The sequence below is a fragment of the Tubulanus polymorphus genome, chromosome 4, assembly GCF_964204645.1.
Source record: "Tubulanus polymorphus chromosome 4, tnTubPoly1.2, whole genome shotgun sequence".
In the NCBI taxonomy this organism is placed as follows: Eukaryota; Metazoa; Nemertea; class Palaeonemertea; order Tubulaniformes; family Tubulanidae; genus Tubulanus; species Tubulanus polymorphus.
Window position 1 is genome coordinate 15,302,855 of NC_134028.1, and position 72,089 is coordinate 15,374,943.

General features: G+C 30.6%; 3 protein-coding genes and 1 long non-coding RNA gene across 4 annotated transcripts; 1 reads left to right on the forward strand and 3 right to left on the reverse strand.

The window, feature by feature from the left end:
- Window positions 1–3,286: 3,286 nt before the first annotated feature.
- On the forward strand, window positions 3,287–3,901 carry LOC141903111 (uncharacterized). Its single transcript, XR_012619045.1, has 3 exons — window positions 3,287–3,376; window positions 3,461–3,561; window positions 3,833–3,901. It is a non-coding gene; the product is annotated as an uncharacterized LOC141903111 (long non-coding RNA).
- Window positions 3,902–38,182: 34,281 nt separating this feature from the next.
- LOC141904719 (uncharacterized) lies at window positions 38,183–39,088 on the reverse strand. Its single transcript, XM_074793360.1, has 3 exons — window positions 38,941–39,088; window positions 38,586–38,846; window positions 38,183–38,492 (listed from the first exon to the last, which is right to left on the reverse strand). Exons 1-3 carry the CDS (start codon window positions 39,024–39,026, stop codon window positions 38,240–38,242), a joined length of 600 nt encoding a protein of 199 aa, XP_074649461.1. The 5' UTR covers window positions 39,027–39,088; the 3' UTR covers window positions 38,183–38,239.
- Window positions 39,089–39,920: 832 nt separating this feature from the next.
- Window positions 39,921–40,901, reverse strand: LOC141904324 (zinc finger BED domain-containing protein 5-like). Its single transcript, XM_074792907.1, has one exon. The coding sequence runs from the start codon at window positions 40,899–40,901 to the stop codon at window positions 39,921–39,923; it is 981 nt and encodes a 326-aa protein (XP_074649008.1).
- Window positions 40,902–51,887: 10,986 nt separating this feature from the next.
- Window positions 51,888–52,799, reverse strand: LOC141904325 (uncharacterized). The gene has a single exon (XM_074792908.1). It carries the CDS (start codon window positions 52,797–52,799, stop codon window positions 51,888–51,890), a length of 912 nt encoding a protein of 303 aa, XP_074649009.1.
- Window positions 52,800–72,089: the final 19,290 nt, after the last annotated feature.

The following is a 72,089-nucleotide window of genomic DNA, read 5'->3' on the forward strand; positions in this document are numbered from 1 at the left end:
ATAGAACGGCAACCATTGATATCTTGTATCAATCTACAAAATTTATTTTCGCCAGATGGCGACACCACACAGTACAGAGTATTCATGAGGTGAACAATGACCAGTATGTATGGTGACTAAGTAAACTGTAATTTATTTCTCTACTCAAAACAGCATATTCATGCGGGGCTTACATAGGCTGGGTTAGATGTACTGAGGGGAGTACGTTACTGGCAACTGTCAGACAACATTCCCGACAACTATTAAAAGATATCCTATCATGAATGAAACTATTGAAAGCCACATCCAGTGTAGATCATTTCAACAGTAACCAGCCTGTTAGGTTCATATACCATTTATTATTAGTCAGTTATTCGTGTTTCACGTGGTTGATATTCATTTGTGTTTTTGAGTCTGTCATACAGTTGTTACTGCAATTGTATACTGTTGCGCTCTTTATACACTAATTTAAGTCTCGAAATACCACCTTGGTTTGTGATTTTCAGTGTATTCAAACCTTTTCTATTCGCTTCATTGGCAGTCAGGTTTAAATTTTATGTCTAATGCATTTTTCGATGCCATTTCTACTACTGGCTGCGAGTGGAGCGAGTCTCTCTTTGACTCCACAGGAAGATGCCGGTAACGTGTTGTAAGTAAATGAAATTACCCTTATTTTTGTGAAACTATTTGACTTAAAATCTAGTGTATTTTTATATGCTGATTGAAATATTAATTTGTACTTAGTATCTGTGTTTTTAAATTGCAGAAAACGTATGATTTGATCGTTCAACTAGAATAAAAGAACATACGAATATATGTACGATTGATTATCTTAAACGAGTCTTGCTCTTATCTTTGAGGTGCCGATATATCGTTTAACATGACGCATAACGCATTGGATGACGATGATGGTACTATATCGGACCCCAGAGCGGCTCGCTCCGAAGCAGTAAAGAAACAAAAAAGAAGTAGAGCTGGATTCAAGTCCGCGCTGACCGCAAAGAGAAATGGCCTGCGAATAGAATCTTCTATTGACCAATCTCATAATCTTCTTGCTAAATACTTCATACGACTCTTCCTCCTCATCGAAATAAGTTTCCGCCTCGTCGCATTGTATTCAACCGTGACATCACTAATAGCGTTACGATTGCGTAACTGAAATCAAACAATGGAGCTGAGCTAAGGAAATTCTCAGTACTTTAATCAGCTGTAAGAACGTTTTAGAAGAGGTTGGTTATATGGCGAAGATAGTGATACACCGGTCACAATCCTCTCCTTAGTCGTTGATTCATATAAGCGATGATCGGTCCCTGGCGAGAGAATGTGTCCGTGCACAAACCCAAGTAAAAACTAGAATGCCGAAAATATGAATGAATATAATAATAGTAAAACGAATTTTATTTACCTTGATAAGTAATCTAAGCTTGCTTACCAGTTAAAACACAATCCAGATCCTAGCTCTTAAAATGATTTCTAGCCTACACTCCTGTTGGTAACCGTCTTCCCAAACAAAACTCTCTAAACGAGGTCTTGAATATAACCTCCGAATCGTCATGACTGTCATGACTGTTTTGGTCATGTAGAATTTAGCCCTAATGATTCGCTGATCTAAAATTATTTTCAAAACTGATTTGCTAAAACTAACTTTTTCCTTCCAACCATCCTGTCATGACGCGGAATGATTTACTCACTCCTTGCTTATCATCGTTGAGAGAACAGCTATTCTTTGCGAACCAACAGACGTATACAACAAGAGAAACTTTGGAGAGCTAGTATCAACATTTAACACGAATTAATCATCCTAAAACTTAGCGATTATTAACATTTTGTTCCTAAATACCATCCAGATTACTCAAATTAGATATATTTTCAAAACTTTGTTTTCATCACAAAGTACGGTACGGTACAGCAAGATCCCTTCACGAGCCACATTATTAATACACTTCATTGTTCCGACCCAACCAAACACGGTTCCGTCTATTCAGAAAAGGAAACTTTAGTATACATATAACGACCTGAGATGTTACTTATTGAAATAAATTGCCCATGGGCAAAGTGTGGTTTACCTTGAAAGCTAGAGGTTGTTTGGGGTAAGGGCATTGCTTGAAAAATCTTTTTAATTCGTGACTTCAAAGTTCTACAAGTTTAATTATTGTATTTTATCTTTCTTAAAGGATTATTTTGTAGTCAAATAAGACCAAAGATATACATTTGTTTACGGTCCAAATCCAAAATTTCGCAGGGTACAGGTAGGCGCGGCATGGAAACTATTTTATATTTTCAAAGAAACATTTTTCATAATGTGAAAAAATGTTCAAATATAATAGATATGATGTCACATATCAGAGTGTGGCTGAATGTATGGCTGCGGAAGCTAAAATACCGGTGCAGTAAGAAATCGGCGTGTTAGATCGTTTTAAATCCTGGAATTTACCACTACAATATTCAGACCTCGACCTATACCTATAGTTTGCTGCTTAGTATTTTCAGGTCACAAGAAATTACAATTTATTACAAATTCTATCAAACAGAAAACACAGCGCTCATCTTCTGCTGATGTAATGTCAAACGCGCCAGCAAGCAGCGTTACAGTATCACTATAGTAGTGTATACTGTACGCGCGTGTGTTTGTGTGCGCAACAGTCTAATCTAATGATTTCATCGCGCGCACGTGGAGGCCTTGTGTAAGTGAATGTTCGCTTACACGTACTTCAATGTCAATCATATCAATCACCGGGTATTAAAATGAAACAATACCTATGGCGGATAATAATTACATTCTCACCAGTAATGAGCATTTGAAATTCGCACGTATACGGCACCTAGTCCAATGGAACGTTCGTCATTCTATGGCTTTCCCATAATTATTTTAGTAGCGCCGGAATTCCCCGTATATCCCAAAAACAGCCAATCATATTCGCTCGTAGAGACAACGCCCCCAATCGAGGTCATTGCAATTTTATACGCGAGAGCTAAGAATTTTCCCGCCAAAAACAGTTTCGCCATGTCTTCAGTCGCATCGATTATACGTCTTTTAAGCCGAGAAGCAATGAAATAAATGCTCACATAAAAAAACGTACCGCGATTTTACATGAATTGGCTCAATGCCAACTTCATATAGCTGACAAAGGTAAACCAAAAAGGAGCACGAATTAGCCATAATAGTTAGCGAATAGTCATCTATTTATCCTTCACTCCGTGCGTATAGTTTGATAATTCGTTTCATGTAAGTAAACAGCTATTTGAAGGATTCGAAACCGAAATCTGTATTGTGAATTTTTTAGTTGTACTTTGTTTGATTCTAGGTGTTTATCACGAATAGGACATGATTCATTTTGGGAGTTTGTCTGCGAGTTTGTATACTGTCAAATGAAGTTTCTTCGTCAATTTGTCGTATGTAAGTATCCATCTATAGGTTATATATTAGAGGTTCGATACAGAAATTTGGTGAATTACTCAGATTTATTTCAATTTATTCCAGGTTGTTATCAGAAAAATATGTATTTCATAGGGTGGTCTTTGATTGAAAACTAAAAATGGATGATAGTTCTAAATTTGATGTTGATTCACATGACCAATCTAGTAAGTATGGCTCGCTCATCTTTTAAAAAAAGAGACCTATTGCATTAACCCTTCAATTCAAGTTGCTATACAACCTTTTATACAGATATTTACCTTATCAATATAAACATGTATTTGCCATTAGCCATAAAATTCAGTAAAACTTTTTCCGTCCAGATTTTGAAACATCATTTGACTCAATTTTTCCTCCTAGAAAATTGCTTTAGCTCATTCCAATGTTCGCAGTAAAAGTGAACCCATCCATCAATTTTGTCTTGTTTCGTATTTTCAGCGAAAACCATCTCGAAAAAGTCTGACGTCGAGGCAGGTGGTGGCCAGAAAAAGAAATATTCTTGGGAAAAATTTAAAGAAGCATGGCAAAGACACTTATTGTTCACTTTTTTCCTATCCTTATTTTGAAATTGAAGTTTCGTAATAAACTATTGATTTATTTTTGTTGATCAACGGAGCTAGTTTTGTTGTTTTCTTTCTTAATTTACATTTGATTTGGATGGTCATCTTGTATGGGCGGCCATTCCCGCCAAAAATCAGAGTTTCGTCCATTTTTCTGTACTTCGACAAAATGTCATAGTACACCGCCAAAATGTGTTAGCGTAACGTCAAATTGTGTAATGCGGCTAAATAACACAGGAGGGCGACACTGTACGGACAGTATTTTGCGGTATTTTTCTCGCATTGCGATCATCTCAAGGTCGTTTTATTGAAATAATTTTGCGAGTATCAAATCGACAAATCGTATCATATTCCTTAAACCCAATAAAATGATTTTATTGTTACTTTAATTTGTTAATACTATAATATATAGTAATAATGTACGGTAAAATAGCGGAAGTAAATACTTTGCCGTAAACCTATTGAAGCCCTGAGACGACATCTTGAGTTCATGAGTTCCGAGTTCATAACTTCCTGAGTTCTCAAGTTCATGAGTTCGTCTAATGAAAAAAGCCTGCGATACCGAAACGTCGAATGTAAACACGATGCTCTATCAAAGACCCGCGTCTCAGGCTCAGACGACACTGAATAACCAGCGATTAATGGTATGTTGAAGGGCGCCTCCGTTCCTCCTCTGGTAGGTAGCTCGGATTTTCTGTGCGCGGGCTAGAGAGAAGGGTGACTCCGATTAACCGGTGACTCTCGATGAATCTGCTCAGGTTTTAATGATGAAAAAGATAACAAACGCTCGTTATGAGAAATTTTTAAACATCTATTTATTTTCTATAAACCATTAAGAAAGCTGATGTCTGATGATAGACTGGTTGCCGGTCGACTTCATATGACTGCCAGTGCAGAATTGGGCACAGTCAACCAGTCTTGGTTGATGCTGGACATCATTTTTTTAGTTAATTCATGACGTAATCGGATTTAGCATCCTGATAATAGGATTCTTTATGTCGCAAAATTTCATAGTGTTGTACATGCCCAAATAAACTCGAAATATCTTCACCAAGAATCTTAGTGTCTGATGTACCACAGTTGTACCACAGTTGGTTACACTAGGATCGTAGAGCGACGGAGATCACTGGTGGAGACAACCACTGCCAGTGCTGGGTGAAGAAATATCATAAACTCTGGAAGTTATGAACTTGGGAACTCATGAACCCAAGGTGTCGTCTCAGGGCTTCCATATAGGGCCTCCATACCTGAGACGACATCTTGAGTTTATGAGTTCCGAGTTAACTAATAAAGTAATAATAAATTCATTTTATTGGGTTTAGGGAATATGATACGATTTGTCGATTTGATACTCGCAAAATTATTTCAATGAGACGACCTTGAGATGATCGCAAAGCGAGAAAAATACCGCAAAATACTGTCCGTACAGTGTCGCCCCCCTGTGTTATTTAGCCGCATTACACAATTTGACGTTACGCTTACACATTTTGGCGGTGTACTATGACATTTTGTCAAAGTACAGACAAATAGACGAAACGCTGGTTTTTAGCGGGAATGGCCGCCCATAATCTTGCGTATGAGTCAGTTTGTCATCGAAGCAATACAGTCTAACTTGTTGACGTCTCAGATGCAGCGGGGCAGGGCGGTCATTATATTGTGGACTTATCCAAATTACACTTACACAGCCCAACGTGTTTCAGTGTGTAAACTCTGTCGTACTGGGCATTATAACACAGTGAGGAATTGAGTTTTAGCCACCTGAGCCCTGATTCGAGCAAAAAGACCTTAACTGACTTCACAGAATTTGATTATGAGTCAAGGATTTTCTAAATTTCTGAATGCTTTCTCTGGTTTTAAGATCAATTAAAATTCAATCTTCAATACATAAAAATTAGTCAAATAAATTTTTATTTTATTGAAAGAAATTCTACTGAAGACAGATTTTGAAATGAAGGATATATCCAGGCAAATAATTACAGCAAAATCAACTGATGATCATCAAGGTGAAGTTTTCATTCATCTTCGGCTAATTTGTCTACCCCTGATGATTGAAGCATTTTGGTTAGTCGCGCCAATTAGTCAGCCACAGTCGATTTTCATGCCATCTGACCTCTTTCCATCTGTAATTAAGCAATCAAATGTAAGAATTACTTAGTTAAGGAGCGAAATAAAATATAGATATCTTAGGAGACTAATTTAAATCATGAGTTTGTTGTGAAAATCTATTACTACAGTCTCGTAGAGCATAGACACCAAGCCACGTGGCATTGGTATTTTAAGGGCTATTCAGTTTACTCCAAAACAAGTCTATGATTAACATTAAAAAAAGCTTCATATCAAGGGTATGTCACAGGACTCGTGACGCCCATGAATTATCATCCCATGATAACAATGAATCCAATTCTGCATGTACGTTAGCACGACTGATTACTAATCCAAATATTGCATTACAAAAAAAACAATTACGCAAAACGTCAAGTACTTACAGCATCTGGGACAGTTGCGCTTCAGTTAGAGTTAAGTTACGTCTTTGGCTATCAATGTCGAAAAAGCCTAATTTGAAACAAGCATTTGCGCACTGTGGTTTAATATTCCTGCAAGAATCCGCAAAGGAATGGAAGACCGTAGTGACCAGTTCATTCCACGAATAATAGCTGGAAAAAAAGTAATCAAAATAAATTGTCGTGCACATTCAGTGTAAACCAGGCCATAAGTAATGTCTATTTCAACCTGACTTGAGAGCATTCTGGGTAGCCTAGCTCGCAAATCTTTGGTAGTACATACCTGATAAAGGTCTCAATAGGACCAGAAAGGACAGGCAGTCGACCTAAATCATCATTTTTAATTTATTTGAAACTGTATTGAAGGATATCCAAAAAGTCTTCATTGAAAGGGGTTAAATGAAGAGAAGTGATTCCATGATTTGAAAGTTTAACAATATGTTTCCATGCCTACGTACCAAACTTCAGTTGGTAGGCATGGAGACATATTGTTAAACTTTCAAATCATGGAGTCTCTTTTCTCTCAGGAACCCCTCTCAATGCAGAATTTTTGGATGTCCTTCAATACAGTTTAAAGTGGATTAAAAAACAATTTTTTTAGGTCCACTGCCAATGCATTCTGTTCCTAATAAGACTTCTATCAGGTATGTACTACCAAAACTGACTGAGCTAGCTGCTATTAAGGCATTCCACTGACTGGCTTTACCCACTATATTTAGGGCCTAAATCTATTCTAGGCGCTTCCCCCAAAAAGCTAGGCATTAAGTAAGTAGCCAACAATGATCATTGCTTCACCGAGTACTCATTTGCTACCATACTCATATTATTAAAGAAATCATTTAGGCCTAATACATTCCCTGGTTAACGGATTCTCACCTTAAAATACATAAACTCCGCTGTCGTTGTCATCGATCCGAGTCGTCAACTGAACGCGGAAGTAAAATTCCGTGTGAAAATTCCTACAATTTCTGTCCATATCACGTTGATTTGAGCCCGAAATCTTCAGGAAATGTAGCCAACGTAAATTGATTTACGAATAGAATTAATCAATTGACTCATTTTAGAAATCATGGTTTCGTGAAATTCATTAGGCCTAAAGTCCTAAAACTCAACTCCAGAACAGGTAAAAGTAGATCTGCGGGTTGGTTCCAACATTTTCACTGAGAAAAGTATTAATACGCGCAGATCGATAGAAAGAGGCACGTGAAGTAATTTTCTGAAGTCGACAGTCGGCAATCAGCAATCAGAAACCTGATATATCACCGACTATCGACTACCGGTATCAGGTTTCTGATTGCCGATTGCCGATTGCCGACCCGACCCGAGAAATGGTCGACTATCAGGTCTCTGATTGCCGATCTCCGATTGCCGACCCGAAAAATGGTCGACTAGGCCTATATCAGGTTTCTGATTGCTGATTGCCGATTGCCGACCCGAGGAATGGTCGACTATCAGGTTTCTGATTGCCGATTGCCGATTGCCGACCCGAGAAATGGTCGACAATCAGGTTTCTGATTGCCGATTGCCGACCCGAGAAATGGTCGACAATCAGGTTTCTGGCGGCAATTTGAAACCGAACCACTCCCCTCGTTTATGAAAACCCTGCACGATGGACCTATTCTGGAGTTGAACCAAAACTCGCGATAAATTTAAGCCGAAAATGATTTCAACCATCCACCATGTTGTTTCATTAATAAAACAATTGTTGCGCGCCGGTACTGTACTGATGTGTGTCCTGCCTGATTGCATGGTTTCACTTGGATTTGAACCCTCAACCTCTCAGTTGTGAGTCAAACACCTTATCCACCCCTGCCACAGCACAGGACGCGTCGCTTACCGTCAGTGGGAGTACACGACACGGCGAGTGGCGATTGCTACTATCATCCGGTGTTATCTTACAGTAAGTAATAAGATAAAATCCCACTATTTACAGATTAAAAGAAATTAAAAATCAGAATTTATTTATTAAATCTAAAATATATAAAAGACACGACGTTTCGATCTCACCCTAGAGATCATCGTCAGGTCACGTCGTGTCTTTTATATATTTTAGATTTAATAAATAATTCTGATTTTTAATTTCTTTTAATCTGTAAATAGTGGGATTTTATCTTATTATCCGTTCACCACGTTCGAGTATGGTCATCGTTCTATTTTGTTACCCACGGATTTTAATTTGGCTTTGAAATTCTTATTCATAACCTTTCCTCATTTGATCTTTGCTTTTCGAAAATACGAATCTGCTCACACCTGACGATGATCTCTAGGGTGAGATCGAAACGTCGTGTCTTTTATATATTTTAGATTTAATAAATAAATTCTTATTTTTAATTTCTTTTAATCTGTAAATAGTGGGATTTTATCTTATTATCCGTTCACCACGTTTGAGTGTGGTCATCGTTCTCTTACAATAAGTAATTTTAAGTTTAAAATAGGATGAAGAGTGCATTAATAGAATCTACGTGGAGAGAAAGTCTGTTATATTTCTATCAGAATTCAAAATTCCGTTTAGTAGCTGTTAGTTGTCAAATCCGAGAGAAGATGAATTTTATGTGATGAAAAAAAGTGGAAAATATGTAATAATAATAACAACAATAATAATAATAATAATAATAACAATCAACAGAATTACAAGAGGGTTTCGACGAAAGTCAGAAAACCCTAATTACGTCACGCTAAAATCCGGCAGCGAAATAACTAAAATAATGTAACTTATGGATCGGGTTATTTCAGAATGTATTTATTTCATGAAATTTCGAACAAGATTGGGTCGATGAATAGTTTAACAATGAACCGCGTTGGTCGAACGAGTTGAAAATAGCTGAAATTCCCTTAGCAACCGGAGCGAATTTAACAAAGAAGCGCTCAGTTCACTGACTCGACTGACTGGTTCAGCAAGCATCGCGCAGGTTAAAATCCCGGAGAATTACTACGCTCCTCGCGCGGGAGCAGCTGTCAATATTTCCCAGCCGCAACACTGAGATATGCTTGCCGGTATTCTATCAAATTTAATGTTGTCTGTCCTTTAGACTGCGATGAGAGTCGCGTTAGAGTAGAACGATTTGCTTAAAATTTCACGGCAGCGCTCGGCACTTTACGCGTCACCCGAGCAGCAACATCGCGGTCGGCAAAAATTGGTCACCGCCCCTTTCGCCAAAGGATCTCTGTACTGTTAGCCACGAACGATGCACTCCGAGGCGCTCTGTATAATTTGAGCGATATGAACGCCAAATGTGAACCGAACCGCCCCGAAATCCGAAAGAAAATAAGTTTGGCCAGACGTCCCCGGAAACTTAAAAGATGCAAATTGTCATTCTTACAGGAAAACGGTCGTTGGCTTATATCCGTTTGGTTTGCTTTATCTGAGAAAATTAAAATAAATTGAAAAAAAAACAATTTTTCTTGCTTGTGGAAAAAATAATTTCGTCAATTCCCTTTACTCTGTCATCGAACTGGCCTCCTGCCTGGGATTGGTTCCATGACTTTTTTTATTTCTTTACTGGTCTGGACGTTTGTCTTTTTGGGTGATTCTTAAAAGGAGAAACAGATCGAATAGCTTCTCAATTTATTGTTCTATACGACTACGTTAAATTTCAACGGTATATATAATTTTCTAGCGAATTTTCGAAGCTTCCCTACCGAAAGTCATTTCTATAATTTTCACACCCCAGGGTTAATTTAAGGTTCGACTAGAAAATCGACGGCTTCGATATCATCTAATAATTTTTTACCTTCCGTTTTAGAGTTTCATTAAAAAAATGAAAGTCGTAGACTTTTGTGTAGGCCTAGTTCAATTCTTTTTAGTGACTTTCTCTGTTATCACGTGATACGATGTTCGCTTGATGTCAACAGTCTATACTGACACTTTATTTAGTCCCACAGTCAGACTATGGCTCTAGTGAAATGAAATTTCGGATCGAAACGTCGCGGAGAGCATGTGTATATGATATAATATTTATTCGCCGTGTAGTATAAATAACAGGTAACATACTGATCCGCAGCTGAATTGTACTTTCAAAAAGATCAAACGATTTATATACGTAGGTTTCTTGGCATGTCCTGGGAGAACACACGCATTGTTCCTTATGTACGATAATACATTATCCGCCTTAATGGTTGTTTATCTGAAACATTTATACTTGTATCAGACGAGCATTCTAAATCACTTTAAAGGTAATCACGGCGCTGTAGTCATGAGAAGAATTCGTGGAAATGAGCAATTATGAAATAAACTTATGAAACACTCGCTGACCCTTAGTCTGATAAATCGATAATAAGGAGTAATATTAAAGAGTAATATTAAAAAGTAATATTAAAGAGTTTTATTATTTTAATTAATAAGAGTTTGTGTGTTTAAATTTGAATGTACTAATAATGATAAAGAATGTAAATAAGAAAGTTGATATTTCGGCTTACATTGTATATTACTATTTAGACAAAATTAAATATCGTTCATTATGGGAATTGTGTTCATTGGATAAGTTAAAATAAATGAGTTCGAGGGTTGGAAAAATAGTATGTAATCTCTTCGGTGCGGTTGAGAAGGAGAGCAGACCGGCAGGTATCATGACGTCGAGGGTCGGGTTAAAGTTAGCAGCGAATGAAAAGTCTAGGAATCAGGACCCCAGCTCTGCGTCGTGGTGCTTCGTTGGTTGCTCGTTCCCTTTTACGGCTGGCCGCAAGCAGGGTTCTGGATTTTTCTTGGGTGTGGACGCAGCCGTATAAAAGGGGCCGCACCTCGAGAGAGAGCGGACTATTTTAGAGAGCATTTTCAGGGGAAGCATTAGAAGACTATAGAACAGATAACTTTCGGCTATCCGGTTGAATTGCATCTTCTTGTGTGCGGGATTTGTAACAAAATTCTAAATTAAAAGGTAGGGAATTTTTTAAATTGTTGAGACTAAAGTTCAGTTAAAATTGTAGAATAAAAGTTGAGTATTATCATATTTAAATCCGGAGTTCCTTTTATTCCTTGGTTTTCGGGTTTCTGTGTTCGTGGTCGACTTTCTCGCCAGGGACCGGAGTTTGTAATAGAGGAAAAAGACAATAGAGAAAGGGACCGCGGAACAATACATAGGCCTACACATACGCAGCTGGATGTTAAGAAACTGAAAGCAGAGAGGCCGTGTCCCGTAGTTTAGGGATCCATCCAAGTACCGAGATTTGTCAAACGATAATGTTTAATGAGACGAGAAGATACACAATATCCGTGTATGATGACAACGAGAGAAATTCCACAATAATGAAGCCAAAATTGAAAAATCCAGTAAGCCTGATGATGGCTAAATAGTTGTTTTAGCCGAAACGTCGCTCCTAAAGTAAATATAATCATTCTGATATAGAATTTTTCAATCTTGGCATCGTTATTGTGGGATTTATCTCGTGATAATGTTTAATTTTTAAATGGATTTAATTTCAGTTAATCTTTTTGAGATACCGGGCCCTGGAAAATAATAATCCTTCTAAGCTCGACTTGTATTTTCCATACTTCTAGGATTCAGTCACGCTCGAGCGCACATCATAGAAACAATACTACTGATCACTTGGCAACGAGTGGAAAAACGAAATCGAGGTCGCTTTTAAGGGACATCGAAAACAAAGACGCGTAATTAAATCGATTCGGTACGACAGCTGATGCACACAAATCGTCTGCACTACACGTCACCTGTTTCAAGTGTTTACATAACAAACCCGAGATTTACAAACAATTAATTTTAACCGGATTTTACGAATCTAAATTAATTATTCTTCGATAAAGATAATCATTCGTTTCGTTCACGATGTAATCACTTTAGTTGATGTTCGCGTATGCTTTGAACACTGATTCATTTGCTTTTCGAGCTCGAGTCAACTTAAACGAATTCTTCGTTGCATTTGAAAGTAAAATTTCATCTATCTACGCTCCGATTTCCATCTAAAATGTTGTCAAGTAATCTTAAAACTATACATGCGCTGTATATGAAGCGCCAAATTAGTATCGAGCACAGCTATCATCGAGGTGAAATGGTACGTCAATTACCAAGGACATCGAGACCAGGTTCAGGTAATAATGTAGTAGCATCAGATTATCTGTTTGATCACGGATATCGCAAATAATTACCAAGTTCAGGAACCACTCCTGACGACAACCTTCACGAAATCGTAATAAGGATTCTAATACCACCAAAGCCCCAACTAAAAGAACTTACGCGGAAGTTGTCAGTGGAAGACTCCCCCCCCCGCAGTAGGTCTTGGACTTGAAGCAAAAGCTGGCTCGGTAGCATTGCCAGTAAAACCAATAACTGAATCTCCCAGTCCTATGATTTCCTTAAATGAGGAAAGTTACAGAATTTGTAATATGCCAGGTGATGGAAATTGTTTTTTTTTTCATTGCCTAAGTATGGCACTTTTTGCTAATATTGAGTTCACGTAAAACTTAAGGCATTTCATATGTCATCATATATTAGATAATTTTCCTATCTACAAGTTTGATGTCGTGACAGACCATAACTTTCCTTCTGACTCTAAGGAATCATACACTTCTGGTATGATAAATGCTAATGGTTGGGCAACAAGCAGTGAGGTCAAAGCAGCTGCACATATTTTAATGTGTGATATAACTACATGGGTATATGGCACTAATGGGAAGCACTTTCCTGTTAAGTATTTTTCTGGGGAAAATAACAGTCCCCAAATACATCTACTATTGAAGCCATTATTCGCTATTAAAATCAAAAAAGGTGAACACATCTTTTCGACTGAGGGACAGCAGCTGCCTGATACATATACAAAGTCCACCATCAGAGCACCAAAAAGAAAAACATGTAACCACCAATCCCCTGCTTTTCACAAAAAGTCAAAGGTGGTTACCATCAAAAAATCAAACAATAGAAAATCTGCGGCTGATAGAAAATCTGCTCCAGCTACAAAACCCTACATATTCAGAGAAGTTGGTGTTTTCAATTAAAACCGCGCACAAAATAATATAAAAGCACAACAAAATATTCCTCCAGCCCCTGAAATGCCCATGTCTCAGAACGAAAAAAACAATTTCAATCAGGCATTACAAAAAATACATGCCTTTGAATCAAAGGAAATATCATATGAATTCGTAATGTAATATATGCCTGGAACGTCACCTTGAAATGAAACTGGCAAAAATATAGGTCCATGTGTCACCGGTGCTTTGTGGACAAAGAGCGAGTAAAATTGTTCTCCCATGATAATCGAATGGACCCATTAGAGGTTCCAAGTGAACTGAGCAACTTAACTTTAGTTGAGCAGCAATTGATCTGCAGAATTGCTCCAACTATCAATGTTCACTTGCTCAAACATGGAGGCATCGGTTCAAGTGGACATTGTGTAACATTTCCACAGGATATTGATGAACCTGCTCAAATCCTCCCAAAACTTCCCCATGAAATAAATATATTGAGAGTAAGAAGAAAAGGCAGCAACGATACCACAAAAAAAATTAACGTTCAACGATAAAAAGTAGAAGCAGCACTTAACTGGTTAAAAAAGAATAATCCGGCATATGCTGACATCAAAATCTCTGCAGAGCGCCTCAATCAGTTACCTAAAAATGGGGAAGTCAATATCCAAACTGTCGAGTACAATGGGGTACCCGCGAAACCAGCTATCCCACCAGATGGCGCAACAAGCAGTAGGTCGTTCGTTGTCAAAATAAGTTCATTTTCAATGACATTTGAACTGGATTTTTGAACTCCTCAATCCATATACTATCACAGCACCTACCAATATACAATACTTTCATTCTTCTAATCGGATATCGGTAAAGTTTCCAAAAATGATTCATTCATTTAAGAGAAAAGTTAATTTAGGTTTAATTGAAATGTAGACGAAATCGAACGTGGACGACCAACTATCTACTAGCGACACCTGGCGGATCCTCGCCTGCCATACGTGGAATCCTCGATTGCCACAGTAGCACTGCGGGTACCCCATTCCGATGTACAACACATCAAAGATCAAGGTCCAGCTCCTGAGCAAATTAATCCAGGTGAAATTACTGATGGCGAAACAACATCCTCTGTAAATCTGCCGAACTCAGGAGTCGACATCCGCACAGAAGTAGAAAACATAGTTCGGAACATTGTTGGCGATGATCATGGCCCAGTCACCGAAAGCCAACGTGGTGTTATAACCATTCCATGGCCCACGCGTGACAGTTCTCCAATTCCAGAATTTACAACAAAATATTTTTTCACACTAGCTTTTCCTGTTTTATTTCCGTATGGCCTAGCTGATTTTAACATCAATCGTCCAAGAACTATTTCATCACTTTCAGCATGGGCAGATCATCTACTGTGGTATCAAGACGGTTTGTTTAAATTCATAGTGCACAACATTATATCCCGCAAAAAGCTGGTTACTACAGTTCAAATCTGAGGGGTACATCACAATATTGGGCCCAAAAGCCAAGGAACTGAGAGCCTTGTCACAGTACCAAATAAACACTGGAAAAGGTTTGCCATGCTTTTTTACTACAGGCAGCTGTGCAGAATATCATTTTAAGCCACTTCGTCGCTTACTTAAAATGTATATTGAACAAACAACTGGACAGGACCTTGACTTTGAAAATCGCAATAATTTATTTAAAGCACTACAAGAGAACTGTCACACTGTTGGACATTATTTTGATTTACGGACCCAAAATTAGTTCAAGCAGGTAATGGGACCCATCTTTGGAGTCGATGGTATTAAAAAAAGTATTTAGAATGGGAAGTATTAATGTTGATAGATTTGATATAAATGATATCTTAAAATTAACATTAGCAGTTACTTTTTCTAATTTAACTATTAATTATTTAGAAAAACAAAAATATATTCCTCCTATATAAATGCGTAATTTTTTTACTAAATAAATGGCATCTGCGAAACGAATATTTGTTTTTGCGCCCGCGCAAAAACAAAGGCTTAATGAATTTTTTTAATCGATCCTGATCGCATTACGTACAGGAGTGCCGTGCCCCATGTTCATAGAGGTAGCACGCTCTTGTTGCATGGTCGCTCGAAGAAGATGGCTAATCATCCTCAAGAAACAGATGTAAATATAAACTTTTGATTTAATTCCTTGATCGTTATATGGCTATTAATCATTAGTGTAGGCCTACTTTTACAGATCATTAAACAATGGATCGTTAGACGGGTTTAATCACTTCCCAGTGGATAAAGGTCATCTACCCGGGTCTACAAGCCGATTCACTCATTAATGTTTGTGTAGTATTGGTGATATAATAATATTTTCGAATTCGGCCAAACTTATTTTCTGCAACGAGATTTGGGGTGATTGGGGGTCGTCATGCCTCCAATGCGCGCCCGTACTAAAATCAATAAACTTTTGTTGAATTCAGACGCTGTAAACTATTTTAGCGTGTTTAGGCCTACGTATAATAATACATGTAAGCTTGATAACCCATACGCCATCTGTCTAGTAAGGGAAAACCTTTCCTGGTCTTTGCCTGAACTCTGGAAAGGGTCGGGTCTATTACATTTAAGATAAACACATTTAGCAGTGAAAGGGTTCGAGTTAAGGGGCAGGTAACTCAACTTTTTTTCTTCATTTTGATCGAGGCTAATACTTTTCATATGAAAACCCACATCTTAAAATATTTATTTATGAGGTCGTCCCGCTCTCGTAGTCAGGAGTCAGGAAGCTCACGAGACATTGCCTCAGGCCAGTAACATGGTTAAGCGGCAACCAGTCTTATACAATTCTGACTGAACTGGCCTGAGGCACGTAAAGTTACTTGCAGCCTCATGCCATTGTAATTATTAGGTGTATTAGATGTTTTTCTTCTTACTTTTTAAATAGTCCATCGACCAAGTTCTTCTAGATTTGGATTTGGGAGACTTCATACAAGTTTTCAAAGATAACAAGGTAGGCTACATATATATATGTTAAATCTTTGATTGCTTTAATTCAAAGCAAATTTTGAGTAGTCGGACATGCCTTGATTGTAAACAGGTTACAAGATATATATTTCTAATTTGACTTTTCGTACATTTCTAGATAGGTTTACAAAATGTGGTACCATTAACCGATGCAGATTTTGAAGCTTTAGGAATTGTAGCTGTAGGCGATCGGAATCGACTGAGACAAAGATGCCGGATTGCATCTAGCACCGGTACAAACTTTTTTTAAATCCAAAATTTTGAATGGTTTTCAAATGTTTGTGAGGCAGTGCCACTACCCTTTTCCTAGTGAACATGTGGGCCACGTCTGTATCAAATCTTCCCATCTGACATGTTATATGTTCATTTTAGGTAATGCATCAGCAGTCATTAGTCGTTTGCGGGGAAAGATTCCTGCATCCAAAAGACCAAGTTTAGAAAAACTGAAAAAAAACGTAAATGGTTTAAAAAGCACAACGCGAATTAAATTTGGATGGAAGCATAGAAAATCTGGAAAATCAGATTTTGCTCTTATAGGTATCGCGAATGGTGGTGGCAACCATTCTTTAGACATTGAAAAATTTGCAGATTATGATTCTTTATGTCAGAAAGCTGTGGAACTTTTCTTCCAGATGGAATTTCAAAAGCTATGAATTTGAAACTCAGCAATTTGGATGTCTTTATAGCAAATTTTACTGGCAAAATGCTCGAAAGAAAGTTTCCTGATGGCCGAACATTTTGTCTAAACGAGTACGTTAAGGATGCGTCGTATCCTGTTAGACTATATATCCATACATCAGGGAGTTCTGAAGAATTTCCAGTAGCACAATTCCTTCAGAATCCACAAGAGTAATAGGGGTAATGGGCTTTCAGGCCAAAGGTCGAACGGTCGAGCTCGTAAAAATGAAAAACATGAAAATAATTACAATTTCTACTTGAATTACTCGCGAAACTCATAAAAATGAAAAATAAATTCTCACACGCTCGAATTTATTTTTTTTCATTTTTATGAGTTTCACTCCTAATTCAAGTAGAAATTGTAATTATTTTCATGTTTTTCATTTTTACTCACCCGCCCGTTCAACCTTTAACCTGAAAGCCCATTACCCCTATTACTCTTAAAATAATCATGTACATGAATAACATTTAAATTGACAGATTATTCAATTTAAAAGTGTAAGCTCTTATAGAATAGATATATAGATATATTTTAAACATTATTTCAATATTCATATTTGTATGAGTTAGATGTTTAAACATTAAAAGTGTTAGTAAAGTGTGATTGAAATAATGCATGATATAAATCATTGAACTTCTAAAATCAATTTAGTAGAAAAATATGTATAATAAATGGAATCAGAACAACCACAAACTATAAATATTACAAATAACACTGGTGGTGTTATAAATATATATTACAAGAAGTGTTCTAAATGTGAATTAGATAAATTAGCTTTAACAGAATTTAGTAATCGTAAGATTAGCAAAGATGGTTTTCAATATTGCTGTAAAAACTTGTTTTAAACTATATACCAAACAATACAGAGAAGATAATAGAGAAGCTTATAATGATTATATGACGGAATATATGAGAGAAAGATATCAAACAGATCTTAATTTTAGATTGAAACAATGCTTAAGATCTAGATTAACAAAATTATTCAACAAAGAAACGCATTCAGAAACACTATCTAATTTGTTGGGTTGTACAGATGAATTCTTAAAATCATGGATAATATATCAATTCGATGATAAAATGAATATAGATAATTATGGTGAATACTTTCATATTGATCACGTGTTGCCGATTTCTAAATTTGACGTGAGTGATGAATACAATAAAAAACTTATTTGGAGTTGGAAAAATTTAAGGCCTTTAGAAAAGAAGGAAAACATAATTAAATCTAATAAACTAGATATACAGTTATATTTAGATCAACTGGATAAAGCAAAGACATTTGTTGAATTATGGAACTCAACATGTAATGAAAAATACGTTGAAGCTTAAACGCTTAGAAAACCGGTTACTCTCGATCTATGTCAAACCGCCTATATTTAATTGTATTAGGTTGTTTACAAAAGCATCTGTCGCACGTTATATTCAGTTGAATAGGGTGTATCTCATTTGAATATTGATCAAATGTTCTATTTCAGTTGAAATAGATTAATCAATAACATTACAAAGGAACATCTGTTGCACAGACGGTGTTTAGCTAGTGAATAACTGGCAGTTATAAACACGCAGCACATAAGCATAGGAACGTATAGGATATTCTCTCTATAAACACAATTTTTGGAGTTTACAGTTATAAATGTAAGTACTGTTTTTGTTGTTATTAAGGCGTTGGGAAACGTTAAACATGTAAAACTTATTTTGGTAAAATGCATCACAAATGGCTATGTTTAAGTGCTGTAATTAATATTTTACAACTACAACTTCAAGTTAGTTTTATTCTACGTTAGATATTTATCTTTTAGATAACAAAATGAAGGCCATTGAATCAAGAAAGTGAAGATAGATGGATGTGGAATCAGAAATTATGGATATTTCAACTCATGAGACTGTAGCAGTTTAGCCTGTATAGGCTTCCAATGCATTACGTTTGCCGGAATTTCAATTGCGTCATTAAGCTGTTGTTAATGCCACACAGTGACAGATGTTGTATTGTACTTTATTGATTCCTGCATTCCACGCATACCTTACCGCTCGGCTGCCGAGCGGCTTGGAATGTGGAAATCGATAATGATTGTAGAATAAAATATACGTGTGTTTATGAAATAGTATTTCCACCAGTCGTTTCTTTGAATTTATTTTCAGTTTTTAGGATTTATTTATCGAGAATCCGAAATGACTTATCTGGACAGTTATAATTACTGCTCCTATAGATAAACAATAGTAGTGAGATAATCTAAATCCTAATTTAAATAAAATATAATAAAAAAACAATAACTTCAACTAGCTAGTGAATTCTATTATATTTTTAATACTTTCTTTTCAAAAGAGAATACTTTATATTTTGAATAGATCCGAATAGAAATTCTTTAGCTTTAACTAGCTAGTATCAGTAGTCAATACTAGAATTCTTTAACTTTAACTATCTAGTATCATTTTATAATACTTATAATATTTTTCTTATTAAATTTCTCTAATATAAATGTCAAAGATATCTAATAAGAATAGTATTGATATTGAAAAAACATTAGATGATTTGGGCATAAGTGATAATAAAGATACAGTTGTTTCTAATTCTATTCAAGTTAATAACAATATTGATTATGAATACTATTTATATTGTAAGCATCATCTTCAATTATTAATTGCTGGCGGGAAATCTAAGGATTTCTTGGGAAAAATTTTAACTTATCAAGAACTAGATGCTATGAAACCCGATAAAGTAATAAAATATTTTAAGATTTATGAAGAGGCAAGATTAGCCCGAATAAATGATTCTATTTCAGATGGTATTGTCAAATGTTATTCTAAGTTATGTAACCAGTTAATACCAATTGATGATGAAAATAAATTATATAGTGATTTGAAAAATGACTACTTAGTTATGACTGAATTACAAAAATGGGTTGGTTATGCTTCATTTCAATTAGGATCGGTTATGACATTAATTTCTACTGGTGTCATAACATTTTCGAACATAGAGCCGCCTATGGAATATAAATCAGGCAAGAACGAAACAGATGTACTACAACCAAACGTCGAAACAGAAAATAAATCAGAACAAAAATTAACTAAAATAAATCAGTGATGGAGTTAAGAAAAAGGCTAGATCCGAGAAACAAATTAAATGGGCAAGAGAATTAGGTAAAAGATCTTCAGAATTAAAAAAAGCTAAGAAAAAGAAATTAACTGATATAAATGAATCACAGACTTTATCTGATATTGATTCAAATAATAATCCATCTGATTCTTCTAATGCTGGAAGTAATTTTAAATTATATATTACAATTGGATTAGTAACAGTTACTATATTATCCGGTGTAATATATTAATCAAAATTCAAATCTAATGATAAATATGATTCCAATGACAATAAACCTATTATACCAGAAAATAAATCAAATGATAAAGTCATTGAAAATAAACCAAGATTATTATTAATGGATTAAAATAAGATGAAAAAAGAACAATATTTAAGAGATTAATATTATAACCCAGAAAGTGAAGTATCATATTCTAACGTTACAGAATTATGGGGTAAAATTAAATCTGATAAGGAAAATGGCAATGTAAAATATAGTGAATTGAAATCATGGTTACAAAATCAACCAACATATCAAATCCACAAGAAAATGGATAAAACTTATTTAACAAGAAAAGTTATGGTTTCATATATCGATCAACAATGGCAAGCAGATTTAATTGACATGAAGAACTTAGAAGAATACAACAAAGGATATTTCCGGATATTAAATGTTATAGACATATTCAGTAGATACGCATGGTCAATTCCAATCAAAAATAAAACTGGAATAGAAGTGACAAATGCTTTTAAATCTATATTTAAAGAAGCTATTCCAGATAAGATACAATTTGATGAAGGTAAGGAATTTTATAACAAACATTTCAAAAAACTATTATCTGATAACGATGTAGAATATTTTTAGATAAAAAAGCATCTATTATAGAAAGATTTAATAAAACATTGAAAGCTAGAATGTGGAAATATTTTACTGCTAATGAAACATACAAATATATCGATATATTAGATGATTTAGTGAAAGGTTGTAATAATAATAAACATAGTTCTATAAATATGAAACCTATACAAGCTAGAAAAGAAGATAATTCAGAAATAGTTTGGAATAATTTATATGGCGCGTTTGTTACACATGATTTCGGTGAACCTAAATTTAAAATAGGGCAACATGTAAGAATATCTAAATATAGAAAAACATTTTATAAAGGTTATACCCCAAATTTTACTGAAGAAATATTCAAGATTAAAAAGATAATATTAACTAAACCATTTGTTTATAAATTAGAAGATCTAAAAGATGAAGAAATATTAGGTTATTTCTATGAACAAGAATTATCACTTGTACCAAATCCAGATGAAATAGAATACAAAATAGAAAAAGTATTGAAAACAAAAACTCTTAAAGGAAAAAAGTATTCTTTGGTGAAATATAAAGGATATGATGATAAATTTAATGAATGGATTTTATCTAGTAAAATTAAAAGAATAAATGAATAAAGATTTATTTATATTTGAACCGCATAATATGGTAATAACTGGAGTAACCAATTGTGGTAAAACACATTTCATATTAGATTTGTTAGAAACTATTTATAAGAATCATTTTGATAACATAATATTATTCTGCCCTACTTATGAAATGAATAAAACATATAATAGAGATATAGTTAAGATAAATAAGTTTATTATATTAAATCCTAAAACAGTAAAAGAAAATTTAGATAATTGTATTAAAATAGCAATTGATACTTATAAAGGATCAAATACATTATTCATTGAAGATGATTGCGCTAATTTACATGATTCAAAAGTGAGAGAAAGTGAGTTATGTTATTTAGCTTTCTCTGGGAGACATTTTGGGATAACAACATGGGTTTTAAATCAAAAATATAATTCAATTGTTAAAGACTTTAGGGAGAATATCAGATTTCTAGTTTTATTTTATAACAAAGATAGAAAATCTATGCAACAATCATTGGAAGAAAATCAAATTATACCTACTGAATTAAATGATAAATATATGAATAAATTAAAGAATAATAAAGGTTCAAAATTATAACTGAGATTACAATTTCCATATGAATATAAATTTATAAAATAACTATTTATAATTTGGAATATTATAGAAACTAATTTATATATCTATATACTAGACGTACGAGTAAGAAAGTAAGATTCTTGCCAAGAAAGTAAGAAAGTAAGATTCTTAGATTCTTACGTACGTCTGGTACATAGATATATAAATTATTAAATGAATTATATAAAAATGAATAAATTATATGTTTTCTCTTAATAAAAATAAAAATAGATTATATTATAACTATTTCTATACTTAGATTAATAATTTTATGTTTTTAATTTTTATGAAAACTATTATATATAACTATGTACTAGACGTACGAGTAAGAAAGTAAGATTCTTGCCAAGAAAGTAAGTTTCTTAGATTCTGTACGTCTAGTATATAGATATATAAATTAGTTTTATAATAGTTATTCTAAATTTAAATTATAAAAATGAATAAATTATATGTTTTCTCTTAATAATAATAAAAATAGATTATATTATAACTATTTCTATACTTAGATTAATAATTTTATGTTTTTGATTTTTATGAAAACTATTATATATATCTATGTACTAGACGTACGAGTAAGAAAGTAAGATTTCTTGGATTCTTGGATTCTTAATCGTACGTCTAGTATATAGTTATATAAATTAGTTTTATAGTAATTATTCTAATTTTGTTTCTAATGTATTTATAAAATCATCTCTGTTTATATCTAATTCACCAAAAGTCTTAGGTAGATTTATTAATTTTAATTGAGCCATCTTAACATAATTATTAGTAGGTAAATTAGCTTTTTCTCTTAATTTTTCTAAGTATTCATCAAAATCATCATAATCAAAATCAAAATGATGTCCAAAATTATTTATCAGATAATTTAAATCTATTTTTCTTAAATATAATAATTTATATATTTGTTTAGGATTATCTTCTGCATAAGCTAATAATTTATCAAATAACAACTTATAGAACATATAATATTGGTTAGTTTTAGGATTAAAATATTTGATATATTTATTTGGGTTATTTAACAATGGTATCATACTCACCATTTTATAAACATTAATTAGATGTAACTTTGATTCATAATGAGTATTTCCATCAACAGGTTCAATTTTCTTATTACAATATTGGCACATTTTATTTCTTTCTATTTCTTCTAATTTCTTTTCATGTTCTTCTAACTTCCTTTCATTTTCGATATGCGCTTGAGATTTTTTATGTTTAGAAAAATTACTTTTAGAAATATCTAAATAACAAATGTTACAATGTTTTTTAGAATCATCAATTGTTTCATTATCATTAGTTTCAATTGTATCAACATTATCTGTTATATTATCTATGGTATCATTTGTTTCAATTGTGTTAACATTATCTATGATATTATCTATTATATTATTATCAGATATATTATTATCATTATTATTCTTTTCTTTTTCTATATGTTTATTTGATTTCTTATGTGATGCCCAATTTTTATATGATATATATTTCTTACATACATCACAATATTTTTCATTTGTCTTTTTGGTTTTGATATCAGGTTCAATCTTATCATTATTAGATGTAGTAGGTATTACATTATTAGATGTAGAAGGTATTACATTATTAGATGTAGAAGGTATTACATTATTATCAATTACATTACTTAAATTATCAACAACTTCACTTATAATTATCTATTTCTATTAGTTTAGTTTTATAATTTTTGAAAATAGGATCAAATATCAAAGCTATATTACAAGGTATTACATAATATAAACCATCATTATTTTCATGTGTATCGATGTATGGAATATGTTTATATACTTTACCTCCTTCCATTTATATAATAAATATTTATTAAATTTAAAATTTTAATACATAACACTATCTAATTGTGAATTTACAATATTTAATTGCGCGTCAGATATAATATAAATGTGCATTTTAAAATTTTTGATTCCTTTATTCTTTGTCATGAATAATTGTATTCCATCTTTAGTGTTTTGTAATTTTTTTGCAGAACCATGTAATGAATTATCCTCTGTTGTTCTAAAATCTAACCATAAGGCATATTTATTACCGGTATAATAATCAATTTGATTAATGTTACAATTTTCAGATGATTTCACTTTTTCATTCATAAAATGTTTTCTAATTTCTGGCCATTGATCAATCATTCTCATTCCTTGACAAAATATTTTATTTGCTATTCCTTCGATAGTTATTTCTACTTTTGTTATTTCAGGATTATAATAATTATCAACATTTATTGCACCATTAGTATATGTTGCAATGGTAAAAAATATTAATATACCTTTAATAGATCTTCTTGGGAAGTTAATATTCTCATTAATTATTTCATCATTTGCATTAATAGTTACAGTTTTAAATTTATCAATATAATCATATAATAATGAAAATCCTTGATTGTATTTAGTTTGAATTATACTTGAAATATTTTCATCAGTTAGTGTCATATTGTAAACATATATTCGATAATTTATAACTCATATCTTTATTAACGCTAGATATTAGAATTTCATTAACAGGAGCAAATGTTATTTCGAATATAACGTCTTCTTGAATTGCGTATTTATATAAAGGTGCATTGTTATTTATCAATTCAAAGTCTAGTGGAATTTTATATTTGCTTCCATATATACTTTTTATCAATTTATCTACAGCATTAGTTAATATTGCGCTATTAGCTTCTGATCTTAATTTATTTTGGTTTTCTGATTGGATTCCTTGAAATATCATATTATTTCTATTTTCTTTAGTTAACCATAAATCTTTATAATGCATAAATAAATTATAATCATCTAATGAGAAAACTGTTTCTGGACCAATCTTTATAGTTAATTTTTTAATCAAATATCTTCCAACATTATCAACAACATAATTATTATTATTACCGATTACTTTTATATCGGCTGATAAATAAATACTATTTGGAACGTAAAAAGTATTTTGTGTTAATCGAGGAATTTTAACATATAAAGTTTCATCGGGATTAATATTAGAAGGGTTATGAGTAATTATATGATGTGATCTTTCTGCTTTAATAGCATTAGATATTCTATGATTCTTAGAAGGATTGATATAACTCCCACTCATTTATTTAACAAAAAAATTAATTATTTATTTTTTATCATGTTTACTAATCCAAAAATAATAGCACTTACAACTGTAATTAAAAATAAAATAATATGTTCAGCAGCAAAGTTAATAATGTTTCCTGCAGATTTCAATATAAAACCAACAATTGATGCAATAATTCCTGGTAATGCTGCAGCAGATTTCTTTGATAGTTCCCATAAATATTTTGCTAATTTCTTTAAACCATCCTTAACTTTATCTTGTATAGAATCATTATCATTCGGGGGTTTATCCGGTTTATTGGGAGTAGGAGTAGGAGTAGATTTCAAAGCATTTGATATTGCTAAACCTATTGTTGTAAATACCATAGTTACAGCTGTTAGAATTGAAAGAATTGTTATACCTTCTAGTTTAAATAATAATTTTATTCTATCTTTTAATGATATTTTAGAATTTGGTATTATCAACAAATCTTTAAAAACATCTTTTAATCTTTTAAAATTATTACCAAATTCTTTTAATAATATATCTCTTTCACCTTTCAGTACTTCTAAATTATCTTTTAAATTATTAATTTCTTTTTCTAAACGTGGTTCTTTTTGCTTATATTCTATTTCATCAATTACTTGATGATCTAAATCAGACTTTAATTGTTCTATTTCTTTATTTTTATCAGTCAATTCTTTTTCTAAAAATCTAATTTTAATATCTCTTATACTTTTTTCATGCGCAATTTTATCAGCCGATTCTTGCATACCTTTAATTTCTCTACGTGTTTGTTTAGGAAATGCTTCTAATTCATCATCAGTTAAATCAAATAATCCTTTTTCTAGTAAAGATTGTATTCGATTTATTCCAGTTTCAGCACCGGGTGTATCTAAAATACTATTCATCTCTTCTTCGAATGAATGAACTGTATCTAACATGCTATCAAATGTTTTACTAATTGTAATTGACTTGAATCATTATCAATTGGTTGAATATCTCTTCTCGATGTTTCGGGTGTTGAAGATCTTAATCTATCTAATCGATCTGCATACTCTTCCATTTCTGGATTAACATCAGTAGGATTTTGATTTGGATTTTTAAATGGTGAATATTTGTTAATATCAATTTTAGGAATTGGTTCTTCTTCATTTATTCTATCGATTGCATTCCATATAATTCTGAGAAATTCTCTACCACCTTTTGAACGTTCAATTGAAGATCCTGCACGCATTTCAGGATGGTACAGATCTTCTTGTCCCATTTTAGATAATTGAATTGATACAGTTTCGTTATTTAATTCAGTTTTATAAAACCATGAATCATTTTTAAATTCTAAATTATTCATGAAAAATGGATCATCTTCTACAATTTGTATTGCAATATCTTCTCGTTCAATGTTATATGCTACATTTTTTGGTGATAATTCTTCAATAACTGTATTTGTTACACTATGTTTTATGTATAATAATTGTTTTTTCAATTCAGGGTTTTCTGTTCTTTCTAATCTATTAATTAAATCTTTTCTATCTGGCCTAGTTTTAATTATTATCTTATCGAGGGATTCTAAATAATCTATTATTTTTCACTTGTTACAGTATCATATTTAAATTCATCATAATCATATAATATAGGCCCACTAGAATCATCTTCATCTAAATTAGTATTATATGCTGATTCATCATCATTATCAATATTAGTTTCATTAAAATCAGGTTGTGGTTCATCACTTATACCGGGGGCGTCACCAAAAGTATCCATTGGAATTTCTTCATCCATTTATATAATAACAAAATTAGAATTTAAAATATAATATTCCTCCGATTACAATTCCTGTACAAGTTATAGCTAATTTAGTATTTTCATGGGATTTATTATCATCATTTAGTTTAATTATATCATGTTGAATATTATCAGTTCTAATATTTTCTGTATTGTAATCTTTTATTTTGGAATCATTATTCAATTTAATATTATTAGTTTTAGTTTCTGTTGATTGAATATGTTTTTTATTTTTTTCACCTTCCATTAATTTTGGAGCAGTAATAATCTTTTTATTTATATCATTTAACCCAAATGAATTATTTATTGTTGCAGTTTTAATTAGATTATTATAACCAATTATGTTTCCCATCTTTAATACTAAATCATTAGAAATAATTAATAGATTAGGGCCTATAAAATAATTTAATCTAATATGTGATTTATCTAAATAATTTTGATATCTTACAATGTTTTCTGGAATCGATCTATTTTTATCATTATGAATTGAATCTTCAAATAATACTTTAAATTGTTTCTGCGCATCGAATGAAGTGTTATCATTTCCAATTATTGTTGATCTTGTTTCAACTTGCGCACCTAAAATACATATCAAATAAGTTCTAATAGATTGATTTATTCTTTGTATACCAGCTTTAGTAAAACCTTCACTATTTTCTAAAATGAAATTAACCCAACCATTATTGTTTTGTTGTTGTATATTATTATAATATTTTGGTAATTCATTCCAATTTAGTGTTCTTATATCTGAATTTGTCATTATTTTTCCAAATTCTTTAGTATATAATATTCCTAATCCACCCATTGTTCCAATTTTTGCTCTAAAATCTTTATTTGAATTAATATTAAATTCATTACACATTTTATAAAACTTAGAAAAATTAATATTATTATTCAATTCTTTAAAATATTTTGAACCTGGTAAAGGACATTCTAATTCATCTAATATTAATTTTATTTGAAAATATGTATGAAATCTAAAAAGTGATAACATCAATGGTAAACTTGGTTTGTTTAAATGATCATTCCAACTAATTCCACATCCTGTTGTTGCGCAATGAACAGCAAAATTTAATTGGTTCTGCCAATACTTCATATTAGATTTTAATAACCATTGTTTTGCCTCATTTAAATTTTTGAAATTAATTGTATACACATAAAATATATTTTCCATCTTTACATGAAAATTATTACTTTCAGTAACATAAATATATAAATCAATTAATGAATTTAAAACTTCATTTCTATATGTAATATCTTCATTAAAATCTATTGCTGGAATACTATATTTAATTGATTTATTATATTGGAAAGCTTTTGGAAAACTATATTATTTATATAATTAAAAAATTAATAATTAACTAATTCTTTTAATAATTTATCTTGTTCTTCAACTGTTATATGACCATTTAAACTTATTATATAATCTAGTGTATTCTTTAATTTATTAATTTCTTTTATATTAGTTTTAATTTTTTCTTTATTACTTTTTATATTTAATTTTGAACTTATACCGGTTAAAACACTTGAACTTAATCCTAACACACCAATTGATATAGCTAAAGGTGTTAATGGACTGAATATTGCTAGAAATGTTATTACAGAACTAATTGTAACCGAACCACTTATAATAAGATAATATATAATTTGACTTTTTAAATGTTTTTTCTTTTTAACTTTTAAGTCACTTTCAAACTCTAACATTTGTTTTTCTAAATATGTTTTTAATTTAGTTTTATTTATATCATGAGGAATAATATCAATATTATCAACTTTATCTTCCATTTATTTAGCAAAAAAAATTACTAATTAGTAAACTTATAAGCAACAAATATAACAATAACAGTTCCACCTAAAATCCAAATTATTTCATATTTCTTCTGTTCATTACTTGGGGTATAATAATCTGAAATTGTAGGTTTATGTAGATGTAATTTTTCTTTATTGGTTACCGCGTTATATAAACTCATTGCATCATCAACTGATTGAAAATCTCTATGTGAAATCTTCTGATCATATAATTCCTTGTTAATATAATCCATATAGTTTTGTCTCTTTTCTCTATATTCTTCTGCAGCTTTATTGTATTTCTCTAATGCTAAGTTATGTCTTTTTTGTTCTGTTAATGATCCATTTTTATCAATATGCTTGAATAAATAACCACCACCAGTAAATGCTAAAGCGTTAACAATTGCCGATCCTATAATAGTTATAACTGCAGAAGCCATTTATTTAGTAAAATAATTATGCATTTATATGGGAGGAATATATTTTTGTTTTTCCAAATAATCAATAGTTAAATTAGATAAAGTAACTGCTAACGTTAATTTTAAGATATCATTTATATCAAATCTATCAACATTAACACTTCCCATTTTAAATACTTTTTTAATACCATTGAATAACCAACAGTTCCAACTGATAGTAATGCGCCATTATATAATCCAGTTATTATCCACTTATTATCACTCATTTATTTATCAAAACAATTACTATCTTCAAAATATTTAGTTAACTTATTTATGATTAAATCAACATTTATTTCATTACTAGTTTCATTTGTATATATTTCAATTATTATTTTTTTAATATGATCGATGATAAAATCTTTATCTAATTCATAAAATCTTAAAGATTCTCTAATTAAATTAGTAATCTTTTCTACATTTAAAGTTTCTTTATCTATTGTTGTTTCATACTCAAATGTAATATTTTTGATATGTGTAATTACATCAGTAATGTTAAATTTCATTTCTTTCTCATGTTTAAAATCAAACCCAAAACATATGCTCGGCCCAACAGTTATATTCATTTATATAGTGAAAAAAATTACTCTTTACATCTTATAACTAATTCATAAATTACAGGAAAGTTATTCAAATCAATTAAATGTCCATTATGATTTCTTATTTCTAATTTAAAATTATTAAATTTAGGAATGCAAGGTTTAAAATCACATTCAGTTAAATTATAATTTATTTGAGTTCCAAATTGTTTAACATTTTTTAGCGGTAAAATATTTAGTATACTAGAACTACAAATTGTTTCTTTAGTTGTTTCGAAAGTTTTTGTAGGCTCGATTAAATTGCAATAAATATAAAAGTGTGTAAAAGGTATTATATTTGAGCTGCCTTCTGCGTTTCCTGTAACAGTATCTGGTACAATTCCTAACAGTTTAGTTATAGGTTTTCTCACTATACATGCATGTTGACTTTCATCATATACCTTTATTTTAATTTTATTTGTGCTATCACTTTTTATAAATCTAATCAAAAATTTATCTTCACTTCTTATTTTCAACCGTGCTCTTCTATTAATTTCTTGAGCTAATGTTTCTTAATTATATAATACTGGTTTTAAAATTAGGTGAAACCATTTATCTACATTTCTAATATGAATCATAAAAGCATTATGATTAATAGTTTTATCCGATATATTATAAAAAGAATTACATAAACTTATATTAACTAATTTCAAATCTACACAATTCTTGAATTTTCTATCTAATTGTACTAGTAAATTATGAGATTTATAATTTGTAAGCCTTCTAAAATCAACAAATATTCTGTATTCTTTTAATTCCACCATTTATTTTACATATTTTATTCGAAATCTATTTCATGGTGACCTTTTTCATTCTTACCTTTGTATACGAAATAGAAATCTCCAGAACATAATTCTTCTAGATCTTCACTTGATAATCTATGAAATCTATCTGGTAAATATGTTCTGAATTTATGTGTATTTCCTTTTAATCCTTCATATTCTAAGTGTATAACTAATTTATCTCCATATTTGTTAGTAACTGTAACAATATCTGTAATTAGATATTTCTTATGGATTGTTAATTCTTTTAACATCTTAAATTTATAATCTACAGATTTTACATTTGTGATATCTTTTATTCTATCTAGAAATAATTTGTTGTTCTCACTGTGTGTTTGTTTACTCTCCATTTATAATACATATTTTTATTAAAATTTGATTAACACGTTAGAATTCTTTTCATTATCTCGTTCTCTTTTGTTTCTTCTCTTTTAAATTTTAAGTATTCATCTAAATTGCAACCATACGAAACTGTATGAATTCCATCATCTTAAATATATCTTTTATCATCAAATGGGTTTAGACAATAAACATTTCATGATCTTCAGATCTTAAACATCTCATCTTATGTTTTCTAACTTCTTCATTGAATATACAATTGATGTAATCTTTGAAATGAATATTCTTTTCTACTACACTTTTGGTTATTCCTTTTAACTTTTTAGCTTCATGTTCTTTAGTTTTATATGAATACATTTTAGATCTAATACCGATGAATTCAATCATTCCTTCACCACCTAATTTATCTTTGAATTTACCAGGAACTTTTTTATTATCATTGCTAAACAATTCATGATCTTTAGGATAGTTACTAAAATCAAAATGATGTTTTAATGTTTTTAAATCATCTGTTATGTTATCAGTTTTTATCTTTAATATGTAACTGTCAGTATCAAAATATAATATTTCTATATGTTTTTCCCCAAAAAGTGGTTGTAATACATTATAATAGAATTCATACATTAGTAATTTTGATAATTCTAAAACTGAAGCGCCAACATTGATTGGTTTATTAAATTTCATTGATGTTCTTCTCATCTTAACTGCGGCTAAATTTTCATCAAATATTCTCTTACCTAAAAACTTAGGATATGATTGTAAATGCCTTATCCTTTTACCATTACTAACTAACTCAATATCATTTCTATTTCTAATATTTTCACAAGTCTTGCCATAGAATGCATTATTCATTAACTTGAAGGAATCTTTTTCGAAATCAGTTTTAGCTTCAGTTCTCTGTTTGGTGTTAAAATCTATATATTTTTCTAACCACTTAGATTGACTAAATGAAATATATCTATGTACTTTTTTTATAATCATTCGTTGATTCAAATAAAACTTTAACATTCTATAATGTACTACATAATTATATTTATCTTCTTGAGTTACCATTAACTTTTCTGTATGAATATGATTTTCGGGTTTAATTCTTTTTTGGTAATTTGATAATTTTTCATGAGTTACAGTTTTATGTTCGGGGCAGTATGGTAGATTTCTAGATTTAAATTTTTTATCTTCAGGATATTCTAAATCTACAACAAAGAAGTAACCAGTATCTGAATCATCTGCAATATCTAGAATTCTTTTCTTCCAATCAAATTTATCATTATTTTCATTCTGTAAAACTTCAGTTAATTCAAATACTCCATAAGGTTGCGGTTCCATCATTGCCCAACCATACAAATTATTTGCATCTATATATAATAACTTATATCCAGGGTTATCATTTACATTGAAATATCTATCACCTAATACACCTGAAACTCCTCCTCTTATAGATTTTTCAAATAATAGTAATTGATCTATATTTGTTAACAAATCCATTTTTATATCTGTAAATTTTAATCCACAATCCCATGTTAATCCTGGTGATGAATAACAATGACATGGATCAATGTTAAAATATTTTAGGTTTACATCTCTAAACCTTTCGAATATATCGGTTAATGATAATACATCTGATTTTAAATATAAATCTACTAATTGCCCATGATTTTCTATTTTGAAATGATTCCAAATATTCAATGTTCTATTATATACTTCATCTTTAACATATTCATTTTTAATTCATCATAGAATTGTTCTTTTAATAATTCAGTTATATTAAAATCATTATGATTTTATAGAAAGAATATGGAATTGCTCCTTTATATCTCATTAATTGAAAATCATTATTATTTGGGTAGTGTTGCTTTAATATTTTTAATTCATCATCAACTAATGATTTTGATAAGTTATCTAATGAACTATTTAAAAATCTATATGAATCTATAAATCTTAGGCAACCAAATTGGAATGATATATAATTCTCAGATGTTTTAGCTAACATTCTAAATTTATAAGTTGGTATTTCATCTTTTGATCTATTTGAATTTAATCTTTCTGTTTCATTATTAATTTCTTCTATTTTATGACATAATTGTTTGATGAATAAATGTGCATCATATCCTGATAGATTATGAAATATAACTGGTACAAAATTGATTTTCTTAGCTTGTCAGTTACAATTCTCATGCGCAGCGCCTCTAAACTTTCCATTCAAATGATCATAGTCTCTTACTTTTTTATCTTTAAAATTAAATATCTTTTCACAATAATAACATTTATCTGCAAACGCAAATTCTTCTTTATCTTCTTCTGTCATTATAATTTCTATATTTGTATTCAATAATTTACTAAATCTTATTTCATATTCAATTAATAAGTCACAAAAATGATTGATAACATTTTCATTTCTATAATGATAATATTCACTTTTAATTAGTTCTGGATAATCAGATTTTATATATAATCCGAAAGCTGCAGCTGATTGATGAATCTTTTTAATAGTATTTGTTTTTGGTGGTTCATCTGAAAAATCATTTTCATTAGAATTTAATTTCTTTCTTTTATAATATATTTCTTTTCTATCTTGATCGGTTAATTCTTTATTTAATGATTTAAAATCTCCATATATTACAAATGGTACTTTATTTTTGTAATCATATTTTTTGAATTCTAATATTTTATCCTTTTCATTTGGTAAAACTAATCTACAATAATCATGATTTTCACATAATTGTTTATGATTTAATAATGTACTTTCATTACTGAATCTATGTAAACATTTTCTACAAAGATATATTTTATGGTGATCACTTTCTGTTCTAAAGAATAAATCTATTTGTTTAATCCACATATAATGATTCTCATAATATAGTATATCTATAACATCGTTTGAATCATAATCTTTTGATAGATATAAGGGTTCTAATGTATAATGTTTTATATTGTTACCTTTTGTATTTGGTAATTTGATTAAATCAAATACATTTATCTTTATATTATTATCTCTTTCTATTTTTGGGATGTTTTTAATTCTAACAGGATACTTATCTATCTTATAATTATTTTCAAATGGTTTATAATGAGTTAATCTATAAGTATGTTTATTATAATCTTCAACTGGGTGTAAACAACTTATTATAGCCCATAGAAAATATTTATCATCTTCATTTTGTACATTTATTACAGCATTAGTTTTAAATGGTAGTTTGATATAACTCGATGCTTCAATATCTGGTTCTTTATAATATGATACATTATTTTCATCAATTGGTTTTGATTTAGTTAACTTATTATATTTTGTGTTATAAACATGTAAAGTCATAAATATTATTTCATCAAATATTAAACCAGATCCTTCAAAATATTTCTCTTCTATTTTAGTTTTTACTTCATTATAACATTTATCTAATTTATCATCTATATGTTGTTTTGAAATAATATGTTGTGAATGAGAATTTATGTTATATATTGGTTTATCTTCAGATTTTATAAACTTTACTTTAGAAGATATACTTATTTTAGGATATTCAACATCTGTAATTATTTTTATTATTTCTTTCATATTTTCTAAATGTTTTTTATTTTCTTCTAATGTTTTTCCTTTATGAAATTTAAACTCGATAGCTGCTGGACCAATATCACTTTTAAATGCTTCGGTTATCTCTATATCTTTTTTATTATCTAATGAATTAATATATTTTCTTACATCTTCCATTTATGGTCTTTTATTGTTTAATTTATTTTTTATGCTTTTAATTGTCTTCTGTTTCTTATCATTATCTTCATCAAAATAATCTTTACCTAAAATATCATTATTCTTATTTCTAATATGACTTTTAGATTTTAAATGTTCTTTATAATATCTTTTATCACTGAATGATTGATTACATGTATCACATTTGTATGTTTCTTTTTCATTCTTTAATTCATCTAATTTAGTTTCTAATATATCATCTTTATATTCTAGTTTCAATTTATTCTCTAAATGTGTTTTAGTTTTATTGTGTCTTGCTTTTTGGGATTTATCTACATTGATATTACATGTTGGGCAGTAGTACTTATTTGCTTCCATTTTAATACTAAATTTTTTATTAAAATTGATTTTAGAAGTTCAATGATTTAAATATGAATTATTTCAATCACACTTTACTAACACTTTTAATGTTTAAAAATCTAACTCAAACAAATATGAATATTGAAATAATGTTTAAAATATATCTATATATCTATTCTATAAGAGCTTACACTTTTAAATTGAATAATCTGTCAATTTAAATGTTATTCATGTACATGATTATTTTAAGAGTAATAGGGGTAATGGGCTTTCAGGTTAAAGGTTGAACGGGCGGGTGAGTAAAAATAAAAAACATGAAAATAATTACAATTTCTACTTGAATTAGGAGTGAAACTCATAAAAATGAAAAATAAATTCGAGCGTGTGAGAATTTATTTTTCATTTTTATGAGTTTCGCGAGTAATTCAAGTAGAAATTGTAATTATTTTCATGTTTTTCATTTTTACGAGCTCGACCGTTCGACCTTTGGCCTGAAAGCCCATTACCCCTATTACTCACAAGAAGATAGGCTACCATCGTTTTCATTTTCGAATCGGCAACCAATTTTTAGATCTTCAACTAACTTACTATCAACATGTCAGACCATGTCAGAACGCATCAGCCCCCTCATATCAAGACCCTGTACAAGTCAGATGTCAGCTCAAGCTAGTAATTCAACTATGACACTTTTATCGTCTACTCGCCAGACCACAGAGCCGCATGTTTTCTCAAATTTTGTGATGAGTGAACCAACTGGTGAAACCTACTCCCTCGTATCAAGACCCTGTACAAGTCAGATGTCAGCTCAAGCTAGTAATTCAACTATGACACTTTTACCGTCTACTCCCCAGACCACAGATCCGCATGTATTCTCAAATTTTGTGATGATTGAACCGACTGGTGAAACCAACTCCCTCGTATCGAGACAGATGATGACTCAAGCGGTGGAGACACCTACATCTTGTCACACCCAACCCTTTGACGCCTCAACTCCAGTGACTGCTATCATGGATGAAACTATCCTCGAAACATCTAATTCGATATGGTATGTCACAAATTTTCGCGATTTCAAGTGCGCTCGATTTCAGTTGAGCTTTCTTACCTATTTTATATGAATGAGATAATATACTATTAATCATTTTCCAGTGAGAGTGGTTCTTCAATAGTAATAAACGATGACCAAATCAAAGAAATTACGTTGAAAGATGTATTGAATTCTCTTTCGCCCAATGAATATATCGATGGTGTCAACTTGATAAATGTTGGTTACAGAGAGGAAGTGCTCTGAATCGGGTTTAGGGCTGCATTGAGAAAGAACTGGAGTCCTAGAAAGAGACTTGGTGTATTATTTGTAGGAGAAGACGCTATTGACGGCGGGGGGCCGACCAGAGAATTTCTGACTATTTTCATGAGGCAGCTTAGTAGCTCTAGTCTTTTTACTGGCAGTGAAAATAGAAAATTCCTCAGTCTAAACACAGCGGGTAATTAATTGTGTGGACACCTTATGACATGGAAATTTCCATAATATATCAATTGTAAGGCTTATATCGTTCATTAGCTTACCACAATCTGAAAACCGGGATCATTTTATTCATTCAAGCTCTACAAAGTCGACATTACCTCGCTGCTGGAAGGGTTATACCTTACAGCATCACTCACAGAGGACCTCTTCCTACATTTATGGATGGATTCCTATATAACATGATATTGGATAATGTTGAAACTGATGTTCCGTTTGATGCTGCAGGCGAAGAGAAACATATTTTGACAGAGATAAGTACACGAAAGAAAAAGATACATGTAGATGAATAGCATTAAGTATTGGTTTTCTGCTTCATGTTAGCTTTTTTCACTGAATAATGGCTGACACAGTTTTATCCTTTATTTTGAAAATATTGTTTACAACAGGTGCGGATCAAAGCCCCCCCCCCTCCACCCGCATATCCTTCATATCATTTCTTTCAGTTTTTGAATACTCAAAGAACAAGCTTACATTTTGAATAAATGAGATGATGAAGCAGTGCCTCAAAACACAAAATACATGAAAAAGACACATTTTTGAAAATCCTGGCTCCGCCCCTGTACTGCATGTTTATCTTTATATCGTTTTTATACATTTCAGAATGTACAACTACAGATGATGGGTTAGTGACAAAGTATGAAAACGTTATATCGATTGCTGGGTGCATAAATTATGCACATTTCTCAAAAAAGGACAAACTCATCAAAACATTATCTGTATTTCTGGCAGTTTATCGTTTAGGCGAAGCATTAAGACAGTAAGTGTCCAATGGCTGTATCTTTGATTCAATGAATGTCTTGTGGGTTTTATGGGCACTCGTCCTTGCTTAAGTAATATCTCATTGTATTTGAAGCGCTACATAAAAGGTTATCTATCGAAATATCGAATGGCTAATTCAGACCAGCCAACATTGAATTTTTCAAGATAGTAACATTTTTCAAATTTGCCAGTATTTTTTAGATTTTGCCAGTGACCCACTAGACTTGATGTGACCTTTGCCAGTAACATTTTCAATATGGCCAGAAACGAATTTTCGGATTAAAATCAGAATATAGAATATTAAAACTACTAAAGAAATTAATTTAAAAAAATGCATTTATTATGAAATTAAACTTGAAACTGCAGTTTCCATAAAATATAAACAATTTTGAGACATCAGACACACCCCATCACCTACTCGCACTATCACAGGTAAACTTAATCTACCATCAATTAAAGATTATAATTACCAGTTAACTCAACTAGAAAACAAAATAACAAACTTAAACATATAAACATATATGATATGCTAGAATTTTTTATCAAATTTTACAGCAGAAAACCCACAGGACTTAACATACAAATTTTAATATTGCAAGTTTGATTGTAATACACATAAGACAATGTAATGCACACAAGAGATTTGCACCAGACTATCAGCAGTCATGAAGAAGAAAATATACCAGTATTATATATATATATATATATATATATATATATATATATATATATATATATATATATATATATATATATATATACTTGACAATCACTTGCTGCAAGTGCAAATTCTCTCTCAATATACATATATACAAAAATTCATAAAGACTAGTCTTTATGCATTTTTGTATATATGTATATTGAGAGAGAATTTGCACTTGTAGCAAGTGATTGTCAAGTCACGATATTAACTATGAATAAGATATACAGTTTTATACAGTTTTACACTGAGGCTACCTCAGAATAAAATATCTACTTGGTGAGGAAATTTCACTCATCTGCTGGGTTAAGACTTTTATAGGCAGCTGATTTGGCCTTTTTGAGGAGGTCATTTGAAGGCTCAAAGTTGTAGCATTCACCGCCCCTAGCTTTAAGAATCATTAAACTCTCCAAAGTTGCTGGCAACATAGAGCCACGAAACATGGTTCGATTTGTCTTCACTGTTGAGAAGACACGCTCACATGACGCATTTGAAACAGGGATCAAGAGTATTCTCTTCATCACAACAGGAAGCTGTTTGAACCTGAAAAATATGAAACACCCAGTTTAAGAAAATAATGAAACTCCATATTAGTGCTTCAAGACAACACTGCTAGGAAATCTAAGTTGTACTAACCTGCAGCTCTGGTTAAGATCTTTCATTTCCTTAGCAATCATATTCCACTGCTGTTCCATAGGACGACATCTTTCACTTCCATCAGCATTCTTAATAAAGTACAAGTCTGTGGGTAGGTCAGAATCACGTGTAGACTGAAACTCTACAAACTCCATTTGCAGTATATCAGTCTGGAGATCTTGTCCAATGCAAGGAAATCTATCGATGAAGTACCGAATGGAGGCAAATGACTTTTGAGCTCGAAGTGATACATATAGCAACCTGGAAAAATCAACAAGTCTGCACATGTAAAAATCTATGATGTTTCATAGGAGAATCTGTTACTAAACTGTCACAATTTGAAGATTAGGCCTACCTCAGCATGCATCCAAATTGGCTCATTTGTAGGGTTGATTTTTGCTTTGATGTAATCACAGGCCTTCGTATAAAACTCAACCACATCTTGGTAAAACTTCTTTAACACATCAGAACTTATACCATCAGTAATGCAAGCTTGAGCTTTCTCTCCGATTACTAGGTCTTTCTTGTCCTGGAAAAACAAAGTTTAATGCATAAATTAGAGAAATGCAAAAAATAGTTAACAAATAGTTAAACCATCTTCTAGGTCAGTAAAAAAAATATGTCATGTAGATGACACTGACTCATCTTAATGTTATAACGGCTATGAAAATCGACGGACATGATTAAACTATGGTTGACAGCAGAAGGCTTGACAAAGCAAATAAGTAGTTTCTTGAAGAGTCTCTCCAGTGTTCTCTTTATAATATGTATGGTGGCATTCTCAGTTTGCAGACTGATATTAGCGATCTCAAAATCCTAAAATGAAAATTTATATTTTAATGAAAATTGCCTGAGACTATTCCAGACACAAATAGTACATGGGGAAGTGTGTATTGATTAACTCCAATGTTGATTTAAACTAAAGCTTACAATATAAAAGTTCAATATTATGTCTTACTTGAGTAAGTTTTCTAGATTCATAAAAGATTTATCTTTGATTCAACTCACCTCTAAAGCTTTTGATAGGAAGCTGCAGTATAGTTTTGAAGTACGTCGCGACATGAACTTCTTGACACTAGATCTAATCGAGTCGCTAGTCATCACTGTATCATCCTCTTCATTAATGTCATCATTATCATCAGTTTCAGCTGCTGCTTCACATTCCTCGACGAAGAATAACTTCACAGCTGCCCACTGCTCAAGCAGTCTATTTATTACAGGCCGCAATGACAGCCATCTCGTTGGAACGTGACGTATAAGCTCATGGTCTGCCAAATTGCACCTCTGTTGACAGTACTTTAACTTGGCAGCACGTTTACTAGATTTTGACATGTATCAGTTTAATTGTCTAAGGACAATGTCAAAATTAAACTCGGCTTGAAAGGCTTTTGTTCCTTTCTTGGATGCCAAGTGCAGAAGGTGGCAGACACAACCTGCCAGGAAAACGTCTTTATGCTGGTCTCTGACATATTTTATCACACCCCTATACTTTCCGACCATGGTGTAAGTGTTATCACAGACTAATGCGGTGCACTTTTTCCAATCGATATTGTGTTTTGATAATTCACGCTGGAGAATTCCAAATATACTCTCTCCTGTATGAGAATCATTAAAAACAGGGTTAGCTAAGAGATCTGATTGAATTTCTCCCTGAGAGTCGAGATACCGCACGACAATGGGATAAAATTTCTCATTATTGAGGGTCGATCCATCTGTAGCAATGACAAAAGGTCCATTAAGATTTTTCACGATGTCAGATTTAACTTCGCTAGCCATAACTTTCATTATCGCGGTTGCCTTTGTTCTCCCACATTTAAAATCATCAACCACAGATTTTGATGAGAACATTTTTTTGAACAGTTTAGCAGCATGATCAGCAGTGCTGAATGATAGATTATGCTCAACCAGGAAGTGAACAAACAGAACTTCAGATTTTATAACAGATAGGCCAGGGTTTGTTGTGTTATCAGTTCTAAAAAAATGTGAAATTTCAGAGAGTTTCGCTTTATCCTTATGTCCTTTTCTTTCACAATGACGTGAAATATCATTTAATCCGCCATGTGAGATCACTATATCGATTTGACATATCGTACATCTTGCATGATATTTACTTAATTTCGATGCTATGAAACATGGATATTGTGCGCTGTACGATCTTTTATACTTCTGTTTCCAATATTTCTTAATCATACGTATTCTACTGCCTGTTACCGCAGTATCAGTTTCAGATTCCGACTCCGAAGAAGACGGAGAACCCTCCGAATTTTCCAGATTTATTAAATCGCGTGAACTTCGTCCGCCGTTTGCAACATTCATGACAATTTGAGCGATGAAAATTACTCGTTGTAACCGAAAATTCGCTAGACTGGTTCCCGGTATTACTCGTTGTAACCGAAAATTCGCTAGACTGGTTCCCGGCTGTATGGAAACTTCGTGACAATTACTCAAATAAAAACCAAATTTCCCCGTAATAAATGTTAATAAACCATTAAAATACCGATTATGTACTGCAAAATTACCTTTATTGACATAATATAAGGAGATTTTTATTGAGGCCGTATTTATTTGCTCATTCGCGTAACATCGGAACGATATCGGAAAAAAGCGTATTCCATTGCCTGTGCCAGTAACGCCGTATTACCGCGGGTAGCACCGGAACGGAATACGGCAAAAACGTAACGGTTAGCAGGTGTGCTAATTCAAATCAAACATTTCTAATGTCATTGCAGGTTTAAGAGTGGATTGGAAGAAAATGGACTCCTGTTTTATGTAGGTGCATATCCACATCTATTGAGAGATGTTTTCTGTGCCGGTGCAAACAGATTTTTTTACGGCAGAGGATGTTTTATCGGCATTTAGTTTTGATAATATTCTGTGGAACGAAATTGGTACAAACCGTCGACTTCTAAAAAACAAATCGTATGGATGGTTTCGGGAATACCGGACAGACATCGAAGGTATATCGTACTAAAACACCCAAATTTATAAATGAAAATGAGGAAATGTTGTATTCTTGTTATATTCTTTTCTGTTAGGAGATCAAATGATTGACTTTCTCCGGTTTGTCACCGGTTTGGAACAAGTTCCCATTCTCGGATTTGATCCACCTCTTCAACTCCAATTTCGTCACCCTGATGATATCAGTGATGCGATGAAGAACTTTCCAACGGCGAATGCGTGTTGCAACGTACTATCTATTCCTGTACATAAACATATGAACAATTCAAAAGTTACATGGACTTTGCAGTTATAGGAGCTATCCATACTTTCACAGATGCGTAGTTAAATCGGATTACATGTATTGTTTTTAGCTCACTTGGGAGCTATTCAGCTATTCAGCTATTGCGTTCACTTTTCGTTCGTCCGAAGAATTTACAAGCAATCAAATTTAATAATAATGCACTGAACAATCAAGGCACTGCTCTTCAATCTGCATGATACAAGTTCATACTAGTGATAATTTGCATTTCATTTAAAAGAATAAACCTAAACAAGGATTTTGTAAAAATTTGCTGAATCAATATAATTTTTCTCAGTCATTCGGTCAGTCTATCTTCATTTGAAAAAGAAAATGGCGGTCTTTTTGGAAGGTTATACAAAATGGAGTATTAGAGCTATTTGTAGATATATTTCAACATCAATAAATAATTCCTGGATAGAATAATTCCTGGATAAATACATGGATAGAATATCATACAAACAGTAAATTTTTGACAGGGGCCTGAAGGGAGTGAAAAAAGTTATAGTCAGCAATTGTAGTCTATCGGATTTCGCCATATGGACTCAAAAACCGTTATCTATTTCACTAAATTATTGTACTAGTTGATCCATTCATATATTAAATCAGCAAATTTTTACGCAATCCTGGCCGTCATGTGACCTTTTTTGAGAAAGATATCAACATGTTTGAAATTGTTGGATTGTTGAGCACTTCAAAGCACTTCCCAAGTGGGCATGGCGTCTCTGGACCCCTAGTTACTGTCTATGGCATGATATAACATCCATCTTGTACTTTAATTGACATACACTGTTTTAGTGTTCATCTTTCCTTTTGCATAGTTGTTCATGCATGTAGATGTTTTAGTTTATGATATAATATCAGCTGTGATATTATAGTTTTGAGTTCGAGTTAAGAATCGAACCCGCTTAATCCGTATTGTTAGGATTTGTCAATATCTGATGTGTGAATGCATGGTAAGACAGTTCTCTGTTATGTAGACAGCAGAACATTAACCTGTCAATTCGTTTAGTTCATATCGGCTGTGATATTATAGTTTTGAGTTTGAGTTGTTAAGAATCGAACTCGCTTAATCCGTAGTTAGGATTTGTCAATATCTGATTTGTGAATGCATGGTAAGACAGTTCTCTGTATCTGTAGACAGCAGAACATTGACCTGTCAATTCGTTTAGTTCATATCGGCTGTGATATTATAGTTTTGAGTTTGAGTTAAGAATCGAACCCGCTTAATCCGTATTGTTAGGATTTGTCAATATATATCTGATGCTTGAATGCATGTAAGACACTGACATAATGTTCTCTGTATCTGTAGATAGCAGAACATTAATTTGTCAAGTAGTTTAGTGTATATTATTGGGCAAATAAAGGATAACATGATACACTTATAAGTCGTTGTACTCGTAAATCTTCTGATACGTCGTGTATTTCTTTCGTTGCTTTTACCTCATACTACAGAAGTGTCCTCGGATAATCAACTATCCTGGTGGTAAGACAGATACACTGGGTGAACCCAATTCGATGTAAGATGTGTCCTATGACAGTACCAACAATTATTGAATATCGAGACCAAAGACGTGTTGATTTTTTTTCTCAAAAAACCATTCAAAACTACCCGATCCAAAAAATGGTTAAATCAAAGTGTAATGTTATATCATATAACAAACGATGTAGGAGAATCCTAAAATGAGATAGCTGTGTTGTGACCTTTTTGTTCCAAAAGGTCACAACACAGCCATTTCTTTATAGAACAATGGGCTAATAAGTGGGTTAAAAAGTATTTCGAGGTTTATTCCGACTTGGCTAACTCGCAATGAATCTCAATGTTGTTAAATGACCACATAATGCTTCCACTAGTTTCATGAAGAATGAAAAATGATTACGTGTATTAAAAATTATGGCATACTTTTATTTGTATTACAGCATACATTCTATTTGTTGGAAATAAGTAAAGACTACATGTACAATGCAAAAGAAAGCTTGTGTTTCCAATCTTGGCGATATGAAGGGTGTCGTTTTAAAAATTAAAATTGGCCCAATAGTTGAATGTACAAATCGTAGGCTTCATCAGCAGACTGCGGCAGTGAAAATCCATTAACAGCCATGATGTTGTCACACAATGTTGGAAAGTCAGGTTCACTGCTACCACGATCGTTTGGCTGTTTGCAGAATTCAGCTTGAACATCGATGACGTCTTCATAATTGATTTCAATTTTATGATCAGTAGTACCTAAAATGGAATTGAGATTCAAAACAAAAGTAATTGTTATCACAAAATATCTGTGAGCTGCTAGTAATAGGGGTTTAGTTGTTCTAGGCCAAAGGTCGAACGGTCGAGCTCATTAAAAAACAAATATTAAAAGTAATTTAAAACTATAATACATTTTCATAGCCGTGTGTATTTTATATTATAACTAAATATTTATTCTAAGATATTAATAATTTAAATTCTAAAAGCATATTGTATTAAATCAATTGGTCGCTCCGCTTCGCTAAAGCTCCGCTCCGCGACCAATTGATTTATTTACAATACACAAATTCATACAATCAAATATATTCAAATAATAATAATTATTCTATTATTTAACTAAAATACACACGACTATGAAAATATATTATAGTTTTAAATTACTTTTAATATTTGTTTTTAATGAACTCGACCATTCAACCTTTAACCTAGAACAACTAAACCCCTATTACTCTTAAAATATTCATATACATGGATAAAATATAAATGAATAACATATATAAGTAATTAGAAAAGTAGGCTTTCAAGCCAGAGTACGAGAGTACGAGCTCTTATAGAATAGATATATAGATATATTTTAAACATTATTTCAATATTTATATTTGTATGAGTTAGATTTTTAAACATTAAAAGTGTTAGTAAAGTGTGATTAAAATAATTCATATATAAATCATTGAACTTCTAAAATCAATTTTAAAAAAAATTTAGTATTAAAATGGAAGCAAATAAGTACTACTGTCCAACATGTAAAATCAATACAGATAAATCCCAAAAAGCAAGACACAATAAAACTAAAACACATTTAGAGAATAAATTGAAACTAGAATATAAAGATGATATATTAGAAACTAAATTAGATGAATTAAAGAATGAAAAAGAAACATATAAATGTGATACGTGTAATCAATCATTCAGTGATAAAAGATATTATAAAGAACATTTAAAATCTAAAAGTCATATAGGAAATATGAATAATGATATTTTAGTTGAGGATTATTTTGATAATGATAACGATAAGAAACATAACACAATTAAAAGAATAAGAAATAAATTAAACAATAAAAGACCATACATGGAAGATGTAAGAAACTATATTAATTCACAGGCACTTGAATATGGGCTTTGATAATGGATAAATATTTGATAATTTACCAGCGATACGTTAATCCTACTTTAATAGATCCGCCATGTTTTATAATAAATTTACCCATGATGCAACGCGCGCCGGTCGTTTAGCTATACTATACAGAAAGGCTGGAAACGATCCTATCTCCGTAATGCTTAAATCTACCCGCAGTTATCGGGACAGCGGTGACGTCACAACCAACCGAAGAGCGGTCGGAAATTTCCGACGTGGCCTTCGCGAAGTTCCGAAGGGACGCCCTCTGGTAGTCGTATTTTTCACTCCTCAAGGTTGAAACCGGGAAATTAGAAATTCGAGCGTTTGTGATCGTGAACCGTGAAGCCAGTGCCAGTGCCCATTTTTCTGGACTATGATTGCCTCGGGGATTAGAGAGAGCAGTGCTGTGTATCCTCGTCAACGTAAGAAGTTCATTTTCCTCAAAAACAATGCAAGAATTGCATGATTCGAATAAAATTACAAGAAAATACCACCGATGATCAACATTTTTAATTTCATCACACAACTTAACTTACAAATAAAAGTGTCACTGATTAAAAATTCATCAATCTATGAATCTTCATAATAAATATTGCAAGCTCTCTTGCAACTTAGAATTCTTTACATTTAAATAAATCATATTTTCTTTTTTCATCAATAAATTACTTCTGTTTTTTACACAAACTTTTGTAAAAGGCTTTATAAAATTAAAACGAAAACAGTAACACCTCCTTTTATTCTTATTCTTAAACTAAACCCTGTTATAACATATATCACTATAGCCAATATCACTTCTCTCCCTACATAAAATCAAAATTTAAAATATCACTACAATTTCTTTAAACGCGGACAAATCAATCAACAGCCTGTTAACATAGGCCTAACCATTCACCATCTGAAGGGCAGCCTGTTGTCTGAAAACTTCGGGACGGTTGTTCAAAAGTTGGTTAGAGTTAACCTGTGGATAGTTGCTATGGTGACAATTGAAATTTCATTGTTACTATGGTATTTATCCACCGATTATCTTTAACCAACTTTTGAGCAACTGGCCCCTGACTTTTAAACATGTTTTACTGAATACATCACTGTCTCTTCTTTCCTCAGGTTTGCGTCGGCATTATTCCAACAACACTGAAAAAGATGGCAAAATTGTTAGAAGAAAATCTAGTCGAATGGTGGGTAGAATGAGGTATTGAGATATGATTGAGAATGAAACCTGCATAAAACAATGATAACTTAATTTCAGGTTGAATACACATTACGAGATGGCGAGCGATTGTACATATACAACCCAGGAGAGCATTCTAAAAGAACTCGATAACTTTCAATTTTCGATCAATTCAGCGTATTTAACGATACTTATAAAACGTACTTTCGGAGGTATCGATGCAAAACGAAAGCGGATAAATGATAAAAGAACTATTTGTTATACCGGTCTCCGTAAGCGAATTACAACAGAAGCGCGTCTTTTTGATAACAATTTCATATTGCCTGATGGTTTCACCGTTACCAATAGAAACAAACAGGACGTTACACTAGGATGCATCGACAACTTGATTATGAACTCACAACGCGTAGTTAAAGAAATTCAAATATCAAACGGTTCCATTGTAGACGTTCGCATAATGGGGACTTCGGTAATACAGAAAATGAAAATGGTTAAAGATATTTACACGAATCTGTGTTTCGTGAAAAATCTCCAAGTGGGCTTTGCTCCTGTTTGCGAAAACTGTGGAATCGACAGCAATTTGGATTTAGTTAACTTACATGATGAAAATACTGCGTTGATACGTTATCGTTCGGAACAGTGCCACATAGTCGCAGACCACAAAAAACTTGCGTGTTCGTCGTGCTGTAACCGCCAGTTAAAAATACATTCTAACTGCAAAAATAATGAATTCGTTAATGTATCGGAGGAAGATCACATCTGTTTGGATGAACTTTTAAAGCGTTATACGGACGAGTTACAACACTCCTCTGAAGAATATATACACTTACTACAGATTCAAAATGCACAGCTACAGAAGACAGATAAACGACAGTACAGATGGCACCCTAAGTAAGTCAACTTTGCGATTTTCTTTTCTTTCGTGTGTCCTAGGAAGAAAATTTTCATTCAGCATTTAAAACTTATCTAATTCTTTCTATTCAAGGATGATATCGATTTGTCTACGTCTCTTCTGCAAGTCGCCGAAATCATATTATGAATTAAAAGCATCAAATATGTTGGTACTACCATCTGGGCGACTCCTACGCTATTATAAATCACACGTTGCAAACGAATCCGGTTTTCAGCGTGAAACATTCGAATGGATGAAACGTGAAGCGGACAGAATTAATTTATCCGAACACGGAAGAGTAGGAGGTCTAATCTTTGACGAAATGTCCATACAGGTAGAATGACTATACATCTACTTCTGTTGGCACTCTTCCAATATCATAGCATATCACATTATCTGCATGAAATTTCTTTTAAATTAACAGGAGGACCTTCAATTATCGTACAAGGGTGGAATCGCTAAATTGGTAGGATTCACTGACATCGGAGAACCTGGTAACAGCATGACAATCATATCAGACGGTGAGGATAATTCAAATCGATTGTAATTCTACCATCCAACCCGATGAACATTGAAGTACGAATTATGTTTTTTTTATCATTTGTAGGGAAACATGAACCGAAGCTGGCGAACCATGTCCTACAATTTACCTTTCTTGGGAATACCGGCTTCAAATTTCCTATCGGAAGTTTCCCGACGAAGGACAACACATCAGCCGAGTTGTATTACCTTTTCTGGGACGGTGTCTCCATGCTAAGAAACTACGGTTTCGAAGTAAGTACAAAATATTTCACCAGTCAGACAACCAACTGAAAAGAAAATTTCGATTAAATTTATCTTATCATTCACAGGTATCGTATACATCAATGGACGGAGCCAGTGTGAATCGTTCACTCATTCAAACGCTGGGAGGCACTAACTTCCACACGACAAACCTGTTTCGGAGGAGCAAGTCCATTGCACTGATAATGGATCCTTCTGTAAGTTCTTTCAATTAAGGCCCTTTTGGCTTGGTTTACGGGAATCGCCTCCCGAAATTTGAAGAAAAGTCAAATAAAATGATTTTTTTATTTCCTCCTCCAAAATGATATTCTAATAGGTCTACCCCGTAAACCAAGCTATTAAAAAAGGCCTAAGCTCAATACATCTGTATTCCAAGCGGTAACTACCATATTATTAACTATATTTCAGCACTTGATTAAAAAGTTGAGAAACAATGTATTAAATTCGGGCGATCGTCAATGGCAGAAGAGATATTTGCTCAACAACGGAAAAGAAATAATATGGCAATTTTGGGAATCAGCGTATTCGTGGGATACGAAACACAGTTTGCCGATCCATCGTTTTCTAACGGATAACCATATTAACCCAAATAATTTGGAAAAGATGAGAAACGGTTTGGCAGAACAGGTTTTGAACAAGGATATGCTTCATCTGATGAAGGTACTAGCATGCGTTGTCAGAGGGCATTTTTGTCCCCATTTCTGCAACTTTCTTGACCTACAAAATATTGATTTCCTTTTACAGACATTTCAAAAGTCACTTACCGCGAAAGAGGGAGCCAAATTGGACGGAACCATCGAATTCATCGAAAACACATCGGAAATCGTCGATGTATTCAGAGACAGACGGCCGATACGGGAACTGACTGATCCGCGACTAAAAAGATTAGAAAATGTTTCTACATATTTCACTGAATGGGGCGAACTTGTCGAGGACAAAAAAAGGAAATTGTCTGATAAAACTCAGTATGATATAAAAAGCTGTTTAAATGGATTCAAACACTTGTGCGAATCAACATTAACTCAACCTGAAGCCTCAATTCAGCCATGTTTGATCAACAGTGATGTGGCTGAGAATTGGTTTTGTCAACAGCGATCGATATTTCATGGAGCCAACGACAACCCAAATTATTCCCAATACTGTGCAGCAACCACATCAATTATCATTTCAAACCCTACCATTTCAAAGAAATCTAATGCATTTACAAATTCATCAAATAATTACCCTCCACCAGTTAAAGAATGTAATCGTTCATTAAACCCATGCAAGAAAATTAGAATTTGATGTATCAATAAAAACGATACTGTGCCACATGTTATTTACCTGATTGTGTCTGTATTTTTACCAGTACTGTTCATCGTAAATCTGTCCACTGTTTCACTGAGAAAGAATAGGTTACTTATTTCTTTATATGTTATATATGTAGAAATATATCAAAGTGAGAAATTATGTACTTACTCATAATTTTTGGTCGCATATTAGTTCTCACCTAAAGTCGGCTGAGTCCATGGACTATCCAGTTGGTCATTTACATTTGTTTTCATTTCAAACAAATTCCACAGAGCCAATCAGAGGTATCTAGGGTATAATGGGCCCACTTGGCAGACCCTACAACCATTCCAGTACAGGAAGGATTTATCCATTTCAGACATTTTGAACATTCAAGCCAATGGTCTGACTCTGGATCATCTTCAGACCATGCTTTACTACATAAAGGACACATGTAACTTGGAGACCGTCTGGACTTTTTCTTAAGAACTTTTGGCATGATTTTCGTTTTTTGTCTCACAATTTTCCTCCGTTTAATATTACTACAAACTGACGCCGTAGATGTATGGGTATTCACAGAACAGTCAAGTTCTGACAAAATATTATCTAAAACATCTTTTGAAACAGGAAAATTCGAATCCGAACCACATACATCCTCAAAATTAACCGGGCAATCAAATGCCGGAATAACTGAACTGGGAACATCAACCCAACTGGGGACATTAACCCTTGCATTGCTACAAATAGGTGCATTCAATACACCCGATGAACAGGTCGGAATAACTGAACTGGGAACATCAACCCGACTGGGGACATTAACCCTAGCATGGCTAATAGGAGCTTTCAATACACCCGATGAACAAGTCGGAATAACTGAACTGGGAACATCAACCCGACTGGGGACATTAACCCTTGCATGGCTAATAGGAGCATTCAATACACCCGATGAACAGGTCGGAATAACTGAACCGGGAACATCAATCCGTGCATTGCAATGTGAAGTTACAGTTCCACACAAACCAGATAATCTTTCAGGGCAGTACATTTCACTTGATGATACTATACCGTCAATTAATACATTATTTAATTGTGACTTGTTCCACTTTTTCGAAAATTTTATCTTGCAAGATTCAGCTAATAGCATTAAATCTGCCTTCGAAAATCCAATAAATGGGACGGCATGGTCAGATACATGGTTTTGTAAAATTGGGTGGATTGCGGGCTTATGCTGTTTTATAAGTCCCATACTCATATCAGAGTTTTTTCTCGATTGTTTTATTTTAATTTGGCGACGATGAGCATCAGTTTTTTGTTTTCCAAAATTCGCAAGCATTTTTTTTCGGAATTGCGCATTAGTGACTCTTAGATACCGTTTAATTACATCATTAAATAAGTCAATGAATGCTGTAGAAATTGAAACCATTCCATTCACCAATACTCGCATATCATCGGTTTCCGAGAGAAAATCTGATACTTGAAAAATATCAACCCATCGGGACCTTAAGTCTTGGTTATACATAACATGTTCTAAAATATCCTGACATGTATAAACAGTTACAGCGGATTCATCATTCTGAAATTGCAGACGGAGTTGTTCAACATTTTGAAAGAACAAAAAACAAGCATCCGAGATATTAGTAAGCCCTTCAAAAATATTCTGACGTCTCAAAGTTTTTTCGAGGGTTTCTGGAAAACTACAACTTTGTAAAAGTTCACTTTGAGAAGTAGTCAGTGATTCTAGAATGTCCTTCTTAAGTTTAGCACCGAAAAATTGAGGCGATGCTACATCTTCAGATCTTAAACAGCGTTTGTATCTCTTAATGTTCTTCATAATACAGATCGAACTTTACCGAGCATACTTGACTTTATTTCAGAAGACACTGATGCTGGAATTGGTACAGACAAAACTATCGCTAGTGCTTTACTTTCAAGAAATGAAGAATTTAACTCGACAAAAATAATGAGGAACAAACAGAATACTGATCATCGGATATAACACTACGTTGTGTAAGCAACTGACAGGCTAACTGATCAAAATCACTGCTTAAAAGAAACGATTGCACACATTTATTATACGCATTCCAATGTTTGGTAGTTGGTTTCTCTACTGTGATATGTGAAGAATAGAACATTTCAAGAAATGACCACATTTTCAAACAAACATTTAACAAATTTTCTTTCTTTCCCAAAATCTGTTCGCAAATAATATTACAACTAGTTTGGTATGGTATGGACGGATTATGAACTAAAAGTTTATGAATAATACTGATGGGATCTATCCAATCGGGTAAAGAAACATTTTCGGTACTATTGTTTGGCAATGAAGGCACATCATTATCTAGCACAAAATCTAAAACTAAATTGAGTTCTCTCAATTCATCCTCTTCATCATCAATGTCTACACATAAATCAGTAGTGCATTCATGAGAACTACTAACAAAACAACATGTCAAATCGGAACTGAATCTGTTGGAATCAATTGATGAATAGAACGTTTCTATATCTGGACTAGGAGGAATACAGTTTCGCATGGAGAAATTTCTCAGAAAGAGAGTTTCTGGACTGGGAACTCGACTAATAGCAACGCCTAGTTGGCCACGCTGTCCAAAGTCATACCTTGACAACGATGGACGGTTAACGCAAATGCAAGACGCAAAGGAATCTGATGCCTAAAAGCAACTGTTTTATTCTCTATGCAAGAAAACTTAGAGAAATTGTAATACCCAATATCATAAGATATATCAACTGAAGGAAAACTAACAACTACAGAATGATCCTTCAATAAAACCACAGTTCCAAGTAATCCATTCACCAATAAAGACGAGAGATTCTTGATCAAAATAACAGGGCAGCCAACTTTCAAATATAGATTTTGAACAGCTGAAAGTGAATTGATGGCTGAAAGTGAACCAAATTCATTGGATGACTTGTAGATTTTAATTTCTCCAGGTAATGAATCTAATTGAATTCTGTTTCTTATTTCAACATCAAAATTATTAGGAAAAAGATAAATTGGATTCAAATTTGATGGCAACGGTTTATTCAATGATTCCAAATACTTCAATGACTTATCAGCAACATTACCCCTGGAAACCGCATTGATCGCTTCAATAAAAGCAATATCACTTTGACGAACTACTTGCTCCAAAATACATACATGATGGAATTTGAAAACATCACTCATAAAACAGTATTGACCGTCATCGTAACAGGATGGATTTGGAACAGGTGGGAGCTGAAAGAAGTCACCACTAAGAATAACTTGCAATCCTCCAAAATTACTATCATTATTACGAACTAACCGACAAACATACTCCACCTGTTCGAAAACATGCCGGGAAATCATCGAGATTTCATCAATGATCAAAACCTCTGTCTCAGATATGGCAGACTTTACATTGGAGAATGAAGAATCATGTAAAAACCGATGAGATAATTCAGATTTCGAATATCTACCATCTTGAATACCACTCCAACTATGTAAAGTCTTTGCATTCATATTGCTTAGCTGGAGGCATGCTATGCCAGTACTCGCACAAACTGATACCACCTTACCATTTCTACCCATGGTTTTATATATATGGTGCAAACAAAACGACTTGCCAGTACCTGCTTGACCAAGAATACACAGGCTATGGCCAGCGGTCGCTAAGGAAATGATGTTTGATTGTTGTTGATTAAGCATATTTCAGCAATTTCTCATATGGAAACGAGAAACAGCATTAACGAGTCAATGTTTTTAAAAACCAATAAAGCACATGGCCAAATCTCAAATATGGAAAAGTGAATGCAATAACAGCAAGTACACAGACCAAGCCTTCTGTGGAGAGATCACAAGCCCATTACAAGCCCAGTGCGGTAAAACATTAACACACCTTGCAAAATCCCAAAAACGGAAAAGTGAATGCAATAACAGCAACTGCCTGTGACCTAGTCAACAATGGCTAGCTCACAAGCCCATTCTCATGAACAACGTAATGAATTGTTTAAAACACTATAAACCTGGCCAAACCTCACTAACAGATAAGTAAATGCACTTAAAACACTATTAAAAGACTACCCCACCCAGTCTAAATGGGCACGGCGAAACTTTAGAAAAGTTGGATATGAAACCAATTCAGAAAATGGTCAATGCAAGAAAAACCAAACTAAACTTGATAAGAACTCGGCAAAAAAGATGTGGGTCCATCGTACTATAAGGCAAGCTCAAACCAGCAGAATCAGCGTTTTAATACAATACAACGAACGTCAACAGGCGGCCAGAACAGTCGAACATTTGTGGAAAGTATCAGCAAGTATCAACCGAATTCAGGAAATGGGCATATAACTACTGGAATGTGAGAGAATCAAAATTATGAATTATTTCTTCAAACTAAAGGACTATTAGTATTACGGACAATCGAATCCCTCGCTCGTATCGTATACTGCTGGCTCGGTGGTAGTTAGTACGTCGTACTGCTCTCAACTACTAGTTTTCACGGCACCCCCCTCCACCCCATGATAAAAATAAATGGGAAAATAAACAACTAGGCAAGTCAGCAGCAATAAATACGTGTACTTTCCTTTCAAAGGCCTTCAAACATGCGTAAAAGCAGTAAAATTACGAGGTAAAACATCCTAGCTGTGTTCCCAATCAGCGCGCCATATTTCCTGTAATTACGCGCAATTCGAGTCGAAGAGACCCAATGTGGTCCGAACAATCCCGAAGTCGCAATCGGACATCATCGACATGGCTCTTCGGTTGGTTGTGACGTCACCGCTGTCCCGATAACTGCGGGTAGATTTAAGCATTACGGAGATAGGATCGTTTCCAGCCTTTCTGTATAGTATAGCTAAACGACCGGCGCGCGTTGCATCATGGGTAAATTTATTATAAAACATGGCGGATCTATTAAAGTAGGATTAACGTATCGCTGGTAAATTATCAAATATTTATCCATTATCAAAGCCCATATTCAAGTGCCTGTGATTAATTCATTAGATAATAAAAAAGATATAGAGATAACCGAAGCATTTAAAAGTGATATTGGTCCAGCAGCTATCGAGTTTAAATTTCATAAAGGAAAAACATTAGAAGAAAATAAAAAACATTTAGAAAATATGAAAAATATTATAAAAATAATAACTGATGTTGAATATCCTGAAATAAGTATATCTTCTAAAGTTAAATTCATAAAATCTGAAGATAAACCAATATATAATATAAATTCTCATTCACAACATATTATATCTTAACAACATATAGATGAAAAATCAGATAAATGTTATAATGAAGTAAAAACTAAAATAGAAGAGAAATATTTTGAAGGATCTGGTTTAATATTTGATGAAATAATATTTATGACTTTACATGATTATAACACAAAATATAATAAGTTAACTAAATCAAAACCAATTGATGAAAATAATTTATCATATTATAAAGAACCAGATATTGAAGCATCGAGTAATATCAAATTACCATTTAAAACTAATGCTGTTATAAATGTACAAAATGAAGATGATAAATGTTTTCTATGGGCAATAATTAGTTGTTTACACCCAGTAGAAGATTTTAATAAACATACTTATAGATTAACACATTATAAACCATTTGAAAATAATTATAAGATAGATAATTATCCTGTTAGAATTAAAAATATCCCAAAAATAGAAAGAGATAATAATTTAAGAATAAATGTATTTGATTTAATCAAATTGCCAAATGCAAAAGGTAACAATATAAAACATTATACATTAGAACCTTAATATCTATCAAAAGATTATGATTCAAACGATGTTATAGATATATTATATTATGAGAATCATTATATGTGGATTAAAAGAATTGATTTATTTTTTAAATCAGAAAATGATTTTGATAATAAAATATATGTAGAAAATATATGTAGAAAATGTTTACATAATTCAGAACTGAAAGTGCATTATTAAATCATAAACAATTATGTAAAAATCATGATTATTGTAAATTAGTTTTACCAAATGAAAAGGATAAAATATTAGAATTCAAAAAATATGATTACAAAAATAAAGTACCATTTGTAATATATGGAGATTTTGAATCATTAAATAAAGAATTAACTGATCAAGATAGAAAAGAAATATATTATAAAAGAAAGAAATTAAATTCTTATGAAAATGATTTTTCAGATGAACCCCCAAAAACAAATACAATTAAAAAGATTCATGAATCAGCTGCAGCTTTCGGGTTATATATTAAATCTGATTACCCAGAACTAATTAAAAGTGAGTATTATCATTATAGAAATGAAAATGTTATCAATCATTTTTGTGACTTATGAATTGAATATGAAATAAAATTTAATGAAACGTTAAATAAAAATATAGAAATTATAATGACAGAAGAAGATAAAGAAGCATTTGAGTTTGCAGATAAATGTTAATATTGTGAAAAGATATTTAATTATAAAGAAAAAAAGTAAGAGACCATGATCATTTGAACGGAAAGTTTAGAGGCGCTGCGCATGAAAATTGTAACTTACACGCTAAGAAAATTAACTTTGTACCAGTTATATTTCATAATCTATCAGGATATGATGCTCATTTATTTATCAAACAGCTATGTTATAAAGTAGAAGAAATCAATAAGGTAATAGAAAGATTAAATTCAAATAGATCAAAAGATAAAATACCAACTTATAAATTTAAAATGTTAGCTAGAACATCTGAGAATTATATATCATTCCCATTTGGTTGCCTAAGATTTATAGATTCATATAGATTTTTAAATAGTTCATTAGATAATTTATCAAAATCAGTAGTTGATGATGAATTAAAAATATTAAAACAACTTTATCCAAATAATGATGATTTCCAATTAATGAGATATAAAGGAGCGATTCCATATTCTTTCTATAAAAATCATAATGATTTTAACATAACTGAATTATTGAAAGAACAATTCTATGATGAATTAAAAGATGAATATGTTAAAGATGAAGTATATAATAGAACATTGAATATTTGGAATCATTTCAAAATAGAAAATCATGGACAATTAGTAGATTTATATTTAAAATCAGATGTATTATTATTATCGGATATATTCGAAAGGTTTAGAGATGTAAACCTAAAATATTTTAATATTGATCCTTGTCATTGTTATTCTAGTCCAGGTTTAACATGGGATTGTGGATTAAAATTTACGGATATAAAAATGGATTTGTTAACAAATATAGATCAATTATTATTATTTGAAAAATCTATAAGCGGAGGAGTTTCAGGTGTATTAGGTGATAGATATTTCAATGTAAATGATAACCCTGGATATAAATTATTATATATAGATGCAAATAATTTGCATGGTTGGGCAATGATGGAACCATAACTTTATGGAGTATTTAAAATAAGTGAAGTTTTTCAACATGAAAATAATGACAAATTTGATTGGAAGAAAAGAATTCTAGATATTTCAGATGATTCAGAGGCTGGTTACTTCTTTGTTGTAGATTTAGAATATCCTGAACATATTAAATTTAAATCTAGAAATCTAGCATACTGTCCCGAACATAAAACTGTAACTCATGAAGAATTATCAAATTATCAAAAAAGAATTAAACCCGAAAATCATATTCATACAGAAAAGTTAATGGTAACTCAAGAAGATAAATATAATTATGTAGTACATTATAGAATGTTAAAGTTTTATCTAAAACAAGGAATGATCCTAAAAAAAGTACATAGATATATTTCATTTAGTCAATCTAAGTGGTTGGAAAAATATATAGATTTTAACACCAAACAGAGAACTGAAGCTAAAACTCATCTCGAGAAAGATTTCTTCAAGTTAATGAATAATGCATTCTATGGTAAGACTTTTAAAATTATGGTAAATATTAGAAATAGAAATGATATTGAGTTAGTTAGTAATGGAAAAAGAATTAGACATTTACAAACATATCCTAAATTTATAGGTAACAGAATATTTGATGAAAATTTAGTCGCAGTTAAAATGAGAAGAACTTCTATGAAATTTAATAAACCAATCTATGTTGGTGCTTCAGTTTTAGAATTATCAAAATAACTAATGTATGAATTCTATTATAATGTATTACAACCACTTTTTGGAGAAAAACATATAGAAATATTATATTTTGATACAGATTCTTACATATAAAAGATAAAAACTAATAACATAACAGATGATTTAAAAACATTAAAACATCATTTTGATTTCAGTAATTATCCTAAAAATCATGAATTGTTTAGCAATGATAATAAAAAAGTTCCCGGTAAATTCAAAGATGAATTAGGTGGTGAAGAAATGATGGAATTCATCGGTATTAGATCTAAAATTTATTCATATAAAACTAAAGAACATGAAGCTAAAAAGTGAAAAGGAATAACCAAAAGTGTAGTAGAAAAGAATATCATTTCAAAGATTACATCAATTGTATTTTCAATGAAGAAGTTAGAAAACATAAGATGAGATGTTTAAGATCTGAAGATCATGAAATGTTTATTGAAGAGATAGAGAAGATAAGTCTAAACCCATTTGATGATAAAAGATATATTTTAGATGATGGAATTCATACAGTTGCTTATGGTTGTAATAATAGATGAATACTTAAAATTTAAAAGAGAAGAAACAAAAGAAAATGAGATTATGAAAAGAATTCTAACGTGTTAATCAAATTTTAATAAAAATATGTATTAAAAATGGAGAGTAAACAAAAACACAGTGAGAACAACAAATTATTTCTAGATAGAATAAAAGATACTTCAAATGTCAAATCAGTAGATTATAAATTTAAGAAGTTAAAAGAATTAATAATCCATAAGAAATATCTAATTACAAATATTGATACAGTTACTAACAAATATGGAGATAAATTAGTTATACACTTAGAAAATTAGTTATACACTTAAATTCAGAACATATTTACCAGATAGATTTCATAGATTATCAAGTGAAGATCTAGAAGAATTATGTTCTGGAGATTTCTATTTCGTATACAAAGGTAAGAATGAAAAGGGGCACCATGAAATAGATTTTGAATAAAAAAATATGTAAAATAAATGGTAGAATTAAAAGAATATAGAATATTTGTTGATTCGAGAAAACTTACAAATTATAAATCTCATAATTTACTAGTACAATTAGATAGAGAATTTAAGAATTGTGTTGATTTAAAATTAGTAAATATAAGTTTATGTAATTCTTTTCATAATATAACGAATAAAACTATTGAAGATAATACTTTTTTAATTCATATTAGAAATGTAGATAAATGGTTTCATCTAATTTTAAAACCAGGATTATATAATTTAGAAACATTAGCTCAAGAAATTAATCAAAGAGCACGGTTGAAAATTAGAAAAGATGATAAAATTTTAATTAAATTTAATAAAAGTGATAGTTCTGATAAAATTAAAATAAAGTTAGAAGATGAAACCAAACACGCATTTTTAGTAAAAAAACCAATAGCTAAAATGTTAGGAATTAAACCAGATACTGTTACAGGAAACGTAGATAGTAATTCAAATTTAATGACTTTTACACATTTTTATATTAATTGCAATTTAATTGATCCTACAAAAACATTTGAAGCAACTAAAGATACAATTTGTAATTCTAGTATATTAAATATGTTACCATTAAAAAATATTAAACACTTTGGAACGCAAATAAATTATAATTTAACTGAATGTGATTTTAAACCTTGTATTCCTCAATTTAATAATTTTAAATTAAAAATAAGAAATCACAATGGATATTTAATTGATTTGAATAACTTTCCTGTAATTTATGAATTAGTTATAAGATGTAGAGAGTAATTTTTTCATTATATAAATGAATATAACTGTTGGACCGAGTATATGTTTTTGGTTTGATTTTAAACGTGAGAAAGAAATGAAATTTAACATTAATGATGTAATTACACATATTAAAAATATTGCGTTTTCTAATGAAACAACATTTGAGTATGAAACAACAATAGATAAAGAAACTTTAAATGTAGAAAAGATTACTAATTTAATTAGAGAATCTTTAAGATTTTATAAATTAGATGAAGATTTTATCATAGATGATATTAAAAACGTATTAACCAAAATATATGATAATCATAAAAGTAGTAATGAAATAAATGTTGAATTAATCATCACTAAGATAACTAAATATTTTGAAGATAGTAATTTTTTTGATAAATAAATGAGTGATAATAAGTGGATAATAACTGCATTATATAATGGAGCATTACTATCATTTGGAACTGTTGGTTATTCAATGGTATTAAAAAAAGTATTTAAAATGGGAAGTGTTAATGTTGATAGATTTGATATCAATGATGTTTTAAAATTTACATTAGCAGTTACTTTATCTAATTTAACTATTGATTATTTGGAAAAACAAAAATATATTCCTCCTATATAAATGCGTAATTATTTTACTAAATAAATGGCTTCTGCAGTTATAACTATTATAGGATCAGCAATTGTTAACGCTTTAGCATTTACTGGTGGTGGATATTTATTTAAACATATTGATAAAAATGGTTCATTATCACAACAAAAAAGACATAACTTAGCATTAGAGAAATACAATAAAGCAGCAGAAGAATATAGAGAAAAAAGACAAAACTATATGGATGATATTAACAAGGAATTATATGATCAGAAGATTTCACATAGAGATTTTCAATCAGTTGATGATGCAATGAGTTTATATAACGCGGTAACCAATAAAGAAAAATTACATCTATACAAACCTAAATTATCAGATTATTATACCCCGAGTAAAGAACAACAGAAATATGAAATAATATGGATTTTAGGCGGAACTGTTATTGTTATATTTGTACTGTTTTACTAATTAGTATTTTTTTTGCTAAATAAATGGATGATAATATTGATATTATTCCTCATGATATGAATAATACTAAATTGAAAATATATTTAGAAAAACAAATATTAGAATTTGAAAATGATTTAAAAGTTAAAAAGAAAAAATATTTAAAAAGTAAAATTATATATTATTTGATTATAAGTGGTTCGGTTACAATTAGTTCTGTAATAACATTTCTAGCAATATTCAGCCCATTAACACCTTTAGCTATATTAATTGGTGTATTAGGATTAAGTTCAAGTGTTTTAACTGGTATAAGTTCAAAATTAAATATAACAAGAAAATTAACTTTAATAAATTATTTGACGCCTGCGAAAAAATGTAGAATTTCTGGGATAAGCTAATGTGGAATTGCGAATTTGAAATCGAAGTTTTAAGAAATTTGGGGAATTATGAGATTTGGCGATGATACAGTCTTCGACTGGTCTAATTAAAAAAAAAATTGTCAACTTGTGACCGACTTCGATTCACTTTTGCTCTAAGCTGGTCTGCAACTTCATTGCCTCCATGGTTGAAGAAAGAGCTCTTCTGATGTCTGCTTCATCATGACTTCGAGCATATCGTGTAGCCAGCCGGCCCGGTCCCGGGGCCCGGTTTGGCTGTCACTCGATATCCTAGACTTGAGTCTGGGTTGACATCGTCATTTAAATAACTTATTCATGTTATTCTGTATGAATTACCCATGTGTCTTGTATTTTGTATTTTCTTATTCTGAAATTTGTAACTTTATTGAATTTGGGAATTTCATCCCGGAATTTCAATGTAATAAGGATCAATAAAGTATTGAATTGAATTGTCACCTTATACACATGCCATCAGTGGACGCGGAGCCGTATATGACAGCTATGCTATTATAGATTGCTAATCTCATGAAACCTGCATACCCCTAATATCGTACATATTTTCTAAAACATTTGAATATTGAAATTATTTGTTTACACGTTTTTATATAGACCGCTTGTAGCCGCCGATGAAATTCACGCCGGCCCTACTCAGATCGTAGATAGCTTCGTCATTCCACTAGCATCCCCATGTCAGGGTCTGACTTTTATATCAGACTTCCAAATCGTGTATACATCCGCCATTTAACCGAATAATCCGATTTACTTATCATTTCTATTTATGCCTGCCGCTCCTGATATAATCATACATCCGTTACTATTACAATACCTCTTATCATGATATTCAATGCAATATAACATTTCGACGTTCAAATAGAGGTCATTATATAATCACAGGGAGCCATTCTACATCTTTATCAATAATATTTTGCCAAATAGCTTGTATGTGTACACATAAACCTGTGACGTTTTGCACATCGATTTACGGTTGTCGTTTGTAAAATGACGCTGAATGGGTAACATTGTTTAAGTTTCATAATGGTAACGTTTTATAAGGCCTCAAAAAAGTAATAAAGAAAAAATTAAAACTAATATAAAAGAAATTAATAAATTAAAGAATACACTAGATTATATAATAAGTTTAAATGGTCATATAACAGTTGAAGAACAAGATAAATTATTAAAAGAATTAATAAATTATTAATTTTTTAATTAATTAAATGGTAGATAGTTTTCCAAGAGCTTTCCAATATAATAAATCAATTAAATATAATATCCCAGCAATAGATTTTAATAAAGATATTTCATATAGAAATGAAGTTTTAAATTCATTAATTGATTTATATATTTATGTTACTGAAAGTTATAATTTTCATGTAAAGATGGAAAATATTTCATGTGTATACAATTAATTTTAAAAATTTAAATGAGGCAAAACAATGGTTATTAAAATCTAATATGAAATATTGGCAGAACCAATTAAATTTTGCTGTTTATTGCGCAACAACAGGATGTGGAATTAGTTGGAATGATCATTTAAACAAACCAAGTTTACCATTGATGTTATCACTTTTTAGATTTCATACTTATTTTCAAATAAAATTAATATTAGATGAATTAGAATGTCCTTTACCAGGTTCAAAATATTTTAAAGAATTGATTAGTAATATTAATTTTTCTAAGTTTTATAAAATATGTAATGAATTTAATATTAATTCAAATAAAGATTTTAGAGCAAAAATTGGAACAATGGGTGGATTAGGAATATTATATACTAAAGAATTTGGAAAAATAATGACAAATTCAGATATTAGAAGACTAAATTGGAATGAATTACCAAAATATTATAATAATATACAACAACAAAATATTAATGGTTGGGTTTATTTCATTTTAGAAAATAGTGAAGGTTTTACTAAAGCTGGAATACAAAGAATAAATCAATCAACTAGAACTTATTTAATTTGTATTCTAGGTGCGCAAGTTGAAACAAGATCACCAATAATTGGAAATGATAACACTTCATTCGATGCGCAGAAACAATTTAAAGTATTATTTGAAGATTCAATTCATAATGATAAAAATAGATCGATTCCAGAAAACATTGTAAGATATCAAAATTATTTCGATAAATCTCATGTAAGATTAAATCATTGTATAGGTCCTAATCTATTAATTATTTCTAATGATTTAGTATTAAAGATGGGAAATATAATTGGTTATAATAATCTAATTAAAACTGCAACAATAAATAATTCATTTGGATTGAATGATATAAATAAAAAGATTAACACTGCTCCAAAATTAATGGAAGGTGAAAAAAATAAAAAACATATTCAATCAACAGAAACTAAAACTAAGAATATTAAATTGAATAATGATTCTAAAATAAAAGATTAATATAAATCAATACATACAATACATCAGAAAATATAAAAACTGATAATATTCAACATGAAATAATTAAACTAAATGATGATAATAAATCCCATGAAAATGCTAAATTAGCTATAACTTGTATAGGAATTGTAATCGGAGGAATATTATATTTTAAATTTTAATTTTTTTATTATGTAAATGGATGTAGAAGGTGGAGAAGATTATGAAATGGGAGAAATGGGAAATAATAATGAAGGTTATATTGATGATGATTATAATGATGCTGAAACTAATATTGATAATGATGATGAATCTGCATATAATTCTAATTTACCTACACCTGAATATATTGATAAAACACGTTCAAAGATAAATACTGAAAATGAATTTACAGAAATAACAAAAAAAGAATAAGAATATAATGAATTTATTGATGATTTCAAACATGTATTTGAACATTCTGGATATAATATCAATGATAGAGGCGCTAGATATTTAGTACAAGAATTAAAATATTTAGATGGTGAATATTATTATCATTTGAAAGATGATTATTATATTGATATCTCTTATGAAAATCAAGATAAAATATTAGCGGAATCAACTTTGGGAAAATTAGAACCAGATAGAATTAAAAGAATAAGAAATAGTAATGAAATAGAAAATGTAACACAAGAAGAAATAAATAAAAATAGAATTCAATTCAATAGAATTCAATAGTATTCAAACAAAGAATTGAAAAATTATTTGAAACAATCGATAATAATTTAGAACCAGAAACAACTTCTGGTAAACTTAAATCAAATAAAGTTCCAATTGAAAAACTTTTACCAAATGGATTACTTGATGCAACAGATCAAGAATTAGAAGATTTAGATATATTTTCTGATAAAGCAAAAAGAGAAATTATTAGTATAAGAAATGAAGCTAATAAAATTGCGCATGATAAAAGTATAAGAGATTTTAAAATTAGAACTTTGGAAAAAGACAGAACTATAAAATTAAAGAAATAGAACAATTAAAATTAGATAGAGATAATAAAGTTATTGAAGAAATCGAATTTAAAAAAAGAAATGCGTATTTAGAAAAAGAAAAAGATGATTTAGAATATAACATAGAATTACAAAAAGAAGAAATTAAATTATTATTAAAATCATATGATTATAATATTAATAGATTAAAAGTTATTTTTAAAAATTTGTTAAAACCAAATTCTGAAATATCATTGAAAGATAGAATAAATATATAAATAAATATTAGCTATATCAAATTCTTTGAAATCTACTCCTACTCCCAATAAACCGGGTAAACCCCCAGATAATAATAATTCTATACAAGATAAAGTTAAAGAAATTAGCAAAATATTTATGGGAACTATCTAAAAAATCTGCTGCAGCTTTACCCGGAGTTATTGCATCAATTGTTGGTTTTATATTGAAATCTGCAGGAAACATTATTAACTTTGCTGCTGAACATATTATTTTTTTTTTAATTACAGTTGTAAGTGCAATTATTTTTGGGTTAGTAAACATGATAAAAAATAAATAATTAATTTTTTTGTTAAATAAATGAGTGGGAGTTACATCAATCCTTCTAAGAATCATAGAATATTTAATGCTATTAACGCAGAAAGATCACATCATATAATTACTCATAACCCTTCTTATATTAATCCCGATGAAACTTTATATGTGAGAATCCCTCGATTAACACAAAATACTTTTTATGTTCCAAATAGTATTTATTTATCAGCTGATATAAAAGTAACCGGTAATGATAATAATTATGTTGTTGATAATGTTGGGAGATATTTGTTAAAAAAATTAACTATAAAGATCGGTCCAGAAACAGTTTTCTCATTAGATGATTATAATTTATTTATGCATTATAAAGATTTATGGTTAACTAAAGAAAATAGAAATAATATGATATTTCAAGGAATCCAATCACAAAACCAAAATAAATTAAGATCAGAAGCATATAATGCGATATTAACTAATGCTATAGATAAATTGATAAAAAGTATATATGGAAGCAAATATAAAATTCCATTAGACTTTGAATTGATAAATAATAATGCACCTTTATATAAATACGCAATTCAAGAAGACGTTATATTTGAGATAACATTTGCTCCTGTTAATGAAATTGTAATATCTAGCGTTAATAAAGATATGGGTTTTAAATTATCGAATATATGTTTAGAATATGATACAGTAACTGATGAAAATATTTCAAGTATAATTCAAACTCAATACAATCAAGGATTTTCATTATTATATGATTACATTGATAAATTTAAAACTGTAACTATTAATGCAAATGATGAAATAATTAATGAGAATATTAACTTCCCAAGAAGATCTATTAAAGGTATATTAATATTTTTTACCATTGCAATATATACTAATAGTGCAATAAATGTTTATAATTATTATAATCCTGAAATAACAAAAGTAGAAATAACTATCGAAGGAATAGCAAATAAAATATTTTGTCAAGGAATGAGAATGATTGATCAATGGCCAGAAATTAGAAAACATTTTATGAATGAAAAAGTGAAATCATCTGAAAATTGTAATATTAATCAACTTGATTATTATACCGGTAATAAATATGCATTATGGTTAGATTTTAGAACAACAGAAATAATTCATTACATGGTTCTGGAAAAAAATTACAAAACACTAAAGATGGAATACAATTATTCATGACAAAGAATAAAGGAATCAAAATTTTAAAATGCACATTTATATTATATCTGACGCGCAATTAAATATTGTAAATTCTCAATTAAATAGTGTTATGTTTTAAAATTTTAACTTAAATAAAAAATCTTATATTAAATGGAAGGTGGAATATATGAAATACAAACTCCAAGTGAAATGATATCAGATATATATTATATATTACCTTATGATGAATCCAGTAATTATTTTGGAGAATACTTTAATCAATTCAAATATAGAATAAGTAAAATAGATAAGAATATTGAAACAAAAAAAGAAAATAATATTGAACCTAAAATAGAAGATAAGAATGATATTGAATATAAAATAGAAGATAATATTGAAACTAAAATAGAAGATAATGTTATACCTTCTACATCGAATGATGATAAGATTGAACCTGATATCAAAACCAAAAAGACAAATGAAAAATATTGTGATGTATGTAAGAAATATATATCATATAAAAATTGGTCATCACATAAGAAATCAAAGAAACATATAGAAAAAGAAAAGAATAATAATGATAATAAGTTACTAGTATAAAAGATAATGTTAACCCAATTGAAACTAATGATAATGATATAACAGATAATGAAATAATTGATGATTCTAAAAAACATTGTAACATTTGTAATTTAGATATTTCTAAAAGTAATTTTTCTAAACATAAAAAATCTCAAGCGCATATGGAAAATGAAAGGGTGTTAGAAGAACATGAAACGAAATTAGAAGAAATAGAAAGAAATAAAACGTGTCAATATTGTAATAAGAAGATTGATCCTGTTGATGAAAATACTCATTATAAATCAAAATTACATCTAATTAATGTTTATAAAAAGGTGAGTATGATACCATTGTTAAATAACCCAGAGAAATATATCAAATATTTTAATCCTAAAACTAACCAATATTATATGTTCTATAAGTTGTTATTTGATAAATTATTAGCTTATGCAGAAGATAATCCTGAACAAATATATAAATTATTATATTTTAGAAAAATAGATTTAAGTTATCTGATAAATAATCTTAGAAAGCATTTTGATTTTGAATATGATGATTTTGATGAATACTTAGAAAAATTAAGAGAAAAAGCTAATATACCTACTAATTATTATGTTAAGATGGCTCGACTAAAATTAATAAATATACCTAATACTTTAGATGAATTAGATATAAACAGAGATGATTTTATAAATGTATTAGAAACAAAATTAGAATAATTATTATAAAACTAATTTTATATATCTATGTACTAGACGTACGTAAGAATCTTGGTAAGGATCCAAGAAATCTTACTTTCTTACTCGTACGTCTAGTACATAGATATATATATTATAGTTTTCATAAAAATTAAAAACATAAAATTATTAATCTAAGTATAGGAATAGTTATATTATAATCTATTTTTATTTTTATTAAGAGAAAACGTATAATTTATTCATTTTTGTATAATTCATTTAATAATTTATATATCTATGTACTAGACGTACGTAAGAATCTAAGAATTCTTACTTTCTTACTTTCTTAGCAAGAATCTTGGATTCGTACGTACATCTAGTATATAGAAATATAAATTAGTTTCTATAATATTCCAAATTAGGATTTTATTTTATAAATTTATATTCATACGGAAATTGAAGCCTCAGTGATAATTTTGAACCTTTATTATTCTTTAATTTATTCATATATTCATCATGTAATTCAGTAGGTATAATTTGATTTTCTTCCAATGATTGTTGCATAGATTTTCTATCTTTGTTATAAAATAAAACTAGAAATCTTATATTCTCCCTAAAGTCTTTAACACTTGAATTATATTTTTGATTTAAAACCCATGATGTTATCCCAAAATGTCTCCCAGAGAAAGCTAGATAACATAACTCACTTTCTCTCACTTTTGAATCATGTAAATTAGCGCAATCATCTACAATGAATAATGTATTTGATCCTTTATAAGTATCAATTGCTATTTTAATACAATTATCTAAATTTTCTTTTACTGTTTGAGGATCTAATACAATAAACTTTTTTATCTTAACTATGTCTCTATTATATGTTTATTATATGCTATTATATGTTATTATAAGTAGGGAAGAATAATATTATATTATCAAAATGATTCTTATAAATGGTTTCTAACAAGTCTAATATGAAATGTGTTTTACCACAGTTGGTTACACCAGTAACTAACATATTATGTGGTTCAAATATAAATAAATCTTTATTCATTTATTCTTTTAATTTTACCAGATAAAATCCATTCATTAAATTTATCATCATATCCTTTATATTTCACCAAAGAATACTTTTTTCCTTTAAGAGTTTTTGTTTTCAATACTTTTTCTATTTTGTATTCTATATCATCTGGGTTTGGTACAAGTGATAATTCTTGTTCATAGAAATAACCTAATATTTCTTCATCTTTTAGATCTTCTAGTTTATAAACAAACGGTTTAGTTAATATTATCTTTTTAATCTTAAATATTTCTTCTGTAAAATAAGGGGTATAACCTTTATAAAATGTTTTTCTATATTTAGATATTCTTACGTGTTGTCCTATCTTAAATTTAGGTTCTCCAAAATCATGTGTAACAAATGCTCCATATAAATTATTCCAAACTATTTCCGAATTATCTTCTTTTCTAGCTTGTTTAGGTTTCATATTTATAGAACTATTTTTAGAATTATTATAACCTTTCACTAAATCATCTAACACATCGATATATTTATATGTTTCATTAGCAGTAAAATATTTCCACATTCTAGTTTTCAATGTTTTATTAAATCTTTCTATAATAGATGCTTTTTTATCTGAGTGTGTTGAAAAATAATCTACATCGTTATCGGATAATAGTTTTTTAGAATGTTTATTATAGAATTCCTTACCTTCATCAAATTGTATCTTATCTGGAATAGCTTCTTTAAATATTGATTTAAAAGCATTTGTCACTTCTATACCAGTTTTACTTTTGATTGGAATTGACCATGCGTATCTACTGAATATATCTATAACATTCAGTATCCAGAAATATCCTTTGTTGTATTCTTCTAAGTTCTTCATGTCAATTAAATCAGCTTGCCATTGTTGATCGATATATGAAACCATTACTTTTCTTGTTAAATAAGTTTTATCCATTTTCTTGTGGATTTGATATGTTGGTTGATTTTGTAACCATGATTTTAATTCGCTATATTTTATATCACCATGTGGGTGCCGTATGGCGCCATTTTCATAATCAGATTTAATTTTATAGATAGGTTTATTATCATTGGAATCATCTTTATCATCAGATTTGAATTTTGATTTATATATTACACCAGAGAATATAATAATTGTGATTAACCCAATTGTAATATATAAGTAATTTTTTCTTCCACTATTAGAAGAATCAGATGGATTATTATTTGAATCAATATCAGATAATTTCTGTGATTCATTTATATAAGTTAATTTCTTTTTCTTAGTTTTTTTAAATTCTGAAGATCTTTTACCTAATTCTCTTGCCCATTTAATTTGTTTCTCGGATCTAACCTTTTTCTTAACGCCATCACTCATTTATTTTAGTTAATTTTTGTTCTGGTTCATTTTCTGTTTCACCGTTTGGTTGTAGTACATCTGTTTCGTTCTTACCTGATTTATATTCCATAGGCTTGATATTCGAAAATGTCATGACACCAGTAGAAATTAATGTCATAACCGATCCTAATTGAAATGAAGCATAACCAACCCATTTTTGTAATTCAGTCATAACTGGTAGTCATTTTTCAAATCAGTATATAATTTATTTTCATCATCAATTGGTATTAACCGGATTCATAACTTAGAATAACATTTGACAATACCATCTGAAATAGAATCATAATGCCTCTTCATAAATCTTAAAATATTTTATTACTTTATCAGGTTTCATAGAGTCTAATTCTTGAAAAGTTATTATTTTCCCGATAAACTGATTACATTTACCACTAGCAATTAATAATTCTAGATGGTGCTTACAATATAAGTAGTATTCATAATCAATATTGTTATTAACTTGAATAGAATTAGAAACAACTGGATCCTTATTATCACTTATGCCCAAATCATCTAATGTTTTTTCAATATCAATACTATTCTTACTCGATTTCTTTGACATTTATATTAGAGAAATTTAATAAGAAAAATATTATAAGTATTATAAAATGATACTAGTATCTCTTTGGGTAAATACTAAATTGACTAGGTTAGTTAAAGTTAAAGAATTTCTATTCAAATCTATTCAAAATCTATTCAATCTAGTGTCAATTAGAATAACCAAAAGAAAATATTAAAAATATAATAGAATTCACTAGCTAGTTGAAGTTATTGTTTTTTAAATACTTTTTATTTAAATTAGGATTTAATATCTCACTACTATTGTCTATCTATAGGAGCGGTAACTATAACTGTCCAGATAAGTCATTTCGGATTCTCGATAATAAATCCTCAAGCTGAAAATAAATTCAAAGAAACGACTGGTGGAATTACTATTTCATAAACACATATATTTATCATGTAAATTTTAGCGATCGATAATAGAACAATGGAGAACAATAGAAAAGCGGTCCAATCGGACCGGTTATTGCGCAATACTTAGTTAACAGTAAACAATCAATACAGAACAACCGCCGCCATTAACAACGATCAATAATAGAACAATGGAGGACAATAGAAAAGCGGTCCAATCGGACCGATTATTGCGCAATACTTAGTTAACAGTAAACAATACAATATTAAAACAGATATATACAATCGAGATTACATTTTTTTGATATCTATATTACAATGACCTTCTGTGTTATAATTTATAATTTTGTCCAGATTACTGGATTGTTTCCAATCATTTCTTCAATTTCTGGTAAATATCTGACTACTTCACTAAATGCTAATCCTAATATTTTGAATTTTTCATATTTTATTAATCTACCTACTCTTCTCAGTTTTCTTTCAAAGCCGGCACTGATATCTCCACTCATTTTCTTAGTTTTCGATTCTTTGAGTCCCAACAGCAATTTAAGTCGCGTTGCTGGTAATTTTGGTAATTGAAGTTCGCCCGGTAATTGTTTATTATGTATTACATCACTCAGAATTTTCACCATTTCTTGATGATAATCCAGATGTTCTTGTAATTTTGTGAAGTTTGTTCGTCAATTACGAGAGTTTCATCCTCCATTTCTAGTGATTCCTGTGTTTCACTATCCATCGTTTCTGGTTCCTCTTCCGATGGTTGACTTGGAATTTCTGGTCGATCTCTGTATTCCATTTTAATCTAAAAGATGCCGTGAAAATGAATTACTGTACTTAAATAATTTTAAAGGTTTCCCTACTTCATAATATATGTACTTACATTTAGATTTAGAACTGTAAACTGTGTTTTGAGAGAGAATATCCAATACGTACTATGTATGTGAATGTTGATTTCTAACTGCCGACGTGGCACACGTTCGACCAAACTAATTATTTCTGCATGTTTGCCTGGATTGTAACAGATGTTCCTTTGTGATGTAATTGATTAATCCTTTTCAATTGAAATAGCACATTCGATCAATATTCAAATGAGGTACACCCCATTCAACTGAATATAACTGCCGCAGATGTTTTTGTAAACAACCTACAGCTAACCTAATACAATTGCATATAGGCAGTTTGACATAGATCGAAAGTAACCGGTTTTCTAAGCGTTTAGGATTCAACGTATTTTTCATTATGTGTTGAGTTCCATAATTCAACAAATGTCTTTGCTTTATCCAGTTGATCTAAATATAATTGCATATCTAGTTTGTTAGATTTAATTATATTTTCTTTCTTTTCTAAAAGTCTTAAATTTCTCCAGTTCCAGATTAGCTTCTTATTATAATCATCACTCATGTCAAATTTAGAAATCGGCAACACGTGATCAATATGAAAGTATTCACCATAATTATCTATATTCATTTTATCATCGAATTGATATATTATCCATGGTATGAAAAATTCATCTGAACAACCCAATAAATTAGATAGTGTTTCTGAATGTGTTTCTTTGTTGAATAATTGTGTTAATCTAGTCCTTAAACATTGTTTCAATCTAAAATTGAGATCTGTTTGATATCTTTCTCTCATATATTCTGTCATATAATAATTATAATGTTCTATATTATCTTCTCGATATTGTTTTGTATATAGTTTAGTGCAAGTTTTACAGGAATATTGAAAACCATCTTTGCTAATCTTACGCTTACTAAATTCTGTTAAAGCTAATTTATCTAATTCACATTTAGAACATTTCTTGTAGTATATATTATGACACCAGTGTTATTTGTAATATTAATAGTTTGTGGTTGTTCTGATTCCATTTATTGTACATATTTTTTTACTAAATTGATTTTAGAAGTTATTCATTTATATGTTATTCAATGATTTATATATGAATTATTTCGATCACACTTCACTAACACTTTTAATGTTA

Bases quoted from the DNA above. Each gene is read 5' to 3' on its own strand.
- LOC141904719 (XM_074793360.1), bottom strand. From the start codon at position 39,026: ATGTGGTTGAGTTTTATACGAAGGCCTGTGATTACATCAAAGCAAAAA. The intron at 38,847-38,940 runs GTAGGCCTAATC...TGATTTTTCCAG, and splicing joins CAATTTGGATGCATGCTGAG to GTTGCTATATGTATCACTTC. The intron at 38,493-38,585 runs GTTAGTACAACT...CATATTTTTCAG, and splicing joins GATCTTAACCAGAGCTGCAG to GTTCAAACAGCTTCCTGTTG.
- LOC141904324 (XM_074792907.1), bottom strand. From the start codon at position 40,901: ATGAATGTTGCAAACGGCGGACGAAGTTCACGCGATTTAATAAATCTG.
- LOC141904325 (XM_074792908.1), bottom strand. From the start codon at position 52,799: ATGAATGCAAAGACTTTACATAGTTGGAGTGGTATTCAAGATGGTAGA.